The sequence below is a fragment of the Phaenicophaeus curvirostris genome, chromosome 1, assembly GCF_032191515.1.
Source record: "Phaenicophaeus curvirostris isolate KB17595 chromosome 1, BPBGC_Pcur_1.0, whole genome shotgun sequence".
Taxonomy (NCBI): Eukaryota; Metazoa; Chordata; class Aves; order Cuculiformes; family Cuculidae; genus Phaenicophaeus; species Phaenicophaeus curvirostris.
The window spans coordinates 77,706,754-77,778,842 of record NC_091392.1 but is presented as its reverse complement, the minus strand read 5'-3'; the positions used below and the strand labels follow the sequence as shown (position 1 = coordinate 77,778,842).

General features: G+C 40.8%; 2 protein-coding genes across 3 annotated transcripts; both read right to left on the bottom strand.

Annotated features, from left to right (window-relative positions):
• Nucleotides 1-17,890: 17,890 nt before the first annotated feature.
• Nucleotides 17,891-48,225, bottom strand: KCNA5 (potassium voltage-gated channel subfamily A member 5). 2 transcript variants are annotated; one of them, XR_011337997.1, is made up of 3 exons: nucleotides 48,155-48,225; nucleotides 25,002-25,132; nucleotides 17,891-18,698 (listed from the first exon to the last, which is right to left on the bottom strand). XR_011337997.1 is itself a non-coding variant. In XM_069864114.1 (2 exons), the coding sequence occupies exon 1, from the start codon at nucleotides 47,794-47,796 to the stop codon at nucleotides 46,081-46,083; it is 1,716 nt and encodes a 571-aa protein (XP_069720215.1). In that variant the 5' UTR covers nucleotides 47,797-47,860; the 3' UTR covers nucleotides 25,002-25,132; nucleotides 44,609-46,080. The 2 variants fall into 2 exon arrangements, 1 of the variants encoding a protein (XP_069720215.1); XM_069864114.1 differs by lacking the exons at nucleotides 17,891-18,698; nucleotides 48,155-48,225 and adding an exon at nucleotides 44,609-47,860.
• A 4,583-nt stretch (nucleotides 48,226-52,808) lies between these two features.
• On the bottom strand, nucleotides 52,809-66,202 carry LOC138723873 (very long chain fatty acid elongase 4-like). The gene is made up of 9 exons (XM_069863312.1): nucleotides 65,833-66,202; nucleotides 65,307-65,782; nucleotides 64,058-64,123; nucleotides 62,125-62,312; nucleotides 60,974-61,054; nucleotides 60,027-60,083; nucleotides 58,023-58,137; nucleotides 57,071-57,198; nucleotides 52,809-55,878 (listed from the first exon to the last, which is right to left on the bottom strand). Exons 3-9 carry the CDS (start codon nucleotides 64,113-64,115, stop codon nucleotides 55,708-55,710), a joined length of 798 nt encoding a protein of 265 aa, XP_069719413.1. The 5' UTR covers nucleotides 64,116-64,123; nucleotides 65,307-65,782; nucleotides 65,833-66,202; the 3' UTR covers nucleotides 52,809-55,707.
• Between the last annotated feature and the right edge of the window lie 5,887 nt (nucleotides 66,203-72,089).

Below are 72,089 nucleotides of genomic sequence, written 5' to 3'. Positions count from 1 at the left end.
ATGTACACCTGCTTTCTTCTCTGGCTGCATCAAGATGCTCTGAATTACTGAACACTTAAGGAAATAGTTTCCAAATCTGTTTTTTATCTGAACACACACTTTATGGTGAGAATAGGATGAGGTAAATGTCTCTTTTTGTCTCCTGTCTACTTGTGCAGTCATTTTGACATAGCCACCATCAGGACAGGAATTATTCACCAGATATGATATGAATACCAGAGCTCAGTAAAAACCTGTCAAGTTTCTAGGTTCCATTCAGATGCTAACTTTAGCTTTCATCTTTCAGATAATGCATATTCAAATTCATTTGCTAAACCATTATTTAACAAAGAGACTACAAGTCACATTAAAGTTAATTTATAAGATCACTCAACTGAAACCCTGCTTTCACTTCTCAAAATTGCTAGTAGGCTATATCGCATACCATTGCAAATGTTTTTTATTCAAATCAACAACAAAGGTGACTACAGTGCAACACAACAACTGGTTTTAAGAAAAGCAAATCTTAGTCAGCTTAAGTTCAAAGGTCCTTGAAACCTAGCTTTGCCATTTCAATGCTAGTTCACAAGTCATGGTGTGCACCTTGCTGTGAAGGCCATAATGGCAATGCCTTATCCTAAAAAAAACTGAAGAAATGTAACCAGCTTTTGATGCAGCATCACAACACTACTGTACTAACCAGTTCCTCTTGTTACTGGTCTGTACTAAAATCAGGATGGAAATGTGGAAAGTGTCCCTCTGTTTATGCTTTAAAATCACAACCAAAACTTTCACAAAGTTCACAGGGTCACGTCGAGGTGAGATGTAAGGAAACAGAAACAAACTCCTGTGACAACAGATGCCTGCACATCCTCATATTCCTGTACACGTAGTGAAAAAACTAAGAACAATAGTTGACACAGCTCTTTGCTTTCAAGCTGCAAAATCAATATTTGTGCTCCAACTGAGGTAGTTTCCCCTGAATTTTAAAGAACTGATCATCATCGACTTGAACAGCCTTTCCCATCACCTCTCCCATCTCACATACTCTGTCTAGTTGGCCTTCAATTTCCAAGGAATTTGCCTGATGCACTCACAGGACTGGTTCTGTATCTTCGCCTTTTGTCCTCTGCAGAAGTTGCAGCATCTGCTTTCTGCATTTGCTCATTATGAGCTCCAGTGCATCCTGGTGCTCCTCCAGTGAGACCCACAGCTCGCAGTTCACCCGGCGCAGGTCACGGATCTGCATGTTCTCCTGGGGCAGCAATCCAGGAGACTCCTAGAGTGCATCAAAGATAACTTCTTTAAGAGCAACAAAGCTGGTGAAAGGGCTGGAGAACAGGCCTTATGAGGAGCGGCTGAGAGAGCTGGGGTTGTTTAGCCTGGAGAAGAGGAGGCTGAGGGGTGACCTCATTGCTCTCTACAACTACCTGAAAGGAGGTTGTAGAGAGGAGGGTGCTGGCCTCTTCTCCCAAGTGACAGGGGACAGGACAAGAGGGAATGGCCTCAAGCTCCACCAGCGGAGGTTTAGGCTAGACGTTAGGAAAAAATTCTTTACAGAAAGGGTCATTGGGCACTGGAACAGGCTGCCCAGGGAGGTGGTTGATTCACCTTCCCTGGAGGTGTTTAAGGCACGGGTGGACGAGGTGCTGAAGGATATGGTTTAGTGTTTGATGGGAACGGTTGGACTCGATGATCCGGTGGGTCTCTTCCAACCTGGTTATTCTGTGATTCTGTGATTCTGTGATTCTTAACCCAGGTCACAGACAGCCCTACCAGAAGGGAAGCAATACTGGACCATGTGGTCACCACTGCAAGTGACTTAATTGATTTCAGCCTTATCTTTTTCTTTTGGCTTTAATAAGCAACCTCTCCCACATGGTCTGCAGCATTCTGATATAGTTTCAATCAGTGTTTTGTTTTGTTTTCCTCCTGGGATACCAAGGTACTACAGCACTTTCAAGACACACAAACAGGCATCACTGGAAAAATCCTATTGGAAGAAAATGTGCTGTGTGTTATGTTTATACGGTTTTAGGTTACAAGCTCTTTCCTTTTCTGAGGACTGGCATTGCTAGGGCAATTAATTAGCACAATACAAACTCAAGAGCATGCCTGCTTCTTGAGTCTTAATTTTCCTGACTCTCACACTACAGTTAATCTTAACCAGAAGAAATGATGGGGTCCGCATTCTGCCTCTTTACATCGTTCCATTGATGTGGTCTACATGTTCTCAAAAGACAGGGAGGTTATTTGAAAAGAAGCAAAGAAAAGCTGGAGCTGTCCCTCTGATAGTTTAGTTTCTGCATCTGAGGATTTAAAGGTGCCCAGTGCCTGAAAATTCAACCCATGTATCCAAGCTCCAATGACAATGGATGGTGTCACCATCAGACATTGACTGGCTTTTTCTTCTCCCTGCTGAACAAAACCAGCTCCCTCATCCTCTGCTCCTACATCATTAATCACCTTGGTGTTCCTCTGCTGGTCTTGCTTCCATTCATGAACATCTTCCAAAATGCCCCAAAGCAATGTAATCCTCCTCTTTGGCTGACATCAAAACTCTCCTCATACTTTTGCTCTCCAAACTAAGCAAACCCAGTTATTTCATTCTTGTCCAGGAGGCATGTTTTCTGAGACTCATTCTTGTTGCTCAAATGGAGACTTCCTCCAATCTGTGTTCATTTTTCTTGACCTTGAGACACAGTGCGCCAGCCAAGATTATGTTTATGTTCAGTACAAAGGGAGGACTATTTCAAGGATTCAACATAGTTATTTATACATCTCAGGGTAACTTCAGATATTTCCATTGTATTATGATTTTTCAGATTCATGGTCAATTTGCACCCCAGTTTCCTACAGAAATATTGTTTTTCAAGTCCTTTTCCAGCTTATATTTATGTTAAAATTGTCAACTGTATGAGTTTAAGCCCGTGCACATTTCCTTGCTGAATTACATGAAATTTGTTGGTCTTTTTTTTCCAGACCCACAAAGGTTACCTTGAATTCCAATGTGGCTCACCAAACTGCTTACACCTTTTCTGCTGTGTCTGCTTCTCTTGATTAAGGTGACTCACGACTTTCACCCTAGCTTACTCATCTGCACAACTCACAGATGAACTGATTCTCCCAAGAAAGAAGTGTTTGTACAAAAAAATCTACAATTCTCGTTTTACTCAAAGTTCACTATTCAGGACTGCAACAAAGAAATGCTTTCTGTCACTACAGAGGTGAAAACAGGACTTGAAACAAATAATTGCATTTTCGCTGCCTTCTTACATTAACTTTATGCATAAATTCTGTTTGTTCTGCAATGTCAGACCAAAACATGCACTAAAGCTGGTGATCTTTAACCATGTACTTGCTGACATCATGTAACCAATGTATTTAACACATGGTCGAATGCATAGTCTGTTGGCATTTATATTACGTATGTATGTCTCCTGCCATCATGTTCAAGAACACCCACTCAGCTCAGACATAAGTTGGACTAAACCAATCCTATATATCAGAATGGACATTTGCATGAAATCTACCCCCATTCTGAAAGCCTACAGGTTCTTCTTAGAGTCTTAAGAAGAGAGAAAAGAAAAAAAATCCCTTTGTTTTTTTTTCAAGGAGAAATTATTGACAATAATTTAATAAACAATTTTTTTTGCATCCTAGAAGCCCCAAAATTTCTCTATGTATTAAAACATCCTTTATCTGAAAATTAATCTTTGAACTATACATAATAAATTCTTGGTACTCACTTCAAAATCCATCAAAGTCAGTGGACTTGAAGGAAGAGGGAATAATATGAACCTACATGGGCCAAAAAGGTCCACTTACAGTGATCTGATTACAGGCTTAAGTCTCGGAGGAGAAATTGGAGGAAAATAGCAGAACCATTTTGCATTCCATCTACTACTACGGGGTACCCATTTTAAAAGCTATTTAAAACAACAAAAAAAACACCCCTAAAATTACATATCAGAAAGATATTACTCCACTTGTGCACTCAGTCTGATTGCAGGTTCCTTTCTCTATACTAAGCTTGACAGTCTGAGAATGATGAGAAACCTCTGTGATTACAAGTCTTCCATGTATCTTACACCTATTTGACTGGAGAAATAAAATGCTTGAGAGCAGCCATTCCAGAAGATTTCCTATAATCACGTTACCTGACTATGGGGCATCTTCCTCATTATTTTTTATATCCTGTACCCAGGCAGATTTCCTTTTGGTGGCATCCACTGATTACATGGACACTTTCACAGAACAGAAAACAATGTCTCCCATGCTCTTCTTCCTGTCTGCTTTTCTCATTGTATCCCCACAACTCACATCCCTACCTATCTGTCTCATGTAGCCATTACGTTCTGTATTCCCTCCCATCACTTTGAGATTAAGCTTATTAATGTTTTCACTATTTGTCTTCCAGAACTACATAGTACCTTCCCTCTCCAGCCTATGTGAGAATCCAGCCTCACAGAGGAAATCAAATAAAAGAGCAGGCTTGTGGCTTTTGCCAAGAGTAATTTCTGCAGAGGCCATTTGGGGGGCCCTGCCATCCCATAGAACTTAAATTGGGACCTTTCAGCAACTTGTCATTTTACTTGAAAGAGAAAGCAAACAAACAACCAAACAACCACAAAAAAAACCACAAAAAAACAAACAAAAATCCAAAACAAAGCAAAACAATAACCAAACAACAACCAAAAAACCAAAACAAACAGAAAAAAAAGAAAAAAAAACACAAACCACCAGTGCTGGTAGGAGAAGTTTCCAAAGTGAAACTAAGTATTTAGAAGGCAAGGAAAGAAGTGGGGTTTTTTTTTAAATATAAGCTGCTATAAACTATACCACTATGAACTGCTGCTCTGGAATTGAGATAAAATTAGTATGGATTCATCACTGAGAAGTAGCTTATGGTGGTATGTGAGCTGTCTGTGAGCTTTTGAAGCTGTCTTCAATGGACTTCATAGAGGAGTAAACAGAATGGAATGTATCTCAATTTATATGTGCTTCTGCATGGGAAAATCCAATTTAATATCCAGAATTTCAGCTCCCCACATTATGTTCTTAGCCAGGCAGTTGCTTTTAGAAAAATCTTTTATCTCCAAGCAAGACAAAGAGCAGACAAACAGCATTGACTGCAAGTTCTCAGAGCAAAGTTTCTACTGCAAGCACTGAATGTTTTGAGCCATTTCAAGCATCTGACTTCTTGTTAATAGTGTTCTGCAGGCAAAGGACATTGGACAAGAAAGGAATCAGAAATGAGTGCACTGATTACAGATCAGGACAGATCTCTTCTTGTCACAGTGTCTTTTTAAAGTAATTTCATGTTCTCCAAATTTAAAGAACAACATACATGACAAAGCACATTTACTTTGCCAGATCAGCTCAATGAGTCAAGAACTCCACATTTGTAATATTAATTTTCCATCTTTCAGTGCTCTGCTGGCTGTCAAACTAATGCACATTTCATGGTGCATGGAGCAAATCACTGGAGAGAAATGGGAAGAGCCACTGACGTCACGGATCCTGCAGCTAATATATGGGAAGATTTTGGTTTATCAGGTCAAGTTTTCTTCATGTTGTGATCAGTTCAATCTCTGGCCTAGAATCTTTTCCCATTCACCTGATGTGAACCAGATTACCTTATCTGAAGACCGGCACTTGAACTTCTCTATGTGTGACAAATAAAGAGAAGAGAGAAGTTTTTTCACTGGTCCTTATTGTGTGCATTTATTTGCGCTTACTTACACAGATTGAATGCAACTTTGTAGTCCTTCACACTCATTTCATATTTGCATACCGTTAGAGTTGGAGAATCATCTAAAATTAATCCTGCCTGAATCTGAACAATCAAGTATTTGTAGGGACTCATGATCATTCAATCTAAGTTTCACAGCAACAGATGAAAAGATGATTTTCTTAAACATCTGAATGTGAAATACAGTAAGTAAATAAAGAACAATCTGCAGATACAGGGAAATTTCATGGGATATAATAATATGACAATGTATGCAATCAGAAAATATGTAGATTCATAAAATAAAAATAAAATATTTTTCTTTACATTTTAAGAAGAAAGGATAAATAACTACAATCAAAAGAAAAAAAAATACTTTGAAGGATACTAAGAAGGGCTAGGGCAGAAAATCTTACCTGATTTATCAGAACACAAAATCTAAGTTTTTAGGAAGGCTGGAGCTTTAGCAGATGGGAGTGTCTACATAAGTAGTGTTCACTATTAGATCATTATCCTTGTGCCAGACAATTCCTACCTTAATCTGCATAAGGGGATGAGATCCAATCACATAATTTTATCTTAATCTGCATACAGTAAAGGCATTTCTGTTACTTATTTTGTGATTGAGATAATTCTTAGAGCTCAAAACAACATGAGGTCCAAATCCTACTTAAAGGAAAATATATTATTCCCCTGAGTTATGTTTTGTGGTATCTAAAATATCAAAATAAAATTTACAGTACTGATAGAAACCTTATCCTCCATTAAGCTTTCTGGCAGCAGAGAAACAAACACAAGGGCTGTAATGCTAGGACGAAGCTCTGCAGAACCGTTACATCAGAAGGGCTGGTATTTTTTTAATTCTATTCATTACTCTTAACTCAACCACAAATCTCGGCTATTTCATACTTTTCTTCCTTATATTGACAAACACACTTTGAGGTATGGGATATTTATTCGCTCTTGTTTAAGTTAGCTGTGGAACTGTACCACTGGAAGGGAATGATGTTATTCCCGGAAAAGAGATCAGAAATATGAGAGTACTCACATATTCTTCTTCTTATTTCCACATCACTCTTACAGCACAGAGTTAGTTCACCATGTTGGGTGCAGGCTGTGCTTTTCTATGGTTTCCGGTGAATTGCTCAAGATGCTTTGAGACTACAGGGACAGAGGTAACCCTACAAACCGGCTGACAGGGATTGTGGATGTAAGCCATAGAAAGCTGACCACACACATCAGAATATATTATCTCCCACAGCAGAATTAATATAGACAATAAATACTCTCATTTTCTGTCTTGATTATCACTGTAGTTTTCTCAGTCTTTAATTGCCTAACGAACAGAAGATGTCTCATGCAATTTTGAGCAGTAAGGAAGGTAATGAAAAAAATTAGAATGATGTTCTGCTGGATATGGTTTGGATGAATGGAGATGTTTCATCCAACACAACAGCAAAGTTCTGTTTCACCTTCTTATCTGATCTCTATGACACAATACAAATAAGGTTATTTACCTGTAACCATAATTCCACACATATTCTGTTTATGGTACTCTGTTTCTCAGTTGAACTACAAAAAAAATATTAGCGTATAAAACAGTTCAGTTAAGCTTACAAAATTTTCAATTCTTTTCATTAAGTATTTTTACTTCTGTTTTAAATTTGGGACAAATTATAAGGGGAAAAATCTAAAAATGAGAATTTCCCAAGTAATACAAAATATGACTGCCTATAAACAATTATTGTCTTAATCCACATCAGGAGAAAGACAAAAGTCTTTCTGAAACAGTTTGTGGTTTAAGTCACATACACTGTGGTGTGCCTCATGATCAGAAATTTATGTTGGAATGGAGCTGAAGTCTTTACACTATTTCTCGAATCTCTTAAGAAGTGGTTACATTGATAATATGGCCCTTGAGGAAAGCTGCTTTTGTCATTTTTTTTTTCAGGAAATGTCATGAAAACTGCTCTCAATAGCACAGCTACTTGAGACAACAAATTTATGGAAACTTCTGTATGGCTTTTTCACTTGAGATGTTTTTAGTACAATTCAGTTCAGAGATACTAATATCACTTGTACTCGGGCATTTTACTAAAAGGAAAAGGCTGATAAAATCAATTCACCCTACGAAAGGAAGATATCGTTGTGTTGGCATCAGGCTTTTAATTCACTGAGATCAGTTTATCAGCTGTAACTTCACTGCTAACTCAGTCTATTGCAATAAATCCCACTATTGTTAACAGCTCTGTATTACCTCTTGTTGGCCTGCCTATTTTAAAAGCCAGGAGGCTACTGTTGCAGATGTAGGACAGATGGAGATGCAGTGTGCACTTACTCAAATATGTACCAACACTTTTTTCAGTAGGCAGGAATTGTGCATACTACATCTCCAATTCCTTGTGTTTGTTCATTGAGACAAGCTACTTTGTTTGAAATAGTAACAGGCAGCTTCACTGAAAAAATGCAGTCTGATGAATGAGCACTTCCGTGTTTGCCTTTGCTCATGGAAAGTCATTCATAGGAAACACCTTCCCTAATAACCATGAAGCCCTAGATGACTTGAACATCAGTCTTTTTTTCCCAAAAATTGTGTTGAGGAGGTTGGCTTTGGAATACTGATGGGCGCAAATTTTGCCACTTTCCACTTGTTTTGTATGTGTTGTTCTGTGACTAACAGAGCCACATTTTCAGCACAAAGCAGATAGATGCTGTCTGATGTAGAGAATCTAATGAAAAGTGACTAGACTCTTGGATGAGGGAAAGGCTGTGGATGTAGTCTTCTTGGACTTTAGTAAAGCCTTTGATATAGTTTCTCATAGCATTCTGCTTCGGAAACTGTCAGCCTCTGGACTGGACAAGTACACACTCTCCTGGGTGGAAAACTGGTTGAATGACCAGGCCCAGAGAGTGGTGGGAAACGGAGTTAACTCCAGCTGGAGGCCAGTGACATGTAAGGTTCCCCAGGGCTCAGTGCTGGGTCCAGCCCTGTTCAGTGTCTTTATCAATGACCTGGATGAAGGCATTGAGTGCACCCTTAGCAAGTTTGCAGATGACACTAAGCTGGGTGGAAGTGTGGATCTGCTGGAGGGTAGGGAGGCTCTGCAAAGGGATCTAAACAGGCTGGACTGCTGGGCAGAGACCAATGGCATGAGGTTTAACAAGGCCAAATGCCGGGTCCTGCCCTTGGGGCACAACAACCCTGTGCAGTGCTACAGACTAAGAGAAGTCTGGCTGGAAATCTGCCAGGAGGAGAAGGACCTGGGGGTGTTGGTTGACAGTCGACTGAACATGAGCCAGCAGTGTGCCCAGGTGGCCAAGAAGGCCAATAGCATCGTGGCTTGTATCAGAAATGGTGTGACCAGCAGGTCCAGGGAGGTTATTCTCCCTCTGTACTCTGCACTGGTGAGACCGCACCTCGAATACTGTGTTCAGTTCTGGGCCCCTCACCACAAGAAGGATGTTGAGGCTCTGGAGCGTGTCCAGAGAAGAGCAACAAAGCTGGTGAAGGGGATGGAGAACAAGTCTTACGAGGAGCGACTAAGAGAGCCGGGGTTGTTTAGCCTGGAGAAGAGGAGGCTGAGGGGAGACCTCTACAACTACCTGAAGGGAGGTTGTGGAGAGGAGGGATCTGGCCTCTTCTCCCAAGTGACGGGGGACAGGACAAGAGGGAATGGCCTCAAGCTCCACCAAGGGAGGTTCAGGCTCGACATAAGGAAAAAATTCTTCACTGAAAGGGTCATTAGGCAATGGAACGGTCTGCCCAGGGAGGTGGTTGACTCGCCTTCCCTGGAGGTGTTTAAGGTGCGGGTGGATGAGGTACTGAGGGGCATGGTTTAGAGATTGGTGGGAATGGTTGGACTCGATGATCCGGTGGGTCTCTTCCTACCTTGTTATTCTATGATTCTATGAAAAGGCAATTACTATGGCAGCATGGTGGCGTATTAGTTGAAAATAGATTGATGCTATAGAAAACTGTGAGCTACCACAGGGTTTGAAATAGCAGCCTTAAACCATAGAAATGAACAAACTTTAAAGAAAGACAAATTCAGCATGATTTTCACTTCACCTTGTATCTACTTGGATCTTGGGAGGTTCAAGCTGGTCACCAAGAAGTGTTTCACCAAGACATAGGGCAGCCCTGACACAGGTTATCCAGAAAGGTGATTGAAACTCCACTCTTGGAGGTTTTCAAGACTCGGGTGAAGGCAGCTCTAACTGATCTAATCTAGCATTGAGAAGAGTCCTGCTTTAAATCTGAATTCTGGACCTCCATAGGTCCTCTCCAGCCAACAAGTCTGCGATTCTGTGGTAGTTACACATACACTTAATAGGAACTATTTTACACCCTTGGTATCATACAGGAAAGGTAAGGCTAACTCAACAGTCTGCTTCCTGGCTTTCAAGGTGCCCACACCATTTTTATGCTAACAAGCTGAGAGAAGGGAGCTCATTGGACTTACAACATTATCTGTGAACTGCAGTATTAAACATTATTTGCCTATTTTTTAATTCTTGACTGTTCTTTATGGGAGACATCCATGATGCAGGGCTTGGTTTCTTATTTTTTTTCTTTTTTTTTTTTGAAGTTATTCCCTACTGCTTTCTTTCCCACTTTACAACCTTCTATAATCCCTCTGTCTCCCAGCCTTTCATACACTCTTTACTAATTTGTTAACAGCCTCTAGAGTTACCTATCCCTTTAGGAATTTGGTACATTTATTTGCTAAGATGGATCATGCTATCTTTGGTGCTTGCTTCTGCACAGAGAAAGGGAACTGTTAGGTAGTCTGATAATAGCTTCAATTTAATCAAAGAAACCTTCTTCACTAGAGTACAAGAGGAGAACAGGAGAAAGTTCTTACTTCATTTTCACCTGATTCACCTGGTTATCATCTATTCCATCTTCTTGGCCTTCAGTCTCAGCAAAAGAATCTATTATTATCCCATATCCCATCTGCACTCATTCATGTGTTTCCTTTTAGACCACAGCTCTCAACAGGATGACTTTCAAGATATTTTCCTTTGTGCCTACCTTGAACACTATGTGAATCATAATAAAACTTATCAATTTCTAACCTCAACAATCACAAGACCCTTCTAGGCCTGAGCATAATTTTTTGGAGGATCAGTCAGGAGATAATTGGCTAGATTTCATTCTTGGAATCTCCTTATATTCATGAATAAAGAAGGTTGTGTGGAGGAGTCTCTGTTCTTGTTTGCACCAGTGCAAATTCAGAGAACAGCAATGCTCACCATGGAGTTTTTCAGGACATACACCACTATAACAAGGTAAGTGCTCATCTTAGTGGAAGGCAAGATATTTTGTCTTACCAGCAATTCATATAGACAGAGTCAGGGAAGTCAGAGTTTTAGCTGTCATATTTACTTAGCTGCACTAATCTGGACTGCTAGTTTTAAAAACAAGCACTAACTGTTGCCTGTCCCTTTCTTTTTCCTATCAGCTCTTGTTAATTTCCCAAAGAAAACCTGTTAGATCATAAGTAAGCAATAAAAGCTGCCTCTGTACATGTGCTGCAAACTGAATCCCAGTGCATTAAAATGCTTCAAATAGAAAAGTTTGGTTCACTATGAACTGTTGGACTCATTATCTTTATGGTTATTTGTATTTTGAATTTTTTCAGTACAGGCTTTCTGTGTGGAGATTTCCAAATGCAATTGATCTAGGAGTTCCAGTTTGGCATAGAAGGCTGCAAAATATTAAGGAAAAAACATGTCCCTCAACATTTAAATATCTTTATTCTTTCCTTTATGCTTTCTTGTCACTCTGTTGAAACACAGGGAACCTGGAAAAATCAAGAAAAGCCAAAACAGCCCAGAAGTTCCCCTTCGTGGGTTGCTGAGCCTCAGAATTCTCCACCTGCCTAGCCAGGCAGTGACAGTGGGGCTGAGGTATGAACAATGTAGGATGAAGAATGGCATTGTGGGGGCTCTGAAGGGAGGGTTTTGTTCTGTAGCATACCTTTCTCATAATGCACCACTGAACAAATGTAATTCTTTCTGAAATCAGATAGGAAATGTACTGTTCTTGCATACTATTTGCTTTTCAGCCTAAGCTGTAAAAAGAAAATGAGAGAAAGAGTTGAAAGAATCTCACGAGGTATCAGGGTAACAAATTCTAGCAACTAGCATAATCAGGTTGTTGTGTCAGAATTCTCCACTGATTTGAGTTTGTTTTTTTTTTCCTCAGAGTCTTGTTTGTGACCCTCTGATGAGTTGTTTATAAGGATATCTCAGCTCCAAACTCTTCCAGATGATTGTAAAACTTGAGGAAGCTTCCATTTGTAACTCAATAGCCATGATGTGCATCTGCTCATCTAAGTCACATGGGTCTTTTTTTCAGTTACTCATATCGTTTCAACTTCTAAAACATTAAAGCTCTATCAAAATGGCCACAAACTACATCCTACTGCACAGTTACCTGACAAGCCATGTTAATAACTCATTATAACATCCAGCTCTACAAAAAAGCTGAATCACAGAAATATGTGAAAAAACTGGGTTTTGAAGTACTTTGGTGAGGTCATAGGAGCTACTTTGCAATTTGATCAGCTATCCATCTTTTTTACACTTTAGGAGCATGCTTTCCTCAAAATGGCATTTTGTGTTTCTTGTTTCAGTTAGTGATCTTGTTTAAATTAATCCTAATTATTGGTTGTCAATCCCAGAGGTCTGTAACCTCTATGCAGCTGAGGAATGATAGCTGTGATCCATTTATAAAATATCTTAGCTACTTATAAACAGCACTGAAGCTGCTGCCACCCTTTCAGTTCCCAAAGGCTGCTCAGCTTATTGCTCACTCCTTGACGCTTCTTCTCTAGCAGCTCCACTGAAGCTTCAGAGTCACCGTTCAGACTGGAAACTTGCCTGTGGCACAAAAGCAAGTTCTCTGCTGTGCTTCCTAAGCAAGAAGGGAAGCAGTCATTCACACTTCATTAATAACAGAGCACACATCTGTTTCTAACTTCCACATTAGCATGCATTTCATTGATAGGTGACAATGGAGCAGACCCCAGGGTCACCACAGCAAAATCAATTCCTTTCTCCTCCCCCTTTTTGTTCCCCAAAGCTACTTCAAGCTCTCCTCCTTGTGGATAGAAACTAAGAACCCTTGATTCAGCCAGGGCTCAGCATGGTTCAACAAGATATTTAATCTCTCCTTCCCCTAGTTGACACAGTGGGGAATAAGGGGTCTTGCTCACTAGAGGACCCCTCCACAGGACCACTGATCCATCTGCTGACAAAGTAGAACAGATTTTGCCAGTAACTTGCAAAAAAGCTCACATATGGCCATCATCCTCACTACCTATTAACTTAGCTTGACTCAAAACACCAGGTTCAACTACAGCCTGAAAGGCATTTTTAAACCCAGAAGCACATGATCACAGAGCTCCTCTGCCTTGATTTAATGGGTGAGACAGGTTCAGAGCCTGGGCAAAAGGCTTTCCTCTAACCTTAAAGCAAAGAAGGATGCTCGCTGAAGAACTGGACCTGTAAATCGTTGCAGCTAGGAAGATCGCCCTGACCCCATGTAGCACCAAATAAATGTTTTCCTCCTTTGCCTGCACAAATTATATAAGTGGGACACCCCTCTGGAGTCAGAAAAGAGGGCTGCTATGGCTGCAGCTGCTGCAGCTGCTGCTACCTATACCAGAGAAAGGGAGAGGAAGCAGTGAGTGGAAAGAGACTGTCAAAAGCAGAGTAGCTTTTGCTGCAAGTAAAGGCTCGGCAGCTGGGGCTGCGTGGGAGGGAACAGAGATTCTGCCCATAAGTAGAAAAGTAGAGGGTTTGTAAGGATGTGGTTTTGTTGTTTGTTTTTTTTTAAACACAAGCTAATTTTATTCTACTGCAGCCCCTTCCTTGTATAGTGCTCTTTAAGATGAGTGTTCACAGCACTTCAGACCAAACTAAGGACAGTTAATTAGATAAGGCAGACAGGAGCTATATGAACAACCTCAAGCATTTTCAATCAACAATAAACAACCCACTCAAAAGTATCACTTCCTATCACTAACAAAACAAGTTTGGTTGTTATCAGATTTCTCATCCTAAGGGGACTCGTAATGGCTTACCTTTGTGGTCCACAGAGCTAGAAAGTGCATGTGGGTGCATGTATGAGAAACAGAAATGACAGCTGACATGATTTTAAACACAATATCAAGGGGTTTGGAGTGAGGGGAAAGAATGATAAAAAAAACCAAACAAATCAAATTCCTTATGCTTCTTTCCACCCTCAGTTTGTCTATACTCAATGAACACGGATGACAGCAGCTCTCTCAAGAGCACTGCATTACTGTTTTCTGCCTGCATCTGCTCTACCCAGGCAAAAATGCCTCCTGGTCTGCCCCAGCTGTACTTCCCTCTCTGTGCGGTTAATGTGCTGAGGGGCACTGTTTTGGCCTAGTAATCTTGTTTAGAAACATTTCCGCTATATTTTATTTTCTACATGCCTGTGCTGTAATCTTATTTACCAGCTTTTCGGCCCCAAAGGTAAGAAAATAAAATGAGATACCAAGAACAAAAAGAAAAGGTAGGAGGCTCATAGGAATGCCCTTGATCATATCATGTAGGCAGTAATACGCTCTTTCACTGCTGCCCTGGCTGCCACGTGATGAGTTGCATCTCTGTGCCGAGTGTTCCCTGAGTCCTGCCTACTTTTTCCAACTGGGCAGCATAAAGTAAAGGGATTTGTGGAGTGACAGTTAATTCAGATAACTGTACTTTCCTACTGCCTGTGTAACGGAAATGCTAGAGCTCTAGGGGCAGAGGATTCCACATGTGCTTGCATGCCTTATGTAGTACATTGTATGCCTGCAGCTGCCCTTCTCTATTCCCATCTGTTGGAGATTGATGTTGATTTTGCTCATCTTGCCTCCTAAAAACCCAGCAACAATAATGAATGAACTTAGTGTTCAGTGGAGTGTTGGCAGCCAATTTGGCTGGGCACATTGTGTACACATGCTATGCAAGGCTTCTTTGCTGCAAACACACACATGAGTCTATGGATCTAAAATTCATGATTAAACATCCTATGGTAGCCAGGTCTTTATACCACATTCAACTCTGTGGATTTCAGTCTATCACTTTTCTTATTATTAGAAGACTTTTCTGTTTTTTTCCCTACAATTACAGGCTTAAAGCTTTAGGCACAGGGCTAGGAGCTAGTTAGGGACAGAGTCAATTTTTGAGCAAACTCTTTTTCAGGTTGAAAAAAAAATGATTTTTTATTCTCTATTAAAAGATGATTAATAGAACCAAACTGATTTTCTTAGCCTAGTCTGAAATTTAAGCTTTTTAAACCATGAACATATTTGCTGGTTTAGCTTTTTATCTCAGTCCAAAGTGGAAATCATCCTCAGAACCTCCTCATTCTCAAAGGATGTGTAAATCCAGTTCAGCTATGTGCGTGCCTTGATCCCAGCATGCAACATTTTAGTCTTTCAAGTTTATGATGGAAATATTGATCCTTCTAGATGTACAACTTCTACTATAGCAGCCCACATAGCTATAATTATAATTCTTACAATTGTTGTCATTTTTTCATTATCCTCTGCTTTAAAACCTTTACCAATTTCTTCCTTGAACAAGAAAATCTGTACTAGAGGAAAACAAAATCTACTCATGCTATCACAGATACTTAAGGAGGAATGTTAGAAACAGAACGTATCCTTCTAGCCACAGTCAATCAATTTTAGGGACATCCTGAAATGAGAGCCGCATCCTATAACTGTTTCTTCTTCAAGATTTCTATGCAGGCTGTGCTTTGCTGGCTTTACCATGACAAGAAGTAGACACAAAGTCCTGGGTTTTTACTGTGTATATGTTAAAATTCCATGCATTTATCAGAATTCTGCAAAAATTACAGTAGTAAATGAGTTAAAAAGAGAAGTAATATGTTTTGATTATGAGAACTGGGAAAAGTGGATTCTGTAAATAATGACTGTCCTGTGAGCATCTGTGAGAAGAATGGACAAAGAAAGGGAATAAAGAGAAAGGCCATCAGCCATACCTAACCAAAGCAATTTGTGAAAGCAAACAAGTTCCTTCAGGAAGTCAAAACTTGTTTTCTATTTTCTAATAACAACAAGGAGAAATTAGAAAGAAATTAATATGCATGCTTTTGGCAAAACAGCAACAGCAGTTCACCTGAATGAAAGATGTCATGTAACTGGTAACCATAATTATAAGCCAGCCCCACCTGTTTGTTTACATGAATGTATATGCTGTTACTGACTGACAATGTCCAGATGTGCATACTATATCTCCAAGATGTAACAAAGTCAGAAACTGCCATTTTGGGGCACAGGAGAAGATATGACTGCAGTCAACAATGAGGAAGATACATCTTGGTGTAGACAAGACTACATAGAGTCATAGTAGTTACCTGACATCATGGCCACTGTCATCTCTTGCAGTCCTCACACATGTCACTGGAGGTCCTAATGCCCCTTCCCTGTGATAAAATATCTTACAGAGTATCAGACTGAATTGATTCAGATTTCATCTTGTTTAAATGGGGCACTTTTCACCTTATTTGATTTAAAATCCTGAAAACAAGCTGGGCATGTGGCATTAAACAGACAAGGATAAGAAATGTCTTTCCTTCTTTGCATGCTTCATACATAACTATATTTGATGGAGTGTTACTTGGAGCAAGGATGTGTTCCAAATATACCGAAATTGACATAAAATTTCCCATTGACTTCACTAAACTTTGGAGACCCAAAGGAATATTACAGCAGTAAAAGCCTACTGTTGTATAATGGCCTCAAGTTTCTCCTGGCAGTGAATAGCTTCTAACAAATATGCCAAGAAAAGCTGAATCCCCACAAAGCATAAGTCATTGGATGGTTTCATGTCCTTGCTCTGAGGGATTTTAATGTCAGTGAATGCTTATAGCCCACAAAACTTATATAAGTTCACTCTGAGATCAAAGCTTGTTTCCAAGCACTCAAAAATCTACTTATTAAAGCCTCTCTTGCATTCATTTGCGCAGTCTGTTCACATCATCATGGGCTACATTTGCACACAGAGTTGAGAATCCCACTAGATTTAACCAATACAAAAGAGAAGAACTGAGAATCAAGTGAGTTGTAAAAAAGTTGAATAAGCACACGAAGGGTGAAGGTCCACCAGTTAAAGTCCTAGGCTTGCATCATCCCACAGATTTACCAGGTCAAGTTACTCTCTTCTTTTCCTTACTAGAGAGGACAAGAAAAAAAACCCAAACCAACAAAACACAAATTCCTTTAAAAAGATTGTGTTTCATACAAACATTTTCAGTTAAATGCAGCTAATATCTCAGGTCCTCAGAGGTTATAAATCAGAAGAGCTCCACTAATGTCAAAGAAATTAGTCTAGTTTACGCCAGCTGAGAGACTGCCTTAAAGACTCTGAAGAGGCAGAGCCAAGTTCTTCAGCATTCAGTTCAAAAAGTAGCACAGAAAATTGCTGTCCTCACACAATCTTTCAGAACCTACTCTTCTGTGTTAACTTCAAATGGCAGAGCAAAACCTCCATCCTTTGGATCTGCCAGTTTGGTACTCACTAGGCTCATTCACCAAACAGCCATTCATCAGAAGACACTGGCTTTGTCTGTTTTCTGCCTCAAATATAAGGTCTATGAGCAAGTCAGCAGCATGTGGATTCTCACAGAAATTTCAAGTACTGTACTCAAATTAGTACTTGTTAACTTCTAACAAAAGCCATATGCTTGGATCTCATCTAATATACCTGCTCTCACAAAAAAAATCCCTAAATGTGCTAGGCAATCCAATGTAACTAATGCCTTTGCTGTTCCAGGTCAGTGGCAGATCTCCTGGGCTATATTTCTTCTTAATCATACACTGCCTGGAAGCTCTGAAAATTTAAGCTAGCACTCTTCAGAAACTTGCATATTCTGTGACTACGGACATATTGTAGTCATTTATTTATCCCTAAGCTGTAGTCACATCAAAGACAAGTGCAGCCTGATGAAATGGATAACACTCTGTTGATTCAAACAGCTAGTAACAGCTCTAAACTTACCCATAGTGTGAATTGAAATAAACAACATGCATCTTTAGGGAACAGAAAAGTCTACTTTTCAAGTCCAAATAGCCTTATGAAGAATTATTCCTGAGCTGAGCTTACTGCTTACTTCACCATCTGAAATGCTACATTAGAAGAATTTAAGGCTGACGGGTATATACAGATTAGATACAGATATAAATACAGATGTAGATTAACCCATTTACAATTATCAGTCATTTTTATTAAAAAACTGTTACCATTGTTACATACAAATTATATGGTTCTGCAGAACTGGGACATAATTTTATTGAACTATAGATGGGGAAAAGGCATAAAGAATACAGGTAATGCACATTTTTGAAAGAGCAATATAAACAGAAAAATATTCAAGTGAGTTACATGAAAAACTAATCTTCAGATGCATTCTCAACTTGTATGTACAGCATTTTAATGCTAGAAGTAAAAATACAAACTCCAGAGATGCAACACATCTCAAAAATACAAAATAAATAAATAAAGATGACTGCCAATAAAAGAAAAAGAACAAATATTTGAATCTTCTTCCAGATTGATGAGAAGTTTTGATATATCAGAACCATGGTAGAAGATGCACAATCTCTGACAAGAACTCATGTGTTTCCAAACAAAATCTCAAGTACTAAAGTTTCCTTGTGTCTAGGGCTGATATCAAAGTTTTTGAACTTTTATGGAACCTCTGCACACTTCTTTTGTGGTGCTGAGCCATGTCTCTAGCAGAGAAACCTCCAAGCAGAACAGATTTTCAACCATTTGAATGAAGAACTCCAACTCACTGAGAACGTATGCTTGATGAAGACATTACATTTATTTATCCAAAAGTAATTCTTTCAGCAACTTCTCCTAACTCAAGATGACTTTAGAACAAGGAATAAATGCGTTTGGCTTCAGTCTCTGCAGCAGTGTCTTCCAGTAACTGCAGGAGGAAAGAAATCAGACTTCTGTAATGCCAAAAAGCTATCGTAAGTATCAAGAGCAAGTCATTAGGCTCTACATTGGATACAGAATTATGTCTTAGAACCAAGTGAAAGATGAATCATTATTTCACTTTCCTTTCAAGGGCATTAATTGAGTGCCACCAGGCACCATCAGTGGTTTTCCTGCTGGAAATGTTTCTTCAATAATTTGCTTGTTTAACCAAATGCCCTAGAGAAAAAACAGTATTGTTTCCACCTATACAGTTCTTGCAAATGCCATTTTTATAGTAGATTTTTTTCTCTCCAGAAAAACAGGCCAGCTCCCCTGCAGTGATATACACAATCCAAGGCCAACACTTGTGTTTGCAGTAACTGCAACAAACGCAACTACCCCTTCAAGCTGTGCATTTGCACATGCAACTGAGTACTTCAACTGATCAAATGACTATTTGCAATGGACAGATTTCCCCTGGCTTCAGAGCTGAACTGAAGCCTAAACACTTAAGCCTTTTCCTACTTCCAATCTCTCTCTCTGAAAATATGGACCATAAATATCCTCTCCCAGGAGATTAGCCCTGGAACTTTATTGGGCTTAAAGTTACGTTGAAACGATGTCCTAATAAAAACAGTGGCTATTGAATAGTAAATAAAATGTGTTTGAAGGACATCAAGTCATGATTACAATAACTTCTATTTTTGTATAATTTCAAAAATAAGCACTTCTTTTTTCTTTACGTATTGGAAAATAAAAAGACTTGATATACAAGTCTAAGTTAAATAGATGGAAATATAAATGTAAAAAATAACAGGAGATTGGCTAAGAACAGTATTTAAAAAACAGAAAATATATTCCCAAGTAGCTTCTCAGGCAGCCTCTGTAAGAAAAAAATAAAACTAAAAGAAAAAAAAAGGGAAGAAAAAAAGGGATTTTTCGAAGTTATTTCAACTTAGTCAGATCAAAGAAACTGGTTTCAACAGTACCTGAAAGGGAACAAGTATTACTCTGACCATAACTGCATAGCTAAACCACACTACGTTACAGATATATGCCTGCCTTAAATCAAGTGCTCTTAAATCAATCACTATTAAACGATGCATTGTTTTAGTGCGTGCAAATATTTCAGCAGGCAGCCGTGAAAGGACAAAGGGAGGGGAGAGCTTTATAAAGACTGGTCATCCAGCATTACAACCAAAACCACTTATGAAGTTTTAACAGCTGTAGACACCCAAAAGCAAAGGCTGCAAGGTGAAACTGTACCAGCAACACACACTGGATACCATGAAAATAAATGAGCAGTGGTCAGAGGGGCAAATAAGAACTGACCTCTTAAGGTGCACTGAGGCACCCATCTACCAGCCTGACAGGGAGTCATGAGATATATGCTGCCTTCCAGGACCTAAAGGCTGAGATGCTGCCAAGAGAATGCCACAACTTGTCAAGAGCACAGACTACTATCTATTGCTACTCTTTCATGTGGACATGAATGGCACCACAAGCCAGAACCTGGGCAGAATCAAAGAAGACTACAAAGACCTGGGGGAGCAAGTGAGAAGTATTGTTGCCCAAGTTATATTTTCTTCCATTCTACCAGTTAGAGGAATGGGTGCAGCCAGAAATAGATGTATAATACAGATCAGCTTCTGGCTTCATGGCCAGTGTTGTCATGCAGATTTTGGCTTTTACGACAACAGGACATTCTTTGATGACTATAGCATGTTAGGGAGGGATGGGACCCATCTATCTAGAAGAGGCAACGGAATCTTTGGCAGCAGGCTGGCCAACTTGGTGAGGCAGGCTTTAAACCGGAAGACTTGGGGGGCAGAGTCCAAAGTGGTCCAAATTCATGTCATTGTAACCAGCTAGCAAATAACCCAGGACAACCAGAGCAGTGACAAATGTTCCTTAGCTGCCTCCCAAGATGAGACCCATAAGCCCACCCATCTCAAGTGTAGTGCATACCAATGCATACCAATGCATGCAGCCTGGGGAACAAACAGGAGGGGAACTGGAGCTCTGTGTCCAGTGAAAATGTTATGATATCATAAGAAAAACTGAAAAATGGTGTGAAAACTCACATGACTGGAGGATCATGATGAATGGCTATACGCTGTTTTGTAAAGACAGGAGGGGAAGAAAAGGAGGACTCATGCTTTATGCTAAGAAGAACCTTGAACATATAGAAGACAATTATGGCGACTGTGGAAGCCCTGTCCAATGCCTCTGGGTCAAGATAGGAGGGTTTGTCTCCACGGTAGATCCTAAAGTAGGTATCTGCCACCAAACTCCAATACAAGACAATATGGCAAATGAAGCAAGCCCTGGGTCAACAGAACATGGTTCTTGTGGGTGACTACAACTACCCAGACATTTGTTATAAGAATAATACAGAATAATGATGTCATCCATCAAGTTCTTGGGAGGCATAGAGGTCTGCTTCCTCATACAAATGTTAGATGTGTTAACCAAGAATGAGGCACTGATGGACTTGCTACTCACAAACCAAGAAAATCTGCTTTGTAGTATCTCAGTTAGTGACAACTTTGTCTGTAGTGAACACATTACTGTGACGCTTGGGATCCTCCTGAGCACACTGAAGGTTAGTACCAAGACAAAGGTTTTCAGATTTTAGAAAAATAAACTTCAGCTTGCACAGAGCTTATTAGCTGGGAGGGATTCCATGGAAAGCTTCCATGGAGGATAAAGGAACTAGAAATGCTGAAAGTTTTTCAAGAACACTCTCCTGAAAGCACAAAAACAGTTCATCTCCTTTAAAGCTAAGGAAAGTAGGCAAAGCAAGAGACCCCCTTGGCTTAAATGCGTGCTTCTCAGTCTGCTCAAAAGCAAAAGAGAAGCACACCAGAGATGGAAAAGCAAACAAATACCTGTTAAGAACTACAAAGGCATTGCCAGGGTGTGCAGAGATGCAGTTTGAAAAGCAAGATCTCAGCTCAAGTTGAAATTGGCCGGACATGTCAAAAATTACAAGAAATGGTTCTTCAGGTGCATAAACAACAAGCAGAAACAGAAGGAAAATATTGCCCCACTGTTAAACAGGGGAGGTGAATTAGTCACCAACAAAGCTGAAAAGATAGAGGTTCTCAAAACATTCTTCATTTCTCTCTTTACCAGCATTGTTGGGCCCCAGGCCTTGGGCAAAATAGTCCAGGTTGATGCAAACACAGACCTATTGTCACTGAAGGAAGGGTTGGCATGTGAACAATTGCAAGAGCTTGGCCCCTACAAATCAATGGGCACTGATGTTATCTACCCAACAGTGTTAAGAGAGCTGGCTGATGTCATTGTGAGGCCACTCTCCATAATCTTTGAGAAGTCGTGAAGGTATAGGGACATCCATGAAGACTGGAAGAAGGCTAGTGTCACCCACATCTACAAGAAGGGCTTGAAAGAGGATTCAGGAAATTATAGGCCCATCAGTCTTACTTCAGTCCCTGGGAAAATTATGGAATGAATCTTCTTGGGAGCTATCACAAGTCAAAACAAGCACATGATCAGGAAAACCCAGCATATATTCATGAAGGGCAAATTGTGCTTGACAAATCTGATCACATTCTACAATAAAGTGCCCTGGTCAGTTGATGTGGGGTGAGCAGTGAACAATGTCTACCTGGATTTCTACATGGCTCTTGATATGTTTTCCCACAGCCTCCTCCTACACAAATGGATGCATTGTAGTCTAGACAAGTGATATGAGTGGTGAGTGGGGAACTAGCCGACAGGCCACATCCAGATGGTAAAAAGCTCCTTTTCAAACTGACAGTCAGTCACAAGTGCAGTCCCCCAGAGACTGATACTGGGACCAATGCTGTTTAGTATCTTCATAAGTGATCTGGATGATAGGATCAAGTGTACCATGATGAAGCCTGCTGAAGATACCAAACTGAGTGGAGAAGTGGACACTTTGGAAGGAAGAACCACTCTGCAAGAAGACCTGAATAGGCTGGAAGAACACAACAAGTGTAAGGTCTTGCACCTGGGAAAACTTAATCCAGGAGTGCAACACAGGCTGGGATCTACCTGGCTGAGAAGCAGCTCTGTGGAAAGGGACCTGGGGGTCATGGTAGACAACAAGCTCAACAGGAATGAACACTGTGCTGCTGTGGCAAAGAAAGGCCACAGGACACTGGATTGTATCAACAAGGGTATTGCTAGTAGAGATAAAGAAGTCATTCTCCCACTCTACTCAGTGCTTGTCGGGCCACAACTGGAATATTGTGTTCAGTTTTGGTCCCCACTATGCAAAGAATTTGTAGACAGTCTGGAGAGGGTCCAGAGAAGGGCCACAAAGATGATCAAAGGACTGGGAAGCCTGCCACATGAAGAAAGGTAGAGAGAACTGGATTTGTTCAGCCTTGAGAAAAGAAGGCTTAAGGGAGACTTTATTACCATGTTTACCATTTAAAGGGTGGCTACAAAGAAGATGGAGACTCCCTTTTAACAAAAGGAAAAGTCCAAGGGGTGATGGGTACAAGTTACTCCTGGGGATATTCCAGTACACAAGGGGAAAAAATGTCACAATGAGAACAATCAGCCATTGGAATAATCTCCCCAGGGAAGTAATGGATTCTCCAGCACTGGGCACTTCTAAGATTCAGCTGGACACGTCTGCTGGGCCATCTCCTCTAGACTGTGCTTGTGCCAAGCAAGGTTGGAACAGATGATCCTTGAGGTCCTTTCCAACCTGGCATACTATGATTGTCTGCTCCTGTGATTCACACTCTGAGTGCTGCAGCAGAGGGACCACACAGCCACCTCACTGCTTGCCAGAGAAGGCTGCCCTGGCATTTGCTCATATGCTCCCCAGTTTTGGCAAAGTTCTCCACAGTCCTGACAAAGTTTGAAGGTGACTTACATGAAAGCAAAGCAAAATGAAATCCATTTGAAAGATTTTGAATTTAATCTATTTGAAAGAAAATCAACATTTTTCCCCATCCTCAAATAACAAATACCCATTTCCTATCAAAGGAACTGCCTATGTGTTAGTCTGCCGTGAACACTAAGTGGTAGAGCTGGCACCCTTTGAAGTTAAAGGAAAAGCTTCTGCCGTCTTTATGATGCCCAGATTCCTGACTGAATTGAAAAATAACATAGTAATAGGCTTCCCAAGCTCCAAATAACTTTCTGAAGATCACTGTCTTGTTCTGGGATTATAGATGTCAAGGTGACTAGGTTATATGTTGTTCAGTCACCAGGTGAAAGGCTCCAGAGTGGATGATGGAGCTGGGGCACCCTTGCTGAAAGCGGCAAAATCATGGCCAGAACCATGAAAAGAAAACTGGGGAGGGACTTTTTACAAAGGCATATATTGATAGGATGAGGGTTAATGGGTTTAAAATGGAAGGGGGAGGATTTATTTTAGACATTGTGAAGAAATTCTTCATGCTAACGCCCTGGCACGGATTGCCCAGGAAAGCTATAGCTGCCCCACTCCTGGAAGTGTCCAAGTCCAGATTGTATTGGGCCTTGAGCACCCTGGTCCGGTGGGAGATGTCCTTGCCTATAGCAGGGGTGTTGGAACTACATGACCTTTAAGGTCCTTTCCAACCCAAACCATTCTATGACTCTATATGCTTTACTCAAACACTTCAAACTAGCTGACCTGAAAAAAACAGGTCCTCAGAAGGGCTCTCGATTTTGTTGTGAGTGATCTCAGGATGAAGCTTAGCCAGGACACAATGGCAAATTTTAGTAGAAAAATGGAGAATCACATTTCAGATTTAAATACCTGAACTTTCTTCTAATTTCATTGATTCTTCTTTTTCTACTTTACTAATTTGTGTTAGCTAGAATCAAAGTTGAATTTTATGTCAGTGTTTCACAATAATTTCATACTTTTCATCAAATTTTTCTCCTCTTGAAAGAAGATGAAGAAAGAAAAGGAAGACTGTCAAAAGGGAAGGACATTAGAAGAGATATAATTTTTTTTTTTTAATAAATACATTTATTCAATTCATGTTAAATTAACTGAACTTGTTTTCATATAAAATATTAAAAAATGTTGCAGAAGTGGCATTTTGATAATCTTTGATTATATATTTTCTATTGCAGGAACTTCTTGATTAAGAATCTTCAGCCAAATTAATGGTGCAAGTATTAAAAGCCCCTGCAGTCTGGCATCCAGAGCCATAATCTTTCAGAGTAGCACAGAGAGCTCTGTTTTGACCAGTAGAGCATCTACGGTACAACACAGTAGTATATAAGCTAGGATAACACAGGGTAAGAGATTAATATTCTGCATCATACTGCGCTCTGTAATTTTTATCCTGCTGTTTCTTTCACTCACCATCTCATGACTCACACTTTCCCCACACTGGAATTTCTGTCTCAGTCTTGTGGCTCACTGGTGTGTTATGGAAGATGGTGCCATGGAAAACCATCTGGAGAAAAGCACTGCTGCATGAGCTCCTGGTCGTTCTTAAAAACAAAGACAGACAACATCAATTACCTATTTATTCTATAACTATTCTAACTATGGCAGTCTCTTTAGCAAAGCGTCTTCAGTATTTGTGAGGGTTGCAGCTCTCCCTGATTGGTGACATTGCTAGATATAAGGTGGCAAAAGTGTTCCACCTTACAGATAGTCATAAGGAAACCTGACATTGCACAAGCCTTTAGAAAAACTACAGGGCTCATCCTGTGAGATGCTAAAGGGTTCTTGTGAGACAGTTTAATGAAAATCAACATCAGTAAAAGAGCTGTTCCTTACACATTTCTTCATGAACTTTATCACCACAGGAATACGGTCTTTGATGTCATACCAGATGACCACCAAAGGATCTATGCTTCATGAGGCCAAACAACACTTACTTGATGTGGGATGAGAAGGCCAGGTCACAAGAGTAATCGGATGCTTAAATTCTTAATAGTTGCATGCATAGCTATTGTGATCCAAAATGTAGAACATCAAAATCCCAGTTCAGTTGGCTACTATATAATCCTGCACTCATACTTCTTAAGGGACTCAGCTTCCCACGTGCCTTGGTCCTGGCCTCTGTTGAAACTGAGAAGTATCATGGTTTTAGATCTCCTGGTTTTCTGCTTTTCTCCTCTGTCAAATCTGGTTATACAAGTAACACTGGAAAAGACGAAGCATGTTTTATTTCTATGACTGTTTTGTTCTCCAAACTTGTGTTGGGGCAGACTTCATATCCTGCCACCTCAACTCAACTTCCCTGTGGATTTCTGATGGTGACTTAGATAATAATCAGTGAGTTTCATTGGTGAAGAAGCCTATTCCAGCAGAGACACTTTTCTGCTCAGCATCCAGATGCCAGCTCAAGTCACCCATCACATCCTTTGCTCTCTTCTCTTGCCCATTCCCAACATAACTGGCTGCCTGTAGGGCAGCAGGTGTGCATGGTAGAGAAGACTGAAGGCTTGCACCTCCTCACCATACTGGAGTGTCAGGTCTTCCCTGATTCCAAAGGCCAGAAGCTTCCCTCATTCTCCCTTCAGTCTAGAAATGTGACCTCAACACACCAGTCATGTCATTTCTCTCAGACAATTCTTTCAGTTGGAGGACAATCAATGCAAAATTCGGAGGACAGGCTGAGGAGGATGTCATTAGTGAAGCCTGTGCAAACTGCAGTAGAAGCTTCCACTCAAATCTCTTCCACTAGAGTCAGCACCTCAGTACAACAAATGCTGCTGCAGTCTGAAAGATGATTATGAAAAAAAAAAAAAGCTAAAGGAAATTGAAGTAGCCAGAGAAAAACTTGTTAAAGCAGCAGTGCCCTGCTGTGAACAGCTGTGAGGTTTCTGTTCAACAGACAGGATCCTTAGTAGTACTGACTTAAACATCAAGGTTTTACTTGTCAGACTCATATCAGCAGTCCTTTAGAGTAATGTTTGCCTTGAGTTGCAGTCTCTTGTTCTGAACTTGTATTTGTCTGCAGCTGTTCTGATCTGACTGTACGAATTAAGTGAGAGCCTTACAATAACTTACTTTAAAGCTTTGCCTCGTCATCTGAGAAGCACAAAAGGCCAGGAAAGCAATTGTTCAGAACAGCTGGGTAGTCACTTGTAAAGAGAAGCTCTCCATTCACATGAGGTCAGTATCGGGTCTCTGCACTTCCTCTTGCTTGTCTCCTCCAAACACAAGGAAAGGAAGATGCAGGTGCACAGCCCATTGCACGCACTGGTAGTCAACTGGTATAGCGGACAGAGCAAAGCAAGGGACTTTCTCAGTGAATCATTTTCCTTGGAGGATATTAGGTCCTCAAAAGAGGCTTTTTTTATGGAAATATGCCTCTTTCCATTCAGGCTTCTCTAGGAAAGATTTCCTCAGTCAGATGGAGATGGGCTCTTTACCACCTCTAGCAGACAATAATACACAGTTCCTACAACCCTGAGGCTCATCTTGAAAAAATCTCTTTGTGATGCTGCTTGTATGTTGCTGATGGGCCACAGGGTCACTATAGGCTGAAAGACCACATGTTTTGGGTTGTAACTGCACAATTTTTTCCGGACCACACCGCTGACTAAAACAATGCAAAGAATGTTCTCAATGTGCCTTCACAAGACAACGGGGAACACTATCAAACATATAGAAGAAGATCAAAAAAGAGAGTCTAAAAGAGAGGATTGCTGTGTCTTGCCACCTTCCCAAATGCAGCAGCCAGGAGACCTGCCCTATACTATTCTTTGACATGTGTCACGCACTGGATAGGATTACTTATGGGGAGAAAAAAAAAGGGTGCAACAGTAGAAATCCAACCCTTTGACAGAATTCCCCTTGGAATTTTTAAAGGGCCAGTTCAAGCCTCAAGTTGGTAGTGTTGTATACTGCCAGCTACTACATATATTGTTGGTAGTATTCTGATTAACAACTTCAACCTGAGTGTCTCATACTGATTATAGACCTGAATCTCTCATGCTGATGAGGTGTACAATCCTCCTGTCATCTCACATGAAAAATCATACAGTTGGAGTTTATAGAGACAGAAAATCAGAAATTATAGGGTGGGGAATACACTACACAGTGAACTCTAATATGGGTCATCAAGGCTTTTGGTCAACTGGCTGTCAAACAGCACAGCCCACAGTTTCTTCTCACTACTTCAAGCCTTCAGGAGGTATCATTCATCTCCAACAGCCTGAGATATCAAGACCAACACTTTTCCCCTTCCTCATCATTCAACAAGATCAGTGAAGCTCTGATTCTGTGACTGTTGGAGTGTGTCAATATAGCCATGTAGTCTGCATATTTACATCATTAGCTGAAAAAATGTCACTATTAAGCCACAAAGCCATGCATATGCTTTTCTGGTTTGAACCCATCCCATTTTAATCCTGTGTCTGGAAAGTTTCATCATTATTTTCTAGTGGATTTCTGATACTGATTTGAAACAAGATTTTTTAGGAGGGATTATAGAAAAAAAATAAAACTAGCATGATTTGTTTTCAGTGATTCAGAAGGAGATGGGACTTAGAAGGTAAACAAATTCCTAAAATATTTATCATCACTATAATTTCTGGACACCATTGGTCCAATTGCCTAACAGCTGTACACTGCATCCCTTGTAACTGCATCTTCATGGCAAAAGGAAGCCCACCATTGGGTGCAAATGTTAGCTGGCACTGAAAACAACAAAGAAGGATGTTAGTTCCTTGCTCACTGGAAAGCACTTAAGGTTATTGGTACAAGACAAAAGCCTTAAAGAATCTTTAAAGTGCAAGAATTTTGCCTTGAACATGTGGTATAATCAGTTTTGAGACAAGTATAGTACTATATTTGGAACAAGAATTAACAAGGAAGGAATGTGCAAAACCCAAACATCACTACTTGATATTTTGGCACCAGAAGCATGAAAGATATTTCTTCATCTTACAAAGAGCTTCTGCCCTAAGAGGAAATGGTCATGGTTTATTTTCTCAAGAAACTACAAGTAAGTTTTGGACTTACCAGCATTAACTGATTTATGCAACTTTTGTACTGTCCATGAATGAATAAGTTGCCAATCTCACTATATTTTAAATACAATCAGCACCAGATGATGAACAGACAGACTTGCTTATTAAGGAGTTTTATCAAGAGAGTAATTCAGCAAATATACTTCTGAAAAGCCAAGATTAATATTGAAAAGTCTGACAAACTTTCCCAAGAAATTATCTGATGCTGTAGCAACAGCTTTAAGTCATTGACAGAGATCAGTATCCTCTCCTTGAAGTGCTCTGTCTAAAATAGAATACTGAGCTCAATTCTTACTCTCATGAACCCAGTGGCTCTGTGCCAGGTATCTTCAACTGCATCAGGACAAGGACCATTGTTTTAAGACAGACACTGGCAATTACCTAAACTGCACACTTTGACTGCCAAAGGGTTAGATTAGCTCTTTCATTTCCACGCATGCAGTTCAATTAGATTTGCCCTGATTCTGCAATAGGAGAACAATCATTCTGAGGCATCACTTTTTCTCTGTTCATGTTTCCATGCAGGCTCTGCGGACTTTTTCTCTGTGAACTGGGAATGTAGACCAAGAACACATTCATATCAGAAAAGCTACAGGGTTTGCTGGAACAATACCAGCTCCCTTAATACAATTTAATATCAGGTCAGATTCCTGGTCCTGCAGCTACCAGCTGCCTATCTGCAAAAGCAAATTCATGATGGCAAGGCAATGTTGAGTCTGACAGGGCATAACTTCAACAGGTGTTACTAGAGGTTGTAGGAGTTGTTGTCTCTCTGAGGTTCCCAGAGGCTGTCAACACAAGCAGGACAACTTGACAAGGCAGTCTCACTGATGCTTTGGTAGTTCTACAAAAAAACCCACTATTCACGAATTTGAAAAAGAGCAAAAGATGAAAGCACATTTTAGGAGAGTCCCACACACCCACAATGAAGACATGGTTTTACTCTCACTACAACACTCCTCAGATATAAGATTATCACACTCAGAATGGCTAATGGATATCGTGCCCATAGGACTCCTTAATCATTCACTGTTGTCTCTCTTGCCTTGAAACACTCAATAGGCTAGTTTAGCCTCCTAAAATCTAAAGAAAAAACTGCATCAGCACAACTAGATCCCAGCAAGTCATAACTTTCTAGTTCATATTCAAACGACAGGACAGACTTCACGTGAATGCATTAGTCATTTCTTACTATGAAGTCTGCATCTGCTTCAAGGAAGGCTGCACATCACATCTGGAGTAATCACAGGAGAAGAACAGGCAAGGGTTGCCAGTGGTCTTGTTTCACCAAATAACTGCATTTCTCTGGAAAGTCAGAAGTGAGATAGAGTGTTCTGCAAATGATCAATTTATTTAGAGTAGTTGAAACAAAAGGGAATTTTGAAGTCCTTCAGAGAAAGAAGAAACAGCTAGATGAATACACACCGAAATTGCCAGTGAAACTTGCAGCCACGTAATTTGTAAAGAAAAATTCTTTACATGTAATAGAGATCTAAATGTTTTGTATTTGTCTCAAGAATGACCTTGAGCACCTCTGGGTATGTCTGTACAAGCTGCTTAAAGAGAAACTAGCCCAGATATCCAACATTAGCATTTGAATTTTAATCAGCCTGACACTTGCCACAGTGAACATTCAAGAGACCTGGTTGCCACCACTTCAGGTCAATGTTCCGTTTCAGTTACTGAGAAAGACCAGTATACACACAGCCTTCAATGCCCGCAAAGTGAAGGCTTGTGATCACTATGCAAGCTACAGTCACAGCCACAAAGATGCTAGTGGGCATACAGGAAGGAGAATGAAGCTGAAAATGTCAAGTCATCATTACACTAATGAGTGGATCAGCTGCTTTGGGGATCTTGTGTACAGCTTTATATGCCGGAGCTCAAAACAGATAAGAAGGCTCACAGGGAATGTTCTAATGATTCAGGGCCTCAATAACTAGATTATTTGCCTTATAAAAGATATAAATAACGCTCTGGGCAAAATGTGTGCTATACAGAACCTAGTAAATCAGGAAGACTGGGAGTTTCTGTCCTCTGAAAAAAATAATCCAAGGACAGTAACTAGATAACTCTTCCATAGATGAAGCCTTACAGCACTCTCCAGAGTGTGGTCTTCCTCTACGGCAGGGAAATCACTGTAACATCCTGATTGTAAAGTCTGAAGAATCATACTAATTTCTTTGTTACTGATACTGCATTTTCCCCAAACAAATGTACCTGTCATGAAATTAGGTCAAAATTCTGCAACAGAAACTGCAAGATGATTCTCAGAACACACATCTATTGTGTGGCAGCACACTAGATACACTTATGTTCCCAAATACCTTATGATTTGTCACTTATAGGTATAAGAAAAGATAAGGCCCAACTATTTGGGGATTTGCCTTCTCTGTTTTTTTCCTGGTAAATACGCTTTTGCAAGACATTCTTTTAGACAGTGTGCTTATAGCATTATTTTGAAAAGCTACTGGGCAGATGGTCCCCAAATGTGAGTTAGTAATTTGTAGGCAGCTTTTGGGGAAGATGTTTTAATCCCGTCATGCAAAATGTTTTCACAAATGGCCTGCATGCCATTCTTTGGCTATTCTAGCAGACTATTTCAAAATGACCAAGAGAAAATGGCAGATCATGTTCTACTTGTTTTGCAGCAGACTGTTACGTTTATTTTCCAGTGGTAAAACAATACAAAGGGAAACAAAATCATGCACAAGGCTTTTACCGAAGATTTTTCTAGAACCTAGAAGTCCTTATTGGCTACAAGGCCAGCATGTCTGGTCCTCTGCCTCTCTGCAGCAACCTTTCTGAACTTCTCTTACCATTCAAAATGAGTCTGCTTTTTTGCAGAATAGGGCAGGCTGGCCATTCAACAATCATGACTCAGGCTTCACAGCATCAAAAGATTAATTTAAAAGTCAGGTTTCAGATGAGAGGCTCTTTTTGTTTACCTCTGGATTTTTAGAGATACTGTATTTTTTGCACGGTGTAAAGTTAGATATATTGCCAGTGTCTGATCTGTGACCATCTCCCCATGTTTTTGAATGGATTTCACAAGAAATCCATGACTACACTGATGACAAAAAGCTGCAATCTTTCTTAACAATGGCAGCAGATCAAATGCCTTCTAATCTCCACACAGATCTGTCCATATGTGAACCAATTAAGTTTAACTGCCCTGTCTCCAGGGTATCCATAACTTTGGCCCAACGAGGAGAGGCTAAGAGAACCAATACATGATGGCCATTGCCTGCATCTCATACGGCATCATTGGAAGGGCCTCATCCACAGAGCTGCTAATGAATACAGTATAAGAATGAAAATAAAACAGATTGCATTGATTAGACCAGAAGGGTCATGCCTAGTAATTAGATGATTCTATATGTGGGCAAAAAATGTCACACTTAAAATTAACGTATTAGCCTCTACATCAGGAAATGCGCCCTCTCTTCAGCCACCCAGCACTGTGTGATGTTGGGAAAGTTGCTTAGAGCTCAGTTATGCTCTTCAGCTCCAGTCTTAAACATTGTATAGGAATATGCTTTGCTTTTCTTCCCATCCATTCTCAAAGTAGGACAAAAAGTCCTATAGCAAATACCACCAGTGGGCATAATATGCATGGATAGTTGATTAATGAGTAGGAAGATGCCAACCAACCTTTTGCAGAAAGTGTTACGCTTAGAAAAACAAAGAGGGTGAGCAACTACTCAGCTCAAGAAGGCAAGGAGTTACAGTTAGTACTGCTGCTGTGCAGGGACTGCTAAGGGGTGTGCAAGCCAATCTACTAAACCCCAGCTTATTTAAAGTCCAATAGTGAAGACCCACTCTTCTTGTCAAGTCTTCTCTTCCTTCCTCCTAACCCCTCCAAGCTCTTCATTGCAATGAAGCAGAAAAGGATAGGAGCCTTAATTTCTAGGTTTTGCTTCCTCAATTTGTAGAACACCAGGCTGGCAAGAGACAGACCACAACAAACCTGTCCACAAACTCAATGAAATCAAGAGGTCTCTCTCTTTCTCCTCACACACCCAATTACAACAGACTTTAGCACAATTAGAAGTCTGAAAAATGTTCTGAAATTACTGCTAGGAGGTAGGAAATCTGTCTCAATATGCAATTGACTATTTGCCTTATTTCTAACACAACTCTGCTTCTCACCTTAATTCTGCAAATACCATATAATCAATATTTGCTATACTTTCGAGAAGAAGATTGTGAATATATCCTGGCTGACAGTGTATTTCATTCACCTGTTTTCACAGAGCAACAATTTCGGAGAGCTAATTCTACAGTTTTTCCCTAGGAGAAGTATTAATTCAACTCTTTCTTTCCTTCATGCAGTCAGCCACCTTTACAAAAGTTGTAATAAATAAATAAATAAATAATTTTCTTTATGGCTGGTGTTCTTTTGCAAAACTTAATTGAAAATAGCTCAAAAGTTACTGACAAACAAAACGACTGACTAAAACAACTTTGTTTCCCTTAGAAACCACCATACCCTTCTCTAGAATAAAGCAGAGTGAATCCAGTTCAGTTCAACATACTGTTTTCTGTAAAGCTCGTATAATCTATTTCTGTGGTGCTCCACACAGCAGTTACAGAGCTATCCCACCAGAAAATGATGCGTCAAAATAGCTATATCTAAACTTCCTGCTAAGGCCACCACAACACCACACTGTCCCCATGTGGGAAGCCACCCACAACATGAGGCAGTCCAAGGAGTTGGGTCAAGGCCATAGAAAACCGGCTGGTGTATGCAGTACAAAGCACAGCCACATCCACTGAGTCTTGTCAACATGTGAGCATAAGGTAAACAGTAGAGGAAGATTAAAATGAGCACTCTGGACCCTTGGAGACTGCTGACTCTGCAAAATGGAGACAGCATTGGGAGAACGATGGTGTGCAAGACTATGCTGCAAGCAATCATTCTGCCACTCATCAGAGGAGAGTGGAGGGATGGCTATGCATGATACGCCCACCGAAGCACAAAGAGAGCAGCTGTTCCTGTTAAGCACTGACCCATGGGGCAACTCAGCAGATTCTGCCTCTCACAGAGGTAAGACGCTGCCAGTCAGCAGAACGTGGTCAGCACTGAGCTCAGCTGGAGCTGCCAGGCCCTGCCACTCACTAAGCACTGTTTTGCTTCAGTGAAAAGCACCAGCTCCTGGCTCTAGGTTCCTACTGAGATCCAAACTCAACAGAGCCAGGAACTCAGCGGGAGCTGGCTGAAGCCCTGGATAAAGACATAGCCAAACTGTTCTCAGTGAGCACTGATATTGCACCCTTAAAGCACACCCTGTACTGATTTAACCCCTGTACAACCTTTTGTTCACTTAAGGTGGTCTGCTTCTCCGTAAGTGTGAGTAGCATTTGACCTGCACTATGCAGAAGTCTGTTAACAAGACATTCGCCCTGATAAGGCAGTTAAAATGAGCATACAAAGCCTATAAAAATATTGACATTCATAGCACCATCAATAAGCAGGACTCATCCTTCAAATTCTACTATCACACTGTGAAATGGAAAGCTGCAAGCTTGATTCACTGCAAACCAGCTCCACTCTACACTGTTTTGCCCCAGTCATGTCAGCACCAAACTGGAAGGAACAGCCACGGATCAGGCAGGGGATTTGTTTGAACCACTTAGTTTGTTATCCTCGCAGCTAAACCTTGGAAAAGTCTTTTTTTTTTTTGGTCAGGATATTTTGCTGTAGTTGTTCCTCCCTTTGGGAAAGATGCTAATTGGTTGTTTATCATCTGGCCAGAAAGGGGAATTGAATATTGCTTGCATGAGTCAGAGCCTTCTGGAATTTACTCCTGTCCTTTCCTTAACCTGAGAGAGCATGTATGGCACACACCTGAATAGAGATGCTTCATGAGTAAGGCTTCTTTTCAGCAAAGGTACCTGGCTCATGTTTCCTATTCAACAGACACTAAAACTTTACAGAATCAGCCGCTGGCAGCACTCCCAGGATATTTTTCCATTCGCACATATTTCTAAAAACGTCAACACCAGTCTAACCATTCTCATCTGGGAAGCCTGACATCAGATGTACATCACCCCAGGAAAAAAAAAAAAAAGTCCAAAATGCAAGCCCCTTCTAAAAAGGAAAACAAATTCAAAGAATGTTACATTGGCTCCTGCCCCTGGGCTCTGTGCAAATAACAAGAGGAAATTTTATAGTGTGATTTTACACCCATGACAATTCAATCAGAAAATTCAAGGGAACAGGATGAGCTCCAGGGATAAAGAGTGGATAGAATGTGAGATTCTTATTCAGGCCTGATTCCAGTATGTTTGGGTTCATTACCCAATAGCAGACAAAAACGTCCCAGGTAGAGCCTTAAGAGCTGTGCTTTCTTTGCAGTCTTGGACTTAAAACCAGGCAGCTAAACGCTACATCTGATGGTGGGAGAGCTTCCCCAGGGAGGAAACATTTTGGCTTAAGAATTTTGTACCAGTCATCAGTCTTTGATTATTTTCTTTTCCAAATTTGTATTCTTTAGACACCTTCCTAGCATCACCTGCTTTGCCTGAGAAACTAGCACAGACGAATGAGTTATGCTAATTTTCAAGCTGAGCTTAGGCAATAAGCAATATTGTTTCCATGCTCTCTTCCCCCCCACAACACATGCTGTCAGCATGCTATCATTTTAAGAGAGATCTCTGTTTAATTCAATCTGTCAAGACTCAAGGAAAACAAAGGATATGAATGCAGCCCTCAAGTAGCCTGGATCTGAGTAGGAATGGAACAGAAGTTGATTTCAGTAGGACTAATCCATAACTAAAGATTTAACAGAGTGCATGATGTGCTTCTGAAATATTTTAAATATATATTTCACTGTCCATGAAAGCTGCAGTAACGACTTTACAACTTTTCCTGTTTAGCAAGAACAAGGGATATGCCTTGCCACCAGGGCCTCAACTGTATCAGAGTTCCCAAGCAGAATCACAAGATGAACTGAATGCAATACAAGGTATACCCTACACTAGGGCTATGAAAACAAGAAAATCAGTCAGTCAAAAACCAAGGCAATAGTATCCTGCTCTCACTATCAGTTTCACTTGTGCTCCTATATTTGCACTTAAAAAAGTTGGAGGGTTGCATGGTTACTTTTAGTGTAGTCACATATACACGGACTCAGGAGGAAGTAGAATTAAATAAGAATTGATTTCTGCAGAAATAATTGTGCTCGATGAATACAGACAGATCATTTTTTTAAGGTAAGAAAATACCAATAGGGAGAATGTGCAAAGCTTTTAAGATACTCCAAGAAATTTCCTGAGGGCAAGATGCCATGTAGCATCAAAGCAGGGCATACTTCTTAGCCCTAAGTGGGAAACTGAGCAATAGCTACACTTGTCAGTTAAACAGCTTGAGGAAATGTTCCCAGGCAATTAATCACAATCACCAATAGTGTTAATGGTTCCTGGATACACTTGTAAGTCTGTACCAGAAAGCTCTCTCCCAAATATGTCCTAGACACTATCTGGGAAACAGCACAGGCCAGGACCTGAGACCATAAGGCAGTGTGCCTTTGGCCACCTTGTTTTAGAGGGAGACTGCAACAGTATGAACATGGTCTGTTCCATACCATTTGGCCTCATTGCCTGAGAATGGTCCTAGGCACATTTTGTTTTCTAATGTAGATGCAGTCAAGATGTCTATGTGAACCCATATCTCCTCCTTGGTGGAATATCCAGCTTCCTTATTAAGAACAGAATCTACTCTATTCTACACTATGAAGAAGCAGTGCAAATTCCTTTTTGAAATGCATAGTGTTTCCAGGCCTTCCAGAGGCATCTCTCTCTTGTGCTTCAAAATTCTGTGGTCCCTCACTCTCTGCTTCACTGTCAGTATGCATCACCAAGATCCTTCTTACATCTCATGGCATTCTTCCAGCACCTGTTTAATGGTTTAAATGGTTTAAATTCAGAATGTCAAGAAGACAGCTAAAATTTGAAGGAAAAAAAAGAAAACCCCTCCAAAACCCAAGCAGGGCAAGTTTGTGAGCACTCTTGTTATCCAGCCAAATGAATTCTGCTATCAGAGCAAAACTATTAGACTAAGCTAGAAAATTAACTTTTAATAATTACCTTTTTTTCACTGTGTAACAATAATATTTAACATTACTGTTGTAGTTTACCTGTTGCAACCATTATTTGTTAGCAAACTAAGCATCCCTATCAGTGCTGCTCTGTCTTTCATGAGTCACAGAGATAGACAAGGCCACTGAAGAACTGGTGCTGTTCTCAGCTCCACAGAAATCCATATTGAAATGCCTTGTTTGGGGCATCTCCGAATAGTCAACACACTGGCATCAGAGCCATGAATGTTAGAATTTTAAGCCAAGGAACAGGTCATTTACAGATAATCTGTGATAAATGTGGGTTATGGAAATCTGACTGAAATTTTGCTATTTACTGGGACTTACTTCACCACACCTGCAGGAAGATGACAGGGTCTGCTTTGGATATGCACTTTAAAGCACTCTTCTAAAGACAGGTACGCGTACCCTTTCTTTTAAAGCACTGAGCAGACTATTAAAACATGATCCTGAGAGATATTGTGTAGTTATTTTGCTCAGTAGCCGAAATCCAGAAACAACACTTGAAGTACCATCCCTTTCTTAGGCAATTATGCTGATACCTCAGATACAGACTCCTGCTCTTCCCTTCGCTCCTCATTTGGCTAGAGGAATGCTGTCTCCTTCAAAGCACAGTAGTTAAGCATTAGCAAGAGAGTATTCCTTCCCAGGAAAATATTTGTCAGCCTCCAGACTGGCTGTTCCTTTGCATCAGTTCTCTTACATGGCCACAATTTCTCAGCACATTAAAGATTATAGTTCCAAATTACAACATTCCTAAATTAATTTTGTACTAATAAAATAATAACAACATGTATTTTCACATTAAACTTCCCTGTCTTTGAATAAGAATCTTATACAGTACTGCCTTAAAAATGATAGCACTTTCTGAACTAAGGAACTCATAAAATCTGCTCTGCAAATTCACATTAAATCCTTCCCACAATTATACCCTCTCAGACATTCAAATCATTTTAAGCAAGATGGAAAAATATTATAAGGCTACACTGCTTAAATAATGCAAATAATTTTCTGCTTCCTATCCTTCTCTCCCGCACTCCATCCCATTAATTTCTTACAATTAAAAAAGGAGGAGGTAGAGAAAGAGCAGTTATAAGAGGTTTTAAAATTGTTGAACTTGACAGAGAGAATTAAGAATAGCAGCTTCTAACTTCAAGCATTGTAAATCTAACTAATTCCCACTAATTCTGGAGGGAGCAAAGAAAACCCTGGTAAGGATTTGTGAGATTTCCTGGGTGAATAACTAAGTGCTAGGGCATCACCACTGAAGTGGTGAAGGAAAGAAGGAAATTTAACCTTACTAATCTCTGGTCTCTGTACACACTGTAGATCCTTAGACAGCTATGCTACTAAGCTAGTAGATTTTAAATTGCACAACTTCTCCTAGTATCTTCATACAAAGCGCAACCCTCAATTTGAGTATTTGTTATGCAATTGTATTCTTATGAGAAGAGTTGAAAGGTTTAATTGTACTCCTCACCTGCAGGCAACAGACCACACAGAAACCACCACTGCCTGGCCTGTGTTGGAGTCACAATCTGAGAGAAGAGACCCTATAATTCAACATTTATCTCCAAACTGGCTTTGTCAGAAAACTGGAGAAGGGTAGAATTACCACTGCCCTGAGAGGGGAGTTACTATGGTTTCCCATCCAAGGTGGCAAGATGCTTTTTGTCAATTTTAACACAACAACTTCTACCAACACATCCATCTGAAACTGGAGGGAGGCAGATGTAGAATACCCATCAACTAATCTTGTCTGCTATGTACAGCAGCAGGACAGCTCTGCCACTCACTGCTGTGCAGTAATGACTGCTATCAGTATCAGATACACTGTGTGATAAAAGTGAAGGGAGGAGGGAGGAGTGAGGTATTAATCCAAAAAGTAAGAGCCAAGATAACCCAACAATGAAAGAACTGGAGTTGGAAGATAAAGGAAAAATGCAAATCACTGCTATTTTCAAAAGCATCTCTTCATCTTGGATCTGCGTCTTCTCAGATAACACCAGTGAAGCCTGAAGAAACCTGAGGAACCCCGAGTTACTCATGTGAGAAGAACTGCAAAGGGCATATGAATGGTAGAGGAGAAAATAATACAGGATGTTTTGGGTTTTTTTTTAAATGCAGTTATCCTTGGCTGCTTAAAAGCTGTTTCCTACAAAATCCCAAATAATTGTCTCCACGGCACAGAGTAGTTGAAATAAAGAAATGAGATATATCTTTCTTTTTTGTCTTCTGCATGTCAGACAAGTGTTACAACTTGCACTTATTTCTTTGGAAACATCCTCCTGATGACAGTGAACATGATCAAATTACTAATACAGAGGAGAATTTGCAAATTAATTTAGGTAAATTCTAAATTCTGTCTGGATTAATTGTGCAGTAATCATACAGACTACGTGTGCTGGGAAGCCTATGGTCTAATGGAAACACTTTGTTGCCAGCTAGGAAAGTTATTAGTTTTACTATTAGATTAGGTCATTTATGCAAATCAAGTCAATTAGTTGAAAATTTAAAGTAATATTTTTCCACTGGAACCCTCATGTCACACCAAGTCAAACAAGGAGAAATCCACTGAAATCACATGATGCTACATCTCCTTCAGAACAATGGAAACAAGATTGCTGGCAGAGTCATTGGATTTTAGCAGTGCTGTTTTGGATTCACCCAGGCATCAATGAGAACAAAATTCAGGCATCTGTTTTGAGCACAAAGTTCTTAGAGAACGCCCCTATGCTCGGGATGCAAAGCTAGTCTTAAATTGGACTACTCCCTGAAGTGGGATTTTAGAACCCAGAATGGCAAACTCTTTGCTGAGTTAGATTCATCACGCCATTGGTAAAAAAAATGGATTACCTTAAAAAAGGCAGCTGAGCTGTTAATTCAAAGGAAAGTGGCACACAAGCTGGTACAACCACAGAACCAAGTTCCATGCATTTACAATACTGGGGAACAAAACAAATTAGGCAGTGCTGATACTGTGGTGAGAATCTGGTACTGTAGTTACTGGATTCCATACTTAGGTGATTTCAACAACGCTATGCTAACTATATAAACATGCTTTCTTGCAGTACTTATGAAGGAAGAAAAGAGCTTTTATTGCATCAATTGGTATTACCAAGAGAATAAAAAAAAAGAATGCTTCCAGGTAAGCAAGCCATATTCAAAGCACTGGTTCACAACAGTTCTGTGTCTGACTCTGGTTTCACCTTTTTCAGTCCTGGTAAAAATACTGTACAGACACCAAAATATATCAAATAAGGACCTACACTACTAGATTACAAAAGCAAGAAAGCACTACAATGCATATGCTAACTCTGTACGAATGCTGTTCTTTTTCTTTAAACAAGCTGGTATTTATCTTTGCAACTTCTACTTTCAATTAATTCTTTAGTCATATCATTATAAGCTTACTTTCTTCTGTTCCAATTAATACAAACCTTTTATTTCATGCAATTTTCATGATATCATACCCACATTTTTCACAATGTTTCATCATACAGCTATGGGAGTTGCTCTGGCCAATGGACCCACAGGTAATTACTGAAGAATTGCTGTGTTTATTCATACTATGACGTGACACACTGAGGTCAGACAGCATGGCCCAGCTCCACTGAAGTATATCAGGACCCTTAGGTCCCAAATTAAGGCAAATGCAACAGACATTTGACTAGGAGAACTGAGGAGCAGTTAATGCATACAGCAAGAAAGTGAAAAAAAAATCAAAAACAACCAACCAAAAAACTTTAGAGAAGCTACAAATACATTAAATATCATGTTCTAAAAAATACTTCTAGTTCCAAGTATTACAGAAGTCTTGCCAGAACAATTTTGGAACAATAATTTTGATTTATAAGCTATATTATTATAAAGATCTTTTGTATTTCATTTTTTAAATGTTTCTACTAGCTTACAGAGGTAGGTTAGTGAAATCAGTGGTCACAAAATGGCAGACTAATGCTGCACCAAAACCAGACAGATACTGTTATACTTTATCTCACAGTTTCCTTGCTGCCCCTCTGTCCTGAACAGGATCCACCTCATTATCAGCGAGGTCTTTCCAACACTCTGACTGCCTTACAACACATTGATCTCATCACTGGCCAAGTAGCAAGACCAAAGTCTTAATTAGGTCTTTAAAACCCTCCTTTCATTATTCCCTAAGCGTGACAGCAATCTGCCTGCAGGCCCAAGTCAAACTTCACCACTGGTCATGACATCTTGCCAAGTGACTTGAACGAATCTCAGCTAGGGAGCTACATTCCTCACTACAGCTAAGTGGCATTGTTGCATGCTGCTAAATGGTCTCCCTGCTTTACCTCAGAACTAGATTAACTCACAGTTTACAGAAGAGTAAGGCTTTTTGCTTGCAAATATCTTCCATCAGACTAAAAGTGAACTGATACTTGCTTTGTTACCCAATTAGAAGTGAAAAGCCATACATGGAGAAGGAAAGCTACTTCAGAACAGTGCTCAGTGTGCTGTGCATCAAGAGCCCACATCACCAGAACAGCAGTGTTTGCAGCACAAGAGGCCAGGGAACAGCCAGCAGAAATGACATTTTTTTCCTTAGACTCCAAATAAAAAAAGCACGGAAAAGAGGGGTTTGTTTGTGCTGTTTATAGAAGCCTTAACTCTCCATCTGTGTTCAGTGACCCCACCAAATGGGTCACAGTGGATAGATGCCGGCATACAGCCTTTGCCTGCGGAGCCACCAAGAGCCATGCTAAAAACCAGCAAGAGACCCCAGAGTGAATCTTCTCCCTTCCCTTCCCTCCCTTCCTGAGATTTCATGTTTTAGATGTCCCAGTCCAGACAAGTCAGCTCATTTTTGTGCCTCACCTGGCCCTTTCTCCACCTATAAGTCCCTGTCTTCCCTTCCACAGTGTTTTCTTTACTACATTGGTATAGAAAATATCATTGTACTATTGCTCATAAAGTGCTAGGAGATGAAAGGTGTTACATAACTGCTAGTTACTGTTTTATCATTTTGCAGAATGATGGAAAAGTAAAATGGGAATGTAGAATCCCCTTGAGGCCAGGCTAAGCAAACTAAACTTACGTTACTGGTAACCCAAAAGAATATTCAGTTCAGCATCCCCAAAACAGAAGATTGGAAGGGTAACGTATTTCAGTACGTACTGCCCTGCAGAAAACAACAAGCCATTAAAACTACTGCATATAGGCATGTGTGAGGTGATAAACCTGTGATGTAGCTCCTAGTCAGAAGAGTCTACAAAAAAGTGTTAGGTTTTGGCTTTTTTTTTTTTTCTACATTTGCAATAATTTGCTATTCATTTAGCTTTAATACCTTGTGGCTTTTGATTTTCCAAAGAGGTTTTATTCAGCTTGCTTTTCATTCCAGGCCAGTTAACATAAAATCAATAATGGTTTGGACAGATTTCTTTCTTGTAATGAGTGCAGAATTGGCATGCATAGCCTAAACTCTCTTCCTGTTTCACATTTATAGGAGCCTTCTCAGACTGATTTGGTTGTCTCTTTCCTTCATACTCTTTAGTGGCAGAAATTTGCATTGGTATGCTATGAGCCTTCTGTACTGTTTGTGTCCCAGGCACAGATACAGGCTGACTACTGAACTCAATGAAGCTTCTTGACACCACAATCAATGACAGCCAAAGCATGTTCTCACTGCTGGAAAGTGCAATTACACTTTATCCAGGCCAAAGTTGCCGTTCTTCATGCAGACAATCCTGGTACTCAAGAGGACTGCTGTGATGAGACGTGGCTGCAGAATAGGTATTCTTTCTGTAGTAAGAATCTGGTGTTCTGATTAGAGTGTCCTGCAGCATCACTTGTTTTCAGTCTCAAAAATTTTACCATGTACCTAAATATTTGCACGGAAGCCCATCAGGAACTGATGGGTCTAAGGTTTCTTCAGGGTTTGTCTTTAAGTAATAAACTCAAAGATCAGTGCATCTAAAATACCCGCTGAATAATGCTTCACTGAAGCATGTACTTAAAGCTGAGCCCATGCTAATAAGCACTTTGCTGAACTATGATCTAACCATGTTTCTGGTTGTATTACTCAGTGTCTGAGATGGCAGCAACATCTCTCATTAGAAAGCAAATCCTTTTCTGCCTTATAAGCAAGTAGAAATTATGCATCCTTGTAAAGAAGGTGTCAAAGCCGAGTTTGTATGTCCTGTGCTTGACAACTGGTTAGAAAGCCAAGCCAAACAAATATTTTTAACTATATTTTGAGAATAATTCATTCTCTTTGTATTATGAAGTTCTGTTGTTTTATTATAGAAAAAATGCAGCCTGCTCAGTCTGAAGGTTGAAGAATTATTTGCAAAAATTGCATAGGTCTTGATCTTGATTGCAACAAATACTACTTTCAGTTACGGCAGGGCATATAGACTGTAATCCTGCTTGCAGACTGGCTCCAGTGGGAAGTTAAAGGCCCCCAGCACCTTGCAAGATCAAATCCTGTGATATCTCTGCAAACACAAAGTGGGGTTTAAACAAGCAGTTGTGATAATCTAATTCACTGCCACTGAAGGCTGAGGATTTCATTTCCCCTGCTTCCTCACTTCCCCATGCCAGTAGCCTTCCCCAGCCCTTCCTTACACTCGTTCTGGCACACGCTTGCTTTCCAACTCACTAATTTGACAGAAAATTATCTACTTTGCTGCTGTTGGTTTTGCTGTGTTGGAATTTCTGCTAGATTAGTGAGCTCAAACAGCTCCTGGAAAAGAAGACAGCACTTGTACTTGACGTGCACTTGCACAAGGACAGAACAAGTTCAGGGTAAGCAATAAAAGGGCCCAAGAATATGAGGAAGAAAACTGAAAAATAATGAGGAAAACAAAGCTTTCTCTTTCTTGTTAGCAGTGATCAGCTCAAACTGCTCCTGTCACCTTGATCTGTTTTCACCTGCATCAGTTTTACACCGTGTTATTTTACTAACTGCAATAATTGCTGTTCACTGCAATTCACATCACTAATACCCAGAAGCCTGGGCCATAAGTACGTTTCCACTGTTAAACAAGGGACTGTATAAATACACATTACTTGAGCTCTGAGGATCCTTCAGTCTAATACAGCACAATGCACAACTGGAAGAGCAAACTACGGAAGATGAAAGTGGTCAGGAAGGTGGGGGTAATAGTTAGAGGAAGACAGAACCAAAATTTGATCCTGAAACACTCACTGAATTCTTTAATACTCAAACAGGCAAGCCAGATGGATTCAATCACTGAAAGTAAATCAAACAACTTGCTTGAGCAAAAAGCTTCACTCTAAGTCCACCAGTGATCTAGATCTCAGCATGTGCAAGAGGCAATTATACCATTTTTTTTGTTTCATTTTAGATCGAGCCTCATCAAAGGTCTAATTCTGCACTTCACCTTGATGCAAAAATTCTCGATAAAGCAGACAGATCTGCCCAAGTCTGGAGTGCAGCTGGACTGGGCATTTTCTCTGCCAGTCTTGTCTTGACAGTTTCTCAGCATATTACGACATCATTCCCCATCTAAACAAACAAGCAAACCAGCCTAGAAAGCAACACTCTAAAATTAATGTGAGAGATCCTGTTCTCTATTATGAGCTTCAGCCCCCTTCTCCATCATACCAGGATTTGAGCTGAGCTCTGTGTGACGATTTTTTATCCCCAACATGAAAAATACTACTTTCTTAGCACTTACCATGCCTGTTTTACTGAATACAAAGGAAAAATACCATGCATTTGGCCATTATCATAAACGGCATAGTAAAGGACAGCTAAGAAGAATTTGTGTCTAGACGAGAGAATGTCAAAGCACTGTTTTGCAAAGCTGACTTAAATTTATCACAGTGCATACAATCCTGATTTAATATTCACTTAGTTCTATTAGAAAAATTGTTAAAAACAAACCTTAAGCGCTGACAAATCAGGACTCCTCTTTCTGCTAGGCTTGCTGTACTACTGGTAAAGGCAAGAAACATCCTTCAGCAATAAAACAGAAGTCTGAGGGGAAAACAGAGATGTCCTTTGCAAGAAAAACGACAACGCAGACCTTTGCCTCAAAGTAAAGAAGCAACTCTGTGATAGTCTTCACTAGGAAGCTGTATAGTGCTTTGTTACCACGATGAATATAATGCTATCCATCTTTCAACATCTCAACTGTAAAATCCACAGGACTGAAAATGTTTTGTTTGGAAATCAAAGAGAAAGGATGTGTTTTGATGAAAGGTGATGCTTTCCATCTGAGTCCAAATTATAAGCCACACAATGGTTATTTAAGTAGCATGGCATGCTGTGTTAGACAACGTGCCATCAGTTTCCAGTCTGTGATAATTAAAAGCAGTGAACTGTGTATGCAAATGGCATGGATACATGAAGGTGTCTGATAAATGTGCCAAAGTAATCTGGAGTGTAGAGTGAAGATAGCTTTGAAGATACTGCACTCGTATCCTACTTTCTTCTTGTATCTATCCACTCTGTAGTGCTTCTGATCTGTTGTGCACTTGGATCAAAACCAGTAACAGCAGACAATATTTTTCTTTCAGTCTCAAAAATATAACAAAAGCATAAAACTGTAAAACTACAAAAAAAATTTAAAAGCTGCACATACATTTTTGAGAGGGGACAGTAAGCACAGGACTGAATTATTTGGAAATTCTGAAACAGGAAGGTAGCTAATAAAATCATTCATAAAGAAGTATATCTACAATATTTAATAACTTAAGGCTCACAAGAGACTAATATATCAATGACAATAAAAGTTTTCTGCTATAGGGTTAAAAGCACCAAATTCACTTCACATGCTAGATAACCAGATCTGTACTGATCACAAGTAGAAAACTCTGAAAGTGCTGATCTGCTAATGTTCCTAGTGCTTTAATGATGTTGTATTTCACAGGAATAAGAAATCCCCTTTCAACCACAAATAAAGTTATACAGATATAAAATATATTGGAACAGTTTCAGTTTCAAACTACCGTACAAAACCCCTCAAATTCCCCCAATCCATTCATTTTCTACACACACATGCCCCAACTCTTTAATATGAAACTTGGAGCGACTGAATTGATTACAAATGACCCATTTAAAAACCAACCACCATTTACTAAAACAAGTTTCTAGAAATTAGAATTTGTACTGTCATGTTTTACCAGCTCCTGCATCATGGAGCGTAGCTTATTCTTAGTCCATTTTAAAAATAGGTGACCCTTTGTGTCATGGAAAAAGAACATAAAAACATGTATTCCTGGAGGACTGTTCAGGACAGCGATCAATTTATAAAACATAACATGGTTTAGAAGACTAACTGGTACCAGAAGAATAATTATAGTAGGAAGCTTCTGACACCAGCAAATCGTTCTGCATCTCTAACTGTCCTCTCCTTACAGGTCTGTTTCCCTATTTGTGTCAAGACAGAGAGCATAGAGGGATTTTCTGAGATCTGTGTTACTTTTAGCTTTGATATTGGTTTTCTCTAAGGAGCTGGTGCCATTGTTGAACCCCTCACTGTTTTCCAAGTGCACAACAGATTTGTTCAGAGAGTTTCTACTGGATCTTCGCTTTGCATCTCCTCCAGCTGCGCTGCCCTGAGCACTACTGTGTTCATCCTTGAGGACAGCTTGTTCTTCATGATCAGTCTCTCGGTGGTAGAAGTAATTGAAGTTTGATACAATGACAGGGACAGGCAGGGCAATGGTGAGCACACCTGCAATGGCACACAAGGAACCCACAATCTTGCCCCCCACGGTGACAGGTCGCATATCCCCATAGCCCACAGTGGTCATGGTTACAACTGCCCACCAGAAAGCGTCAGGGATGCTTGAGAAATGAGATTCAGGGTCATCAGCCTCAGCAAAGTAGACAGCACTGGAAAACAGGATCACTCCAATAAAGAGGAAGAAGATGAGGAGGCCAAGCTCCCTCATGCTGGCTTTCAAAGTCTGTCCCAAGATCTGCAGACCCTTGGAGTGCCTGGAGAGCTTGAAGATCCTGAAGACTCTGACCAGGCGGATGACTCTGAGGATGGCCAGGGACATGGCTTGCTGCTGGCCCCCACCCCCATTGCTGCTGCCAGCCCTAGGCTCCTGCTGCTCATGGGCCAGCTCAGTGCCCAGGGTGATGAAGTAGGGGATGATGGCCACGATGTCGATGATATTCATGATGTTGCGGGAGAACTCAGGCTTGCTGGGGCAGGCGAAGAAGCGGACAAGAAGCTCAAAGGTGAACCAGATCACGCAAGTGGTCTCAATGATGAAGAAGGGATCAGAGAGGCTACTGGGTGGCTGCATGGGTGAGGAGTCCCTGGTTGTGCCATTCAAACCTCCACTTTGAGGTGGCAGGGGCATGGGCATTTCCCTCTCATCTCTGAATTCTGGCAGAGTCTCCAGGCAAAAGGTGATGATGGAGATGAGGATGACCAGCACGGAGACGATGGCGATGGCCCTGGCCGAGCTGGAGCTCTCAGGATACTCAAAGATCAGCCAGACCTGGCGCTGGAACTCATTGTGGGGCAGTGGCTTCTCCTCCTCTTTGATGAAGCCCTCGTCCTCCCGGAAGCGCTCCATGGCCTCCTCTCCCAGCTGGTAGAAGCGGATCTCGTCTGCAAAAACGTCAATGGACACATTGACGGGGCGCCGAAGCTTGCCCCCCGACTGGTAGAAGTAGAGGATGCCGTCAAAGCTGGGTCGGTTCCGATCGAAGAAGTACTCGTTGCGAAGCGGGTCGAAGTAGCGGATGCGCTTATCTGGGTCCCCCAGCAGCGTGTCCGGGAACTGGTTGAGGGTGCCCAGCTGGGTCTCGAAGCGTAGCCCGGAGATGTTGATCAGCACCCGCTGGTGGTGCAGAGCGCCCTGGTTCACCGCCGCCTCCTCCTCCTCCTCGCCCGCCGCCGCCATGGCCATGCCCCGCCGGTGCCCCCCTTCCTCCGGGGGCCCCATCTCCGCACCGGGAGCCCCGCGGGGCTGCGGCGGGGGCAGCGCCGGCGGCTGCGGGGCTCGCTCCTTGCCGTCGCTCAGCCGGTGCCGCCGCGCCGCGCCATCCTCGCCGCTCGCGATGGCCGTGGCGCCGCCGTTCTCCAGAGTCAACAGCGCGATCTCCATGGGCAGCGGGAAGCGGCGGGCATCCTGCGCTCGCTGCCGCGTCCCCGCCGCCGCCGGACACCGCCTGCCCGCGCTGCCCTCCCTCCCCTCCGCTCCTCCACCCTCCCTTGCCCTCGCTGCCCTGCCCTGCCCTGCGCTGCCCTCCCCTGCCCTGCGCTGCCCTCCCTGCCCTCCGCCGCCTTGCCCCGCGCCGCCCCGCGCTGCCCGCCCCCTTCTCACTGCGCGGCAGCAGCGCGCGTCCCAGCGCAACCCGGGGAAGTCGCGTGGGGACCCTCCCCGCGCCGTAGATTACTCGCTTAAGGGATTGCACGGCGAGAGGGCTCTAAACCCCCACTCAGTGGCTGTAAACCTCACTCACCGATAATGAAAACCGTCATCGAAAGCCCCGGGGATTCCTGACGGCTCTGGACGCGCACTTCCTCCCCCCCACTTCCCCCCAGCTTAATGAGAACAAAGGAAGGAACTGGGTTTTTTTCTTCTGTTTGCTTTGCTTTTCTTCCCCCGCTTATCATGGAATTGGTGTAGCTCCAAAAGGTGCTTCTAAGGGCAAGAGACATTTCTACCAGACTACTTTCACATTAGTGTTTGGAAACCCAGACCAGGGTTTCCTTTTGATACATTCTTAAAACCATATCCAAGGTTGATAAAGTTCAGTAGACACACGGTTTATTAGAGAAAATTAATTGAAGCAGCTTTACAGAATGACTTTAATTATAGTTCAGTAATACAATCAATGTTAAGATCTTATTTTCTATATTTAAACCATGAACTCATCTATTCTATTCAAGGTCGGCAGGGGAATTTACTAAGACTGTATACAAATACTGTAGAAATAAAAAACTATGTGTGTAAATACCACATAATGGAGTTTCTGTGTTTCTAACAAAATCAAGTACGGAAAACACTGGATTAAGTGAAAAAACATTTTCTCTTCCAGGTGGCATCACTGCAGTGACATTTTTACTGAATCCTTGCAGTACTCACATCTCCATCTAATAGTTTACCTAGATTCATTGGGATTAGCAGGTTTTTGCTTGATTTAAAACATTAGCTCTGTATATAAAATATGCCCAAAGATATTAAAAACAGTGCCCAAACAGAAAACTGTAAATATATGAAATGGTTACTGTATATGATTGGTTTGCTCATGACACGGTCACATTTCGTAAAATACCTCTGAGAACTAAGCACAGAATCGCTGACCTGTTTTGCCACTGTGCCGGTGAAGTAAAGGGCCACTTTATTCACATGAGCAATTCCTAGAAGCAGAATTACAGATAAGTTTTCTAGAGTACCCCTTGAAAATAATGGTCTTTGATTCACGGTTATTTAGTGGAATAATGTATCAAGCCTGCAAAATGTAGTATTTGGAACTAGCAAACCCTGAAATAAATACAGACATACCGGGCATCCCAACAAACAGTGGATGATCTGTTACTTATGCGTGTCAAGGATTATAACCAGAGGAAGGGCTTGCACACTGGAAAATTATTCTTTTTCCAGATCTATCTAAAGCAAGATATTCTCCCTCCAAACCTTGCCTCAAGAATAATCATTTATTTCAAGAGGAAACATCTCTAGAGAAGTTCATATAGATGTCCCAGAGGCAATGCCTGTCAAAATTAATAACTTGCGCCCCAGGAAGTGTGGCACTTGGCCATCACAACAAACACCTCTGGAGCGTGCTCAGTATGCCCCTTTCCCAGGGCCAGTCACAGGCATTCACATTCAACTGTGCTTTTGTCTCCATATGACTGTAACTGCCAAAATAAAATAACACAGAGGACTTGCTGATACCTGTGCCAGCTCCTTCGCCTCTGGACTTTTTTCATTCACTCTGCTGTTCCTGCATGCGTTTGAACATACACACCCTTCCCCCCATCAGCAACCCCTCCTTCCGTGAATCTCCCCCCACATGGGTTACAATTAGCCTTTGCTTGCAATCACTTTGCTTTAATGGAAGCTGTAATTGCATGACAGTGCCCACAGGCTCCAGAAACAAACTCCAGCCCTCTAGAGAGACATATAGATGCCTGCCAACACAGATCTCCCCTCCTTTTTCAAGCCCCTCTCACGAAAGACCCCCATCCATTCTCAACTTTCTTCCTCCACTACAATTTCCACTCATAGAGGCACTTTGAAAAACTCCCCTACACAATAAGTATGCTCAGGACTGTGCTAGACAGCTTTCTGGGGTCACAGACTGTAGGGGCTGACTGTAGGCACTATGCAGAGCAGACGAAAGTACAGAGAGGACTAGTGAGCTTGGTGCCTCCCAAACTGTTCTATCTATTCTCCCATTCCTCCACCAGCAACACAGATCAGCAATTCTCTGATGCCTGGGAGAGATTACACTGAATTGCAATTCCCTCATGATTAAACCCCAAGTTTCTAGCTCTTCTAAATGTTGTGTTGCAGTGTTCACATCCTGAATTTGCAGGCAGATGGGATTATGGTGAAGCATGGAGCAAAAGACAGACCTGCCCACATTCATCTCGCTGAAAGCCTCACTGAAAATCCTATTAAGAACATGTACATTGTTAATTGATATAGGAGGAAATACAGCTGCTCTGTATAGTGTTTGAGTAGAATATAACTACTTTCTTTGCAGCTGTAACAATTCTGAGAATCTAGCATGGTATCTGTATATGCAGGTACAAAGAAAGAGGGAAAAAATGGTTAAGGAGATGATGTTAAAGGTGAAGAAACATCTACGCCAAGCAGGAAATTTCAAAGGGCAATTCTTATTTAGCTTCCGTAATTTTCTTAGTGTGGTGAAGAAACTCTGAACACTTGGTTGAAGAGCAGTTTTACCAGCAGAATGCCATGGTACTGGAGAGGAAGGATGACATGCAGAACAGTGGGACACATCAAGTGCTGAGATGTACTGCTAATGGTTTAACCAGGCACTCCCTAAGACTTTTGTCCCCATACTTGTAATGGAGTGATGAGCAGCACTCAAACATGCCATGATGCAGCAATGGCAGTGGTGTGGCTTTTGAGAGTTCGACACTCAGTTCGACACTCCCACACAGCAAAATAAGTGACCCATCTCTCATTGAGAAATGAGCAGTGGGGGTAGTCTGCAGAGGTTGCATTCAGCTGCACATGCTCTGGAATACTTGACTAAGAACACCTTGGGGACCTCCAGTCTTTTCACAAATACTCCCTCTTGGGCTATCCCTGTCACTGACAGTGGCTGTGGAGCTGCAGCCTCAACAAAATAAAAATATGATGCTGAGATATGGAGAGACATACACCAGCATCTAAAGGCTTCATCTGACCCCAGCCCTCCAACTCAGTGATAGTGGGACTAGACATGTCTGCTTAGACACATTTTATGGGGAAAGCAACCCCCCAAATGCTCCTCATGGGATAACACTGGTGACTCTTTTTTTCCTTTTCCATGTGATAACTAAATAACCATCACGGCAGATGGTGAGGAAGTCAGTCTGAAGCCAACAGAAAACTGAAGGGTTAAGGCAAATCCATGCCTCCTCTACTTGGTTAATTCCCCAGCAGCCTGATCCTATGTTGAGATGATTCAGGCGAGAGAGAGCCACAGTCCCCAAGGGAGACCCTAAAGAAAAGACTCTTATTTCCTGTTCAAGAGGATTAAGTACAAGCCCATTGACAAATCACAGTAAACATCTGGATGTGAGCACTCCATCTATCAAGGCCTAATCCCTGAAGTTATTCATTAATGAATTCAGCAAATTCACACTGTTCTATATGTAGGGTTGGCTGATCCTTGGCATTCGGCTTGGAGGTGTCTTGCGTCTGTAGCAACAGATTTTTTACTGTTCAAAGCAATCTACCACATCCTGGTTTTGCTTAATTAATTGTTTAGATTGATTCTTCTGCTTTATTTTTAAAAAAGACACAGTGCCATATTTTTTGATAGTATATATATTAAAAAAATCCTATCTTCAAAACACACCATGTTCCTGCATTTTGTATTGGTTTGCAAGTTTAAGTTCCTCTGGAAACTTTCCATCACATACTGATGGAAAAATAACATTAAATAGTAATTGGTTTTCTTTTCTGTATTTTGTTTTTATTAAAATGAGAATACCTCTCATTTATCATTGGATAGAGAATAAGCATTGAGTAAATGTCTGGTTAATTCTAAAGTAATTTGATCAGAACATCCATAATTTACATTGACTTGAATAGTAGGAAAGATGCTGAGCACTACCAGATACCAAGTTTATTAATTTAAACAGACTACTTGCATTATGCTTTACATCTTGTGAATGTAAACTACTGTAAAATGTATAATTATCCACATTTTATAAGGGGGAGACTTGCACACAAGTGTGCCCTTAAAAGCCATCTGTTATGCTTAAACTAGACTCCAGTCTGCTCACAAAAAAAACTAAACAAAAAAACCTCAAACCCCAAAAACTAAGCTATGTAGTTGAGTGTATTGTTTTTCACACAGTTGTGCCATCTTGTTTCCAGTGAATTCTGCAGGCTTTGTCATTGATATTGGTGGAATCAGCATTTGACCCAGAGTTTTTTTGTAAATCCAGCTGTCACAGGATATTTTAAGTTCACCCTCAAATCTGTGAACTCTGCCAGACAGCATGAATCATCCAAATTGCAATTTATAATTTCCAGCCCTTTTGACTTACAATGCATTCCTGTGATGTCATCTAACTCCAGGGAACCCGGGACCTGATCTTAATGTAGACATCTCTTTCTGTGTCGTTATTATCTTCTAAATTCCAGGAGCATGTTTTGTTTGTCAGAGAATCATAGAATAGTTTGGGTTGGAAGGGACCTTAAAGATCATCTAGTTCCAACCCCCCTGCCATGGGCAGGGACACCTCCCACTAGACCAGGTTACCCAAGGTTACCCCATCCAACCTGGCCTTGAACACCTCCAGGGATGGGGCATCCACAACTTCCCTGGGCAACTTGTTCCAGTGCCTCTCCACTCTCATAGTGAAGAAATTCCTCCTTTTGTCTAGTCTAAATCTGCCCTTCTCCAGTTTATACTATGCCCCTAGTCCTACCACTACAAACCTTTGTAAACAGTCCCTTCCCTCAACATGATTGTCACAATAGGGTGCCTCAAGAGGGCAACACCAACTGTCATATTCAAGTTTAATACTGAACACTGAAGACAAGTGAGTGCAATCTGGAGGAGCAAAGAATCACGGCTTGCAGAGCTACTCAGCTATACCTATACATTTTTATCTTCACTGCTAGTGCAAATACTCTCACAAGTGAATTTTCTTCCCATTGATGCTTCTGTAATGGTTATACTCCATACCAGTATCTGTTTAGGTTTGCTTAGCCTTGTGTTTGTGGGTAAACTTGATACCTCCTTATTACCCAACTGAAAATACTTCATTATCATCCTACAGCCATTGAAGTTACACTGGCAAAAAGCTCTTCCCATGTCAAAAGTGCAAGATCAGACTGTGACGGCCAGGAATAGAGAGCTCAAAGGCTGCTTGTCTAGGACAAATAGTTACAGTGTCATGTGATTAAGGTGACTAGTCACTTACTACAAGTTGTCAGATAGCTAATTCATGATTATGTATTTTGTTACCAGCTATGTGGCCAGTCACAGTCCAGAATCTGCTGTAGTAAGCTCTGTCATACGCAGACACAAATTAAGATGCATAGGCAGCTTAAAAACCACTAAATTACATGTTTACAAATGTATATGTTTTGAAAAGGAGTAGATTTGCAAAAACATTGAATAGTTTCACCCAAATATCCTGTTCATTTAATTAATTATGCAGTCATGAATTATGAATGAATCAAGGAAAATAAAAATATTTGATGCTTACTCTGGTGTAAAATTATTAGTATAGCTTTTAAAATTATTAATTATAGTCTGAAAAAGCTTATGTGAGAGGGAAACACAGCTTGAGACCTACTCATGATCGCCTCACGTATAGGAAAAGGAGCTAAATTCATTCGATTTCTTTGTAAACACATATAATCTAGCCAGCTGCAGGAAGGTATGCTGTACCATGAAACTAGGGGTGCAAATGTACTGACGTTTTAAGCAGGATAGGGCCATAAGTGTATTATTGAATGGATAGGACTAATGAAACAGCTTCACTTGCACTAAGGCTTCAGTGCTGGAGAGGCCTCAGGGGAAACCCTTAACATGAGCACAGAATGTTAAATGCATAGCAGATTTTTTTTCCTGCCCTATGATACAAAGGGAAGAATAGAGGACCTACCCAACATTTTATTATTAAAAGCACTAACCAAAGAAGCATTCTAATATGTAAAAGCAGTGCAATTTCTCTTCAGTGTGGAGAAATATTAGGCTTCAAGAAAACCAGCTAGCACGTAGATCTAAAATAAGCCCTGCTTTGCTTTTCCTACTCACCAGTGAAAATCAGAAGAAAGACTATTCAAGTCAATGAAGTGACATTTATGAAGTTATCGTTGTGATACTGTAAACAAATTCTTTGTGCATCTTTGTGAAGGGGAGGAGAGCAAGGAATGGAAGAATATTGTTTTATCTTATCTATGTGCATGTAGTAGCTAAAGGAAAGGTTTGTCATAGGAACACAAATCAGTGATGAACACATTGCATTTGTTTTGCACAGCCACTAAACTCCAAGTTGGTGTAGAGCATACAATTTTTTTTGTATACTTACATTTGGTAGGTCCAGGCTAATATCAGTCCTCTAGACATTCCCAGAGGAATTAGACTTCTTCACATATGAGGTGAATTTAGTTTGGCAATAGCAATGCATCATGTCACTAATTCTAATTCTCTCCTTGGAGAGCTTTGTTTTTCAACTGTGAAACAAATCAGTACTCCATAATAATTTTTCTAATCAACAAAGCAGAATGCAATAAGTAAATACAACTTTGTTGCTTGAGATCTGAATGTAGGGCTTTCAAAGCACTTGCAGATCAAAAATTTAATAGTATTTAATTATTTGTATGTGAATTTAAGTGCCATATTCTAGTTGTAATTGATTTAGGAGTAAAAAAGGAGCCAGTAAGTGATGTGATAAAGTCAATGGAGCTGTGCAGCATTGCACTAGTCAGTTAATTGACTTTACACGTTTTGTATTAATACTTGTACAATTAGTTAGTTGAGGTGGTAGCCTATGGTGGTGTAAAGCTACCTTTCATGAGAAGCAAAATTTTAAAATATTAATAACAATAAGAATACCTAATTGGAGGAAAAAAATTATGAATAAGGAATCTCAATCTATTCTTCCTGTTAAAAAATATGGCATCTGTAAGGAGCAATGCCAAGTAGTCTTCATGCATGAAGAGTTCTCTGTTGTTATGAAAGCAATCAAGGCAAAAAAGCTTTTGGCAAATAAGCATTCAAGAAAATGGTACATGATGATTCTTACTGCATTAGTTTCCTACTTGGGATAAAAGTGCTCATAATGCCTTCATTATCTTCAGAACAGTAAAAGAATAGAGGTACCTGTCTAGTTGGACAACATAATGTGCAATTTACTTCATATTTATGCTACTATAAAGTTAAACCATCCTGCCTGATCTAGAATGGTAAGCTGAGGTGGTCTGATGAATGCAAAGTAACCCACTGTAGCCTAAGAAACGAGCCAATGATTCATGGTTGGATGCTAGACCTTGCAAACTTGAGCTAACAGATGGAAAGGAAGGAGGGCATCTTCTGGTGCTAATTTCACAAAGGCTGCTATGTTGATGACTACTTGGCTTGGCTTTGCATCAATTCCAATTGTGTGTGCTCCTCAATACCTTAATCCCTGATTTTATATCATTCTTATTTTCTTCCTAACTTGAGATATTTGAAGGCAACAATGAGTCTGCACACAAGAGCCTCATACACACTCCCCAAATGTATTTTCTTCATGCAATAATGTTAGAAGCAGCAAAGAATATGCAAAATCATCAGATTGTGCTCTCTCTCCTCTTTGATTTTCTTTAAATTAGCTTCTCCTGCTTCCCCCTAGTGTAGGTCCGATAGTAGAAGCGTAGGAAGAGAGCAATGAGGCTGAGAATGTAGATGAAGACTGCAATGTTGAAGACATCAGGGAATGGGCATTCTGTGAAGAGGTTGTAGGAAGAATGAGCAGCAATGGCTAAAAAATGGCACTGGAAGAGGGGGAAGAAAAGAAGGAGCCAGATTAGGGATCCTAAATGAGGCATACCCCAACTGATCATTTGGTCCATCATAAAGAGAACAAGATACTAGTAATGTCCTTAAGGCAGAGTAATCAGATTATTACACCCATAATGATTTTGATCTGCATTTTAGCTTAGAGAGAGGAACTACAGATGCTACTGTTATTTATTAATTATTATATATTATATTAATATATATTATATATTATTATATATTATTAATAATATATATTATATATTAATTCTTTTTTTATGTTTTACTAAGTTACCTGTTTCAATACTCTGAAGCAATGAGTTCTACATACTGAAAACATGTTAAATAAAACCTGCTTTCCTGTGCTGTATTTTGCATTACAAATATCTTTTCATTTAATTCAATTCTTCCTTGTTCTGCATTCACCATTCAGTATAAATAAGAATTCTGGACCAGCCTCCAGTGCACCAGTATTTTACACATACCCTAGCTCTTCTCTGTCTTCTGCATTAACTTCATACTTTCAGTTTGCATAACCTCTCTTTGTGTGAAATTAACTCTCCTGCATGCTAACTATAATCATTGTCCTTGTCTGGAATATTGATTTTATGCTGAATCTTTGAAAAAACGTATGGTTGATAGGATTTGTCACCTCTTCAGAGATGAGGGAAAGAAAATCTAAAGAAATTCTCTACAGAAAGTGAAATTCACATGTTTTTCTTTAATTAACCTCTGTTTGCCTTCAGTTAGACATATTCTTCCTATTCAAAGAAGCAGAATTAAGGCTGCTCAGTCACCTGCTCTGTGGAGAATCTAAAGTTTTCCCAAGTTATCACCCTACACCTCTCAAACTCAAGCTGTGTTTTCAGGGCTCAAGAAGGGAAAAGGCTTCTGTATTCAACAAAATAGGGAGTGTTTTTTTTTTTCTCTGCTTCCCATTACAAAGGTGGATGCTCATTAGTTGATATGGTCACTGAAGGCTTCTTACTAGTTTTGTGAGAGTACCATTCAAAACAGGTCACCAATCAGTTCACCTCTCACAGTGGTACATTAGGGCAGCTAAGGACATGGTGACTTCCATCAGCAACAAACATCAAGACCTGAGCCAGTGAGCGGACAGAGACAGGCAGTAGGGACCATCATACCCAGGACACAAAAGTGCAGATGTGAACACATGGAATTAATTACCAGCTGCATGATGGTTAGGTAACGCTTCCACCACAGGTATCGGTGCATCTGTGGTCCCAGGCTGGCCAGGGCGTAATAGCCATACGTGAAGATGTGTACAAAGGAGTTTAGAATCCCAATAAAGAAGGCTGAGGAGTAAAGAAGTCAGGATGAACAAGACGCAAAAACTATTCAAGACTAGCAAACTATTCAGGAATAACCCTGTGATGAGCTCACAGCCACTGTGATGATGCTCTCAAGCTACATCATATCACCCCATGCATGAGCCTTCAATCCAGACACCACCCAGGAAACACATCATATTCTCCCTTCTTGTTTCAGCACATTCCTACCCCATATCTAGTGTTCAGAGACAAAGAAAGAGTTTCAAAGGCAGTGGAGAGAATTCTTCATCTTCTGGCCTAAGCATTTCATACCATTCTGGTGTTGTGATCATATTCTGGTGTTACAACCAACATAGCTTCCCAAAACCGAATACCCAGCATCTTGTGCAGGGCCTACCTAGAGTGATCTTGTATTCAGATTATTCCCTTTCAGTGGGGCAAAAAGGAGAAGCGGTCTGGATACAGACCAGAAAGGGAGCAAGGACTAGGCTGGACACAGTCAGAGCAGGAAACAGAGAACCAGAGTCTGTGCTGCTGCACCAGTCCCAGCTGAATGGGGGCCAAGAGACTGCTGGTCTGGGTAAAGATATACATAGACCTTGTGTAGGTCATGTGTGTTTCTGTTTGGACAAGGAATGACAGGCACAGTCTCACTCTGGACAAGACAGTGAATACAGCAGTCTAAATAGCCAAAAAAGCTGACCAGATGGTATCAACTGAAACACACATGTTTTTCAAACCTTTGGAAATAGGTGATCTTCCTACCTGCCAGTGAGCCCATCTGCACTTTTTATGCTATCTCCACAGCACAAGAACAGCTGAATCATAAGGGGTCTACAAAAGCTTACTTTGCCCTCCAGGCACATATTTGACCCCCAACCACCAGTTGAACAGCATAGTGCCATGATGGTACACATGCAGAAAAGTCACCTGTTCTTGTTTCTTGCGCAGAATAAAGAAAACCTGGAAGAAGCCAGACAAAGGAAAAACTTGAGTTGATGCGTTTTTATGAAAGATTTAACACTAAAAGTCATAAGAATGTTAATTTTGATTCTTAATCTCCCCAAACCAATTTCCTCTACTGTGGATAAAAACTGGTGAAGTTCAACATGTGCAATAGATCTTGTATTATCCAGAATGCAGAAGAGTTTCTTCCACAGGGCTTCAAGTATTTTTACCTTTGGATTCAGGTCCCCAAGTCCAAAGAGGACACATCTAAGCCTCTGGCTGAAGTTCTGTATGGTTTGCAGTTGCTTGGGAATGGTCCTTTTCAGGACATAGGTTAGATGTTTACTGGTACCAGAGGATGATCTACAGAAAAGTGTGGTATTGAATGCCCAAACCCTTCTGGAATTTGCATTAGTAATACTGATTTTGACAGATTAATATGTGTCTGGTCACTGTATTTCAATGTGTACATGCTCACACAAAACACAAAAATTAAACCTGCTTTTCAGAGGCTTGGACCATTAAAAACTGCTTTTGTTGCTGAAGAAAACAGAAAATTAGTCAATGTACTGGCAATAGGCCTAGGAGGGCTCCACATACTGATTCACTTTTTAGACAGTGTTTTGTTAACTTGTCCCCCAAAGAGCATTAGACTGTGAAGTCTTAAACAAGCTAGGATACTAGCTTACTCCTGCTGACCAAGTGAAATGATGGAATCCCCTTGTTAGTTCAGTCAACTATTTATGATGCAGGAGGAGGCCTGAATGCAAGCTATAAAACGGTACTATCTTCAGGTGAGCTTTCAATTTCATGAGACACAAAAGTTTAACACACAACTTTAGGATAACCTGTAGCAGCAAAAATACCATACACATACTCATACTTTTGTAGTTTCTTTGCTCCCCAAGTAACTGCTAGTATTCAGCCAGATAGGCAATGGCAGATCTTGTTTGGCAGCTTTAATCAACTGGTAGCTAAGATTTTGGGAGACCATCTGGAAACAAGCATGCTTAAAGCCTCTCTCCTAGCACTGTGGTTAGGAAGGAATGCCCATCCACAGGGTAAGTGCTGGGGAGTAAGAAGGATATGGAAATGTTGGAACAGGTCCAGAGGAGGGCTACAAGGATGATCTGAGGGCTCAAGCACCTTTCCTATGAGGACAGGCTGAGAGAGTTGGGCTTGTTCAGCCTGGAGAAGAGAAGGCTCAGAGGAGATCTTATAGCAACCTTCCAGTACCTGAAAGGAGCTTACAAGAAAGCTGCAGAGGGACTATTCATAAAGGCTTGTGGTGACAGGATGAGGGGGAATGGGTATAAACTGGAGAAGGGCAGATTTAGACTAGACATTACGAAGAATTTCTTCACCACGAGAGTGGTGAGACGCTGGAATAGGTTGCCCAGGGAAGTTGTGGATGCCCCATCCCTGGAGATGTTTAAGGCCAGGTTGGATGGGGCCTTGGGTAACCTGATCTAGAGGGATGTCTCTTCTCATGGCAGGGGGGTCGGAACTGGATGATCTTTAAGGTCCCTTCTAACCCTAAGTGTTCTATGATTCTATGTGCAGCCACTGGGACAGGGATGGGCAAACGGGATAGCAGTGACTATTTTGTTCAGGAAAGGTGCTGTTCAGGAAGCCTAGCAATATGATACTCAGTGGTAGTGCTGGAATCTTACAGACCGAATGCTGTCAAAACTTAGCATGCTGAAACGGAGTAGATAACAGTATCAGTCATATTCCCACAAACAGGCCGAAGACATGAAAACAGCATTTACTGAAAAGCATCAACCAAATCAATACACGATCAACCGAGGGCATTAGCCTTAGGCACCCTGACCCTTTCTGGCAAGGGAGTGATTTATTTACAACATCAGTCCCGATCTGGAGCCAAGCTGAGTTCTCCTTACCGTATCAAGCAGCTCGATGACTTTGGAGAAGAAGAACCACCAACACACTCTTGCCATCTGCTGGGCAGCACCAGGAAACACTGTTAGACTTCAAAATCACTACTCAACCTCATTGCCTAAGATTTTCAACTGTGCATTATGTGAACGCTGCTCACCTGGTATGTACAGCAAAGTGGAAAAACTTAGGGAATCTAAAAGGGGTGTTGCTTTTTCAGGGTGCAAGCTCAGGAAGGAGAGTTGATCTGAGGGGAAGAAAGGCATGCGTTGTTTCTTTGGCTGGTCAGATGATTGGTTCGCTACGTTGCTTGCTTTTTGGCAAGGCAAGGTGAGCTGCTCAGAAACTGTTTCTAATCTGATGGCAAGTATATGAAGAACTAAAAAGATAATATCCATGCTTGCCTCTGTTCCAGCCTGGTTATATCTGGAGGCAAAGCGTAACGGCTCTGAATTCAATCAGAAAAAACTCATGCAATGTTTAGAAAGCTGAAGCTTGTGGGACACCCTCTGCCCTCCCCGTGATTACCAGACAAGGAATAGTTTCAACTAAATGCCTCTGCTAAAAGAAATGTCAAGATTCATATCATGCAAAATTGAGGATATAAATCCTGATTTTCTTGTTGATAGTGATCACCCAAGATCTTCATATAATAATGGCAAGACTCACATATATTTCAGAGGTTATTTGCAATGTCTATCTTGGACTTCTATCTTCATCATCCTCTCTTAGTGACCAAAGAGGAAAGTTAAATAGCTATATTTACTGACATGATTTGTTTAGAGAACTAAATCAAAGTACAGCTGGTGAAGCAGACAATATAGTGAAGTAGATTTGCAAGCAACAGACTGGAGTAAAAGCCTTAGGCATGCAAATTTATATTTATGAGCAAAACAGTCTGCATACCCACAGGAGGAGCAGGGCCTAAGGAAAGTTTTGGATAGAACTGTACCCTCATTCCAGGTTCACTTTGGCTGTAATCCACTGGCTGGCACAGGTAGCTGTAGTGACCCAAGATCGAAGTTACCAGAAACTGAAATAAAAGAAAAGCGATAGTAAACCATTGTCTGTTCAATACCATCTGTTCCAAAACCAGATGTGCATATCAATGCTGATGTAATAGGGTCTCAGTCTAGTACTCACTGACAGAAAAGAGTACTTCACATCCTCATTAGAATCTGAAAAAGAAAATTTTGTCTGGACATATTTGTAACTCTTTATGTAATCACTGGAGCGCTCAAGAACAAGAATAATGAATTCTAGGTTTCAGAATCTTTCTGAAAGTAAACTGTTTTCCTTTGCAAAGTTCTCATAATTCTCTTTTTTTTTTTTTGGCAGGTTGCATTTGCCTATTAATTGGAAAGCCAAAAACTGGACAAATTAACCAGTATAACTGAAAAATCAAGCATAGACAAGTGATTTTCATACTTGTCCTCAGATGGAGTGGTATTTGATAAAGAAAAGAAGTGCAATTTGCTTTAGCTAGCTGTAACAATTGTCTTATAAACTGAAAGGGAAAATTTGTCAACATCAAAATCTTTCTCAAACCTATTTGGCCATACTCCCTTAAAGACTTCAGTCACTTGCAGAAACTAAGGGAAGGAATGTAAAAGGCTTAAGCATTTAGAAAAGGCAGAAAATAATGATGACACCAAAACTTTTGGCAGTAGGAAGCTACAGCGTACTTGCTGCAGGAAGCTACAGTGTACTTGCTGCTCTTTGAGAAGACTGTAAGTTTGAAAAAACAGTTCTTATTCTCAGAGGTGTGTCCCTTATTAGACAGACCCGAGGCAAAATGAGGAGGTTCCACATCTTCCATACAGCCTGTGCCTTCTGGGGAGAGCTCAACTTTCAACTCCTTCATTCAGGAACCTTTCAGTGTTAATTTTATGAATGAGAGGAATATTGAGAAATGTGAGGAAATGAGGTATGCTTTGGAAATGACACTTTCAACAGGAATATACTGCCCCTCTTCTGGTAAAAACATAGACATGTCCATGTCCCACTTCCTTCACTGGAGCCAACCAGCAAAAGTTATTGAAATGGCTCTGGCTTTCAAACACTTCCTGAATGCTTACCTAGAAGCCAATCTTCTCTCCTTACCTCATAAAACATGTAGCTTGATAATGTCATCACGGAGAGATTGTAGGCAATTTGCAGGCCTTGCAGCTTTAGCGGTTTTCTCTTCTGCATGTAAAGAGGACCCAGTGTCACAACAAAGAGGTAGAAGGAAAAGAGAAGTGTGATTGGAAGTGGAGAGTGCACCATGGGCCACAGGTCTGTCCTTGGATCTGAAAAGCAAAACACCAGCCGAAGTTGGCGTATACCATACACTTTATGGCAGATATATTTAATTACTTCCCTTCAGCATATTCCCTGCAACATGTTCTCTGGCAAAAGGAAAACTGGTATCTCATGCCTGTGCAGTGCCTCCATGGTCCTCATACCGTGGAGCTCCATGTGCCATCTCTGCTAAAAGGCTTTAATATGACATTTGAGTTGGGACTGTAGTACCCAGAAGACTGCTTTGCCAAGCAGCAGTCTTCTGCAGCATGGTAGCGGACAAGCTTTCCCTGTAATGAGCTGGAGCCCTCACCACAGGCTTCAAGACTATCCCACAAATGGACAAAAGAAATAGTTCAAGACATGCATCAAGGCTGCACAGAACAAACCAAACGGTTTCTAGCTCTTCAGGAGTGTATATCTTAACAGCTAAATAATAAAATTGTTCCAATGTCTGGTGCTATTTGCCCCACAATGCTCAGGACTTTTGAAATTCTTCATCCCCTTCATTTTTCTATATACTTATAGGGTGCACTCTCTTAAAAGCATGCCATTTCACTGGGAAATGATGAAACACTCCTGCCTGCTAAAACTGCTCTTCAGTCCTGCAGCAAAGGGAAATTCAACAGATTTTTTGTCATGCCATCACCTCCCAATTCTACTTTAGCCCTGACCCACAGAATGCATTATATCTCCAAAAACATCCCAGTCCCCATTCATACTTTCCTCTCTTATTCCTAATGTGGTCACTGCTCTGCTAAACTCCCTCACCATTTCCTTTTGCTTCCTGACCTGCCAGTACCAAGTGTCAGATCCCTTTCCCTATTCTAGCCCTAAGATCCTTGGCAAAAGTCCTCTATTGAATTTTAGTCCTTTGCTCACTGGTGAGCCCGTGGGTCTCAGGATATTTTTTTCTTAAATTCCAACCCTATGCACATGACTCTTTTAATCCCCATCCCTTCTAAATCTCCCAGTTCTTTACTGTTCCTGTTATGGACCGTGTCAAAAGCTATTTGATAGTCCACTTCGGGATTTAACAGCCCATCAGAAGTCCTGAATCCCAATTTAGACTCTCTTCTGAAATTCAAAACCTGAAACATTTACAGTCTGAGCCCTATGCCCCATGTCCTTCCCCTATCAGAGCCACCACAGGGGCCTGCCATTCCACCTTCATGCTGATTTGTGGCTTTTCTTTAGATTTCTGGGGATCCAACAGAGTCTTGTGGTGACAAACTGGAGCTGCATAACCTCTACCTATTGAAGATCTGAGAACTCCTAATTGCAAAATGTCAAATCTCAAACACTGAGGAGTGGTTTCAGTCAATAATTCATTTGATAATAGGTTTTACTGGCATCACAAGGAGTTTAAACCTCAAAGTATTAACTATTTGGTCTATTAAGCTTTCCCATGACACGTAAATACGCATTAAAAAAATTACTTTAATATTCCAGACTTATCAGGTAATCCTAAGCACAAGGTGCTTCTCATCTGGTCAGAGCCTGTTGTACATAGAACAGGAAGTTGCTGAGAGTTCCCCACAATGGGCAGAGGAAATCAATCCTTACATCTGGGATGTCCCTGAGTTAAATTTCAAGACTTAAAGGAAGTTCATAGTTATGGGGAAGGAAAAGTGAATATCTGCCTAGTGAAAAAAATGTGGGCTCAGATGAGGATAATGTTCCTTCTAGGTTTGCTCTTCATCATCATGCTATTTACGTGGAAATTCCTATTTAAGACAGTAACTCTACATACCTCCACTTTCAAGGACCCAGTTGCAGAATTCCTGAGCTTTCTGCCAAGTCAAAGCCATCACAAGTTCTGCAAATAAATGAAAATTAACATCTCCAGGATCAAATTAACCCCCTTTATCCTAGCCTGGACTGAGTCTTGAATAAGGAGTCTCCTTAGACAAAGGCTCAGGCCTACAGCTAAGAAAAGGAAAATAGTTTGTTTTCTGTAGGAACTGAAATTTTGGACAAGGATTTTTCATGTTTAAAAAAGGAAGAAAGATATTATCTCTTTAAATTCTATTCCCAGATTTCAATATTTTGTTGGTTCCACCTCTAGAAATACTCTGAGTAGCTACATGCGAAATACCAGAGCCAGGAGCTCTTGGTACCATGTTGGGAAATCAGTCAAGTGATATTATTTTCCAAAGAAGTGTAGACACGACATTCATGCGAGGACACACACCAGGTGGCATAACTGCATTCTTCTGCAGGCATCCTTGGCAATTCACAATGCTAGCAGACAGTTTGGGATTAATTCAGTACTGCTGCAACTCCAGAGATGCTAACTGAGTTATGCTGGTTATTTGACTTTCTGAGGCATTAATTTTGTTGTGTTTATCTTGCATATATTCTATACTATAATGTATTGAAGTAGCATACTCATATATTATATGATGCTCTTCATCTTCCATTCTTTCCTTTAGTAGGGAGACCTTTTAAATGACAGTGTTTACCAACTGTACTTTTAACTTTGGACATCTGGGCAAAAGCTATCAAAATTAACAAGGCTTTGCTGTATCCTAATTGCATATAGATTCACCGTGGTGAAGGTAACATGCAACAAAACACTGCTATACCTACACCTCCCTGTCTGCAGACCCGACTGCCTCGCATGCAGCTGCATATACAGTACTATGTTGGTGACAGAAGCATGCTTGCTCATATTTCTCTCCTGCAGTTAATCATTGCAGTCAAACCCCTTTTTGGTGTGTTTCTCTGACACATTCCCCGAGACCCTCAGCACAGGCATGTCTTATATGTATCCTGACACAGAGACACACGGACTTGTAATCTGCACAGAATCTACCAACAGAGGGATTAGACAGTGATTATCAACTGGCTGAGATTCAATCCAGTAGGGATTTCATACTGTTACACGAGCTCAGACAATTCATGCTCATTCCAGCTCACTCCACTCCACTTCATTTCCTTCCCCCAAACCCTCAGCCTGAAATAAATGAGAAAAAATCAGGAAGCAGGAACAGACTTACCCGAGCACTGCACAGGGATGTCCTCAGTAAACAGTCACTGTTCCTCTCCCTCTGGATGAATGCAGCGGGCAGCAAAATAAGAAACTCCAAGAGCATTAAGCTCAGATTTCTTCTTCACAAGTGGGGTGAGTACATCGCCTGCCAGGTCTCACACAGTTATGATGGATCTTGACACCTCGTAAGAGCTTTTATGGTTCAGGGTCTCCCAACAGCACCCACCATAAAAGCAAGTGAACTGCAGGCACTGTGGTGTTGTCTCATAACTTTTCCGGAGCAGAGGTTAGTTACATCACATACTTCTCTCCCTCCCTCTCTTGACTCTCCCCACATGATTTATCAGATTAGGGGACTGGAAAGAGAAGGAAAACAAATGCAGAACAGGACTGGGATTCCACAGGAGTGAACCATTGACCTTTCGTATCACGCCTGGGAGCCTGGCCAAGTAGGAACCAGGCCAGCATTTCTTCTGCAGGTTTCTTAAGGACATAGAATCATAGAATCATAGAATCACCAGGTTGGAAAAGACCTCCAGGACATGTCGCGACAGCTTTTCAAACAGTAAAAGGACAAGACCCTGGAAAACAGTGTGCTTGTAGCACTCCTTCAGCCCATCACAAGGGGCTATCAAGGAACCTATTGTGTGCTCAGAATAAATCCAAACCACAAAATGAGGGAGTGGATACCGATGGAAAGGCCACTCACTCAGTCAGGGAAGGTAGAGCAAACCCAGCTGGAACCACGCCTCTTATCCAGCCTTTGCCCCTGGGGTAGCCACATTTATTTTTTTTAAAGATATATGAAAAATATTTTGAGGAGTTTGACAGCAATACAATTTGCCCCTCTGTGATTTCCAGCAGCCATACCAAAGAAAAAAACACAGAGAGCCTTAGTCAACAGTGACTCAAGTTAGTAGATGCAGTGCATATGATTCAGTCACATGTAGAAGTACCAATTCAGAACACGCACCCTGGCCCCATCCTGGCAAGAAACAATGCAAAGTCAGGTGATAGGGTTCTGCTTGGTTGCCTGAAGCGTACCTGCACCTGGCATGTAGATATGCCCTCTTATTTTTCCATTGGGCACAGTTTATTAGCAGAACTCTGAAAAATATATGGAAGCATCATACCTTGTACCACGACATTGTGTCTGTCATCAGATCATCACAAGCCACTTCTGAAGGGCAGAACACCAAAGATTATCTTTTGAAAGCAGGATAATTAGACATACCATGTGGTGGTTGTTTTTTATTGAAGCATCACTTGCTGATGTTGCTGGACTATTGTACAACTATACTGTGCAACTACTGTTTCCATTACTTGTGGAAACTATGAAAGAAATTAATCACTTCTGGAAAAGTTGATTTAGGGTGTAGGCTTTGCATTTTCTGGGCAGGTGGTCAGAAGGGCAACACAGTTTATATGACTGACCTTAGGTATCATAGTGTGAAGGGGTTGTTGATCCAGGTTGTTCAGATTCAGGGAAACATTTATGGTGAACTTTACTTACCATTTATTTGCAGAGCTTCTTATAAAGACCCTTTCTTGGAGTCTTAATCGCTCATTAACCAACAGGTTTCATTTCTAAAGTTTCGATGCCCAAGTCCTTAAAAGTTTTGGTGATTGATCCATGTGAATTAAAGGATTCCCTTTAATTAACTCCAGCCCTTTCTATCTGTCTGTTATGTGTAGATGGGGTTGTGTTTTATTACTGCTATCTGTTAACTTTAAATAATGTTTGTTGAGCTATTTATAGTGATGTTTAAGACTCAGAACTACAGACACAAACTTTTCCATCAAATATTTTTAGCCTGAGTGGTGGTGCAACCCTACCTTGGACCATTTGCTTATCCAGAGTAAGTCAGGCACACTGGGGGAAATCTTCTCCATTATAAAAATGCCATGACTCCAAGTGTTAAGGCACTTGCCTAAACGTGCTTGAAACTGCTTTGCTTGGGAATGGTCCCCTGTGCACTGAGAGAGGGACTGATGATCAGTCACCTCCTGGCAGCCTGGTATGCCCACTACCTGGATCAGAGCAATGATACCAAAACTGTACTATCTGGAAAGTACTGGAATCATACAGTTGGTGGAGAGTACCATGGTTACCTAACATGAGCTGTAGCGACAAATACTGACCAATCATCCACTACCCTCTAAACAGCACTTCTAAATAAGACCTCTTGAGCTCTCCAGGGCCACAGTGGGCTGCACACAGCATCTCCCTCTGAACTGAGACACCTTTGAGGATCATCTACTAACGCAAGACTGAGGACTAGGGTGAGGTTACACTTCTCGCGACTCAGTGATTGCCTGCTGAGGATGCTGATGCGTTGAAGATGAATATTTCAGTAATCTTGAGAGGAGTGAAATTTTGGCCAGGTGTCTCTGTGTATTCAGATCCATCAACCTCTGTATGTGTGTGTATGTGTCTCATGTGTGTGAATAGATTAAACTTTGTAGTAAGCATTGTGTGAACCTTGCTGTTTCTTGAACCCATAAACAAGTTGCTGATTTGATTCTAGCAAATCATGTTAAATCACTTTGAATCACGTAGCTAATCAACTGATGATTAAGACTTAATAGAAATAAAATACTTCAGTTTGGTGATTTGCCTCAATAAATCCTAAACTGCTCTTAAATCAAAGTCTGGAAAAAATTCTATCCATGCCAGCCTGGCAAAAAAAAAAAAAATAGCTGAAGTGAATTTTCACAAACATATTTTATTTGGGGCAAAGTATTTCATTGCTAACAAAATTAAAATTAATTTAAAGAAAAGTACCACAAAGCACGTTTCATTTTGTAAAATCTGCCCTGTTCCCGCACTATTCCTAGTGGTACTGCTGCAGATGTTCACTACCATGGCTGGCAGATGGAGAGATGACTCACTAACACAGTACTTCTGCCCTTTGATGGATGTTGGTGCAAATGTGAGGGCAGATCTATGGGGATCACACACAAAAGATGTTGGGACTTTCAGTTTTAGCAAAAACTCAGTAGAAAAAAAATGTTTCTCCTTCACAGAAATAGTTGTGGAGGAGTTCTGAATACCAAAGTGAATTGAATTTTTCATTCAGTGACTTGTCAAGAAAAGAGTATTACAGGAACATGGATTGCAGCCATAGTAATAAACAACTAAATTTTGTACCATATGCGACAGCTCAGAAAATACAATCCCAGATTTAAAAGATTGCTGTTTTAAAACCTGCCTCTCGCCTGCTCATAACATGTGTGTTTGCCACAGAATAGTTATCAGTAACAAATACCAACAGTGAAACACCTTTGACAGCTTCTAGCCAATGACATTTTTGTTATTTGGTTCTCTTATTCCTGCTCCTTCCAAACAAAACTGTGCTAAAACCACAAATCAACAAAACAGACCTGTTTCAATACTTGAGAAAGGAGCCATAAGCTATCTTTTTCTGGATATCTATACCACGGTGATGCTCTCTACACCACAACACAGGCTTATCAGATCTGTGCTTTGCTTAACCTACCTACACTTCATATGAAGGAGATGTACTGTGGTACACATCTGAAGTCCAAAACCTAATCTTTCTAACCTCATCTCTTGTGGCAATGTCATTTGTAGCTGTGAGCAATTTAACTTGTTTTCTTGCAAAATAAGATCAAAATTACCTACCCACCTAAAAAGTGTCTTGAATATAGATAAAATGGCTTGAAATATAGGAACTACTTCTTGCTATAAATCAAGATGTTATATCAAATTTAATTTTTACTTCTCCAATCTTTAAACCATTATTATGTCAATATTTCACTTCTCCACTTAATCCAAGCCATGCTGTACAGGGCAGGCACATCTTAGATCTGATACCTCATTTAAGTTCATATCCACAGTGTTACAAAGGTATAAACCACACTCACACAATAAGCAACAACAAATCGGCCTGAAAGAAAGGGTTACTCAGATAAGTTTACTAATCAAGCATACTGACTTTCTTTAGTAGCTCTGAAACTGCAGGGGTGCAGAGCTTGATAGTGAAAACTATGATCAAGACAAGATCTTTTCTGCAGCGGAACACACCTTCAAGTATAATTGCCAGCTTACTGATGTCAACAAAACACCAACTAATTGCAGGAGGAATTTCAACCTGTGTTGAAGGATATTGAACCAGTCAAGGCACTACAACTTTAACTACCAGCACACATTTAGAGATCTCAGGTGGCCAGACACCTTGTAAAACTTGCAGATACCTGGCCCTCACAAAACTTGAATGGCATCGAATTCACTTCATAAGCAATTCAGCTGAACCAAACCTTGCAAGTGTTTTCTGTTTGCAGATATTCATATGCAGTATTTTATATGCAGATATTTGAAATTACTTGTAACATATGTACGAAACTTATGTCACCTGACCGGGGATGGAGTCCAAAGGAAGATGCACACTGCTAGTTTACCCAGGGAAGTTGTGGCTAACCCATCCCTGCAAATGTTCAAGGCCAGGTTGGATGGGGCCTTGAGCAGCCTGGTCTGGTGGGAGGTGTCCCTACCCATGGCAGGGGGTTGGAAATAGATGATCATTAAGGTCCCTTCCAACTCAAACCTTTCTAAGATTCTATAATTTTAGGTGGCACTTTCCTGAGCAGCTTCATCTGGTGTGGAGGGTCCTAGAGCTGGAGAAAGGCTTCAGTGAGATGTAAATGTCAGAACTGCAGTTGCCACAGCATTGGATGGAAGGCAAAAAAGCCCAAATCTCTCATTCAGCTCAGATTACATCTATGCTCTTGCTAAATAAAGTCCACAACCAATTATAAAGTGACAAACCTCTTAGGGGAAGTGTACCCAAGGCATGAGAAGTTCAAGAGCAGGGTTAGATTGTCAATGCTACCAAGAGATGAAACACTGCCTTTCTCCTTGGCAAGACTGTCCTCCAAAGAAAGATCTGAATTTCTGAAACGGTATCTTCATGACCATATTTGTCAAGAGAGGTTTGTGTAATCCTCCCTGCCTTGTGCTCTTTAACAATCACATCAACTTTCAATTGCTAACCACAGAAATAAATAACAGCTGTTTTTATTCATATTCTTTCAATAATGGGTAACATAATAATAGATGTTTTTACAGCAATAGGACTTTCTACAGAATAATAATTGAACGACTCTGTTTGTTTTGCTAATATGTAATTACTACCTCAAATATGTTTCTGGAGAAATACAGTGGTTTTAGGTAACAATCAACCATTACTAAAACACTTTGAAAGCCCGAGCAAACTTTTCAGTATATTTGGGTCTAGTCCAAAAAACCCTTGTGTATGAAAAATTCCAAACTGATATGTACCTGGAGCAAACAGAAGCCCTTAAAATGCACAGTGAAGCAGCTGAAGGAAGAAGCTCCTTTTGGCACAGCAATTCTGTTCCTTTGTTGCCTCCCTTTTACACCATGCCATCAATTGCACAGACCTCGGAAAGTTTACCACAGATTATAGGAAGAAAGATTTTGGCAGAGGTACTGAGCAGTATGTCTTTGTGCACAGGACTGGAAGATTACAACAACTCTTGTGTAAACTATGGTCTTAAAAACCAGAATTTTAATTTCACCAGCATAGCTTTTTCAATGTAATTATTCTGCGTACAATATATGAAGTACAGTCTGTGGTCTCAGAAGAGTCATTCAGTCTCTCTATGCTTTAGTGTCCAAATCTGTAAAACAGAAGGAAAACTTGCCTATCCCACAGGAGTGGGGTGAAGGTGACCTGCAGTTAATGTACAACCATCAGTGATATTCCGTCAGTCCGGATACCAGACCAGGGTTCTTCTCTGGCTCTGAGACTGTTATCTTTGTGACCACAAGATACTTAAATTTACGTGGCTACATATAGATGTCTACAACTGATTTAGCTTCTACTATAGTTAGGGGAGCTCTAAGAACTGATTCAGCTACCAGTAGATAGGTACCTAATGGTATTTGGGGTGCCCTAATGTGTCTTACCTGACCTCCCACTGCTTCAGCAGAAAAAGGATTCCTGCAGGTTCTGTGCCATATCTGTGAGCTCCACACAGATAGCAGACCTACCTTAAGGCACCTCCAGCAGCACTAGATACCTATGTGTTGCCATCTGAATTGAGTCCCCTTTGCATCTATACTCATCTTTTATCAATCTTGCCTGCTTACTGGGTCAGTTCTTTGAGGTAAAACAATCTTCTCTCATCAGTCTTAGCTGTGGGAGCCTGAAACTGCCCTGTCTCCAAAAGTGCATTCCCAAACAACGTATATGCCTAGAGAACTCGGAAACTTTTGACTTTCATCTCAAAATCTACTGACCGTTCACGATGGCTTGAATCATTATTGTTCCAAAGTTGGGCTGTGAATGGCAAGGAGAAGTGACTTAATGCTGATTCCAAACATCATTCAAAAAACTCCCAGAATTTAGCTGAAAAATATGTCTTGATCAATTGTGTAATAATGGCCTGTTATAAACAAAACTGCAGACTTCAAGGATAGTGATAGCAACAAGGGGTTTATGCTAATATCTTGACCAGAAGTGAGAAGCCAAAAGAAAGAAAAGGTAGAACCGATCAGCTTTCATTTAGACATTAGGTTGGGGATCATCTCAACTAGATTTATACGTTCAATTCTGAATTAGTGACTCCAAAACCCAGGAATAATTGCACATATAATAATAATATGGTAATCTAGTGTCCTACTTATCTGCCATAACTTCGATGTCAGTCTTAGAAAGGAGTTGTCCTCTGGATTTGCCGCTCTCTCTCCATTTGCGGTAGTAGGAGTCACTGATGATGAACTCTGTATCAGAGCAATAAAACT

What these genes read in the sequence shown, in the direction of transcription:
- KCNA5 (XM_069864114.1), bottom strand. Translation starts at nt 47,796, where the DNA reads ATGGAGATCGCGCTGTTGACTCTGGAGAACGGCGGCGCCACGGCCATC.
- LOC138723873 (XM_069863312.1), bottom strand. Translation starts at nt 64,115, where the DNA reads ATGGCTTTGACTTGGCAGAAAGCTCAGGAATTCTGCAACTGGGTCCTT. An exon ending in CTGGGTCCTTGAAAGTGGAG is followed by an intron (nt 62,313 to 64,057) that starts GTATGTAGAGTT and finishes TTTGCTTTTCAG; the next exon opens with ATCCAAGGACAGACCTGTGG. An exon ending in CAAGCTACATGTTTTATGAG is followed by an intron (nt 61,055 to 62,124) that starts GTAAGGAGAGAA and finishes CTTTTATTTCAG; the next exon opens with TTTCTGGTAACTTCGATCTT.